Source organism: Orcinus orca, chromosome 4 (genome assembly GCF_937001465.1).
Source record: "Orcinus orca chromosome 4, mOrcOrc1.1, whole genome shotgun sequence".
Classification (NCBI taxonomy): domain Eukaryota; kingdom Metazoa; phylum Chordata; class Mammalia; order Artiodactyla; family Delphinidae; genus Orcinus; species Orcinus orca.
The window spans coordinates 136,796,604-136,868,692 of NC_064562.1; the positions used below are offsets into that span (position 1 = coordinate 136,796,604).

The following is a 72,089-nucleotide window of genomic DNA, read 5'->3' on the forward strand; positions in this document are numbered from 1 at the left end:
ATCCAAGAGTCCTTTGAATGAAGTCCTCTCTCCCCACTCGCCAATTTTTGTAAATATATGTTTGTGTAATTTGGCCATTATAACATTAGCCCACTAAGAACCATAGCTAAATAACATAGGATTATTCCTGCTTTTAAAGAAATCAGAGATCCCAAGGTAGAGGTCAGAGGGAGCATGTGGTGAAGGAAAATTTGGGAAAGGGAAATCTGCTGAGGGCTTCTAGAAAGCACCGGCCAACTCTTGATAAGGAACCCCGTGAAAAAATAACCAAGGCTGGGGGCAAACTTGGCCCGTTTTATGGTTTTGCATAGGGTGAGCCTTTTAAGGCGGATAGGGCAGATGATTTTATTTGGCTACTGAAGGTACAGTAAATGGCCACAAATTAAAGGCTGCTATAGTCAGAAAGCAAATTTATTTTTGGTATTACAATCCGTTCTAAAACGTTTTTAATATTAAAAAAAGGAAACTTGATGAAACAATGCATTTAGAATGAGTATATTTAAGTTTCTTTTAAAAATTTCTCTTAGGGAAATAATTGAACTGCATTAAATTCCAAGTGCAAGAAAGTATACACTCTCACGTTCTGTCTTTTGTCCAGCCAGAAACTCCTCCTAACGTAGAGCAGTGGTTCTCACACTTGGCCAATGATCTGAATACCATGGAGAATTTCGTATAAATTCTCAGGTACTATCCTAGACCTACTTTCTCAATATCCAGGCGTGGGCCCCCAGAAAGCTGTATTTTTTTTTCTTTTTTTTTTGCGGTACGCGGGCTTCTCACTGTCGTGGCCTCTCCCGTCGCGGAGCACAGACTCCGGAGCGCAGGCTCAGTGGCCATGGCTCACGGGCCCAGCCGCTCCGCGGCATGTGGGATCCTCCCGGACCGGGGCACGAACCCGCATCCCCTTCATCGGCAGGTGGACTCTCAACCACTGCGCCACCAGGGAAGCCTGAAAGCTGTATTTTTAAAGGCTGTCCAGGTGATATGGGGCCTTTGACGGATCTGAGAACCACTGCCATAAAACAAACAGGGATTTAAAACTTTCAGTCTTATCTCAGCCTCTCACTGAATATGCTCCTGTAATGGTTTAAGGTAATAATGACCTTGTTGGAGGCTCTTTCCTGTTGATTAATGACCAGCTGGAAGAAGTTGTCTCTAGGATCTTTCAATTCAGACTGCCAATAATTACCCAACTAAAGGTACGCCTGCAGTTCAAATGTGTCCCGTTTTCCTCTGTGAGGAACATTGCACTCTTAGGTTGCCTTAATTGCATTCCTTTCCTAATTCATCTCTCAAATGCCACAGTTGCTGCAAAACAGAAAAAACAAACAAGAGGATCAAAGTGTATGTCTCTGCTGGAGCAAACAGGGGCAGAGAGGCATGGGAGAAGATTCAGCTCTTGGGTGGATTTCGCTGAACTCTTCTATTTGAGTAGCAGCGATTTGTACCAGGTAATGTGAACTAGGTTGCCCTCAGTCTCTTTGCAGATTACACCCCATTTCCTTTACTGTGCTGCTAAGTAATTCTCAGGGAATTATTCCCCCTCAAACTTCTCTCCGCTAACAGAGTGATCTGCCACATATGCTTCCACTTTACGTACCCCTGGACAGCCGGTGGCTTCATAAACTGCCTGCCTTTCAAACCATTCGGGCTGGAGCTGCAATCTTTCCACCCACCCCTTTCCCATGAGGTAAAGAGAATGTTCATACCTCAGGTCTTGTTACCAAGCAACATAGCTCCATTTGCCAATTGCCACCATTTCCTTCTCATAGTATTACAGGCCTTATTATTAACATTTAGTTCAGAGAAATTGCTGTCATTATGTGAAGTAACTTCCTTTAGAGGTTATTCATTAACCTTAGGTATTTTACTGTGTAATTATAATTGCCAAGTGCCCGCAGGCTTGGAAAACCTTTGAACTCCTCAAGGTATTAGGGGATGGCAGAAAGGATATTATCTGCTTTTTCTTCCTTTTCTGGTTGTTTTAATCTCGAAGGTGTCCCATTTCCCCTGTGGAGGTGTCTGCCTTCCTAGAGGGTAAACTTCCAGATTGCTGACTGTAAACTCAGAAGATACCGACGGAGGAACTGGCCTGGCAGAGTCTGATTTCCCCAAATACTGGAGTGGAGGGAAATGGTTCCTCCTTTGTCTTAAGGAAAAATAGTGGGGATATTCCTAAGACCCACACGGTTGGCACGTACACTCTTTCGTACGTGGGGCTCCGTGAAGACCTCGCACGATACCTGCGACTGTATATCGTGCACAACCTCGTTCTGACACAGTGGAAGACCGTCAGCCTACTGCTCACTTAATGGCTCCGTAAAAGCAATTTTTCACTCCCCGGCTCTGCAGGAGCCAGGTGTGCTTTCCATCATACGCCTATTATATAGCCATCCTCAGTAGCCACTGCTTACACAATGACCCTGTGATTTGCCCCATCACGGTGTGGCTGCCAGCGTCTTTGGTGCCCACCCAGGACACCTTCAGGTACGCATGTCACCTGCATTTGCAGGCAGCGCTGCGGGGAAGCACTCCCTTTCTGTCTTTGTTTCAAGACGAACAAAGGTAACTGGCATTTTTCTTCCTCCCAGCCACATGCGCCTGCAGCACGGGTGCCCCCCAAAAAGGAAACCTGTTTCCCTCCTCCTAGGGTTCTGGTTTCTCCACCCCCCGCACCCAGTCCCTCCGGCCTCTACCCAGACTGGGAGAAGTGGCCCGACCTTCCAGGTAACCAGATTCCCCAGACGGGAGGGGCGAGGGCCTCTGGGAAGGCAGCCACGTGACCTCACCTGCCACCCCGGGAAGGCGCCCCTGTTTCCGAAAACTCGGGAAGGTTGAGCCCGGAGTGCTGTTTTGAATCTGAATTTGAAGCACTCAGAGTTCCTGAAAGGGTGCTTGCCTCGGACCCCGACGGCCTCCACTTTGATCATTACCAGTGAAAAGGCACGGCCGGCCGTGGGGTTTTCTGACGTAAACCGGGCTGCCCGACAAAGGCAGCGCGGTCTGCGGAGGAGAAGCCCGAGCGGGTGTCCCAGGAGCTGCGGCACAAGTCTGGACGCGGAGGCTGCACGCGGGGAGGGCCGAGCCGCCCTGGCAGGAGCCCGAGCTGCAGGCCTCGGACTGGAACCGCGTGCCTCCGTCACTTCCCCGGCTCTGCCGTCCCTAGCGTGCCCTTGACAGCTCTCTTCTTTGATCTGGAAAATAGGAGAAGATAGGGGACACTTTGATATTTTTTAAAAGGCGCGGGGATTTGCAGCTTTCTCCCCCAAATAAAGGGCTGATAGGGAGTTTCTGGAAGAAACATGCTGTCACATGTAATCTAATGAGCTTGGCCTCCTCTTCCAGTGCCCATTAATCTATCAACCAACACCGAAAGCATCTAAGTGTGGATTCTGTGTGCATTGGAGAAGTAACAGCATGGTCTCTGCTTTTAAGGGATTTACGGTTTAGCTGGGGAGATGGAATATATATGAGTGTACAACGCGGTAATAGCTAACATTTTTTGAGTACTTCCCGTGTGCTACGTTCTGTGTGGTACTTTCCTTTATTCCTCATAACAGCCCATGAAATAGGTACTGTGTTATCATCTCCATGTTACAGATGTTTTAGCGAGATCACGTGCCCCCGGTCACACCGTGTGCGCAGTCAGGCTGTGTGTGCATCAGATCTGGTGACTCCGGAGGAGAGAGGTGCGTTTGCAAACCCAAGTCTGTTGAACATGCAGTGATGGTGAGCGGTCCGTTGCATTTGGCCTCATCCTCTCCGCCCCGGTTCCGAGACTGTTCTCCTTGCCCTCTCTCTGGAGAGCAGGCAAACTGCCCGGAGGAACGTTTTTAGCCCCCAGTACCCTTTGGGACCCTACACAAGTTCTGTTTCTTCCCCTTCCTCTGTCTTTTCCTGCACAACAATCACAGCCCAGTTCTTTTTTCCTTAGGCGACATTAACCTTGTACATGCCTCTTGTTTGTCCTCCGTGATTTTATTATCCAAGTAGAGAGAAGGGACCTAATTCAAAACGAGTAAGTGTACAAAGCAGAACTTCACCTCAATGAAGCGGAACTTGATGGTCTCTGAGGTTCCTTCCTTTCAGTGATTCCTTCCCTCTCTGTTTTACATTGAGCAGTGACCTTCCTTAAACACAGTCAGGTAGAGTCAGGGTTTTACCAGTACCCCAAAGGCAAAGGCGGGTCTCACAGTTTAGCATCTTCAACTCAGTTTGCCACTCATGGGGACTAAAGGACGAAACAGAATGTGGTTTTCTCAGGGAAGCCAGCATCTTGATCATTTCTAATAGTGTAAAACACTGGTCCATGGGATTTTATGAGTATCACGGGGAGACACGTCTTTTGACCTGGTGTATGATCCCACATCTCTGGGCGCTGGGCTAATTACAGCAGCTCCTTTGGCCATGGGTCCGAATGGGAAACATGGTGTTCAGAAAATTCCAGATTGACGGGAATTAACCCAGGGTCCCCTGTTCTTTATGTTGTATCCCTAGTCAACCTAGTCGACGGGGATTGAGAAGGCCCAGAAATCCTTGTTTAGTATAATTTCGTCTTCCTTTAACCGGAAATAATAGTTATCTGAAAACTCGCTACACTTGGTTGTGCTTTTATTGAGCACCTCTCTTTGCATCACCTATTGGTAAAAAATAATGAAAAGAACAGAGTAGGTGCTGGGAAGCCTGGGTTCTGTTTTCGGACCTGCTGCTATAGCCAGCCTGGGACCTGTGATACCAACTCCCATCCATATGGGTCTCAGTTTCCTCACTTTTAAAAAAATAAAAGCTTGGACCAGGCCAGTGGTTTTCAACAGCGGCTCTGCTCTCATCTTTTAGGTATTGCAGTTTTGTGAAACGTATTTGTTTACTAAATGGAAAGGGAGACTCACTGACAACAACTGTTACAAACCCACTGCTCTAGAGGCTCGCTGAGGTCTTCAGCTCTAAAGTTCTACAGTTCTCTTGAAGGCCGTGGGTAGTGGCCCTGCTCCTTGGGAATCACAGCTGTTTCGTTTGGCTGGATTATAAATTGCACGAAGGACAGAAGTTGGAAGACAAGGCTGGAAAAGAAGTTTCAGTCCAGATTTGGGATTGCCATGGGAGCTTGGCCAATCTGGACACTGTTTTGTTGGAATTCAGGTGCCAACAATGATTTTGGAGAGCAAAATTTGGTCAGTTATGTTTTGCATGCAGCTGTGAGTAACACAGACCTGAAAAATAGTAGCTTCAGCAGAGAAGAGTTACTTCCTTCTATAAGATCCTTCAAGATGGGCAAATTTGGGGCAGGCACGCGAGCTCCATGCAGCCATCAGGGACCCAGACCCCTCCTAGTGTTTTGCGTTTCTGTTTAGCGAAGCAGGCTTTCCTTCTCACAGTTACCTCATGGTCCACGATGGGTGCTGGGCTCCACCCATCATGCTTGCATTGCAGGCTGGAAGGAGTGTAAAGGAAAAAGGGCACGCATCCCAGCTGAGTCAGCTCCCTTTAATCAGCCTTCTCAGCGGTCCCTCACGACCCAGTTTTTTACATCTCATCGGCCAGAACTGAGCCTTATTGCCACACTTAGTTTCAGGGAACCTAAGAAATGTACACTTTATTCTGGGCAGGGATGTGACTAGCTGAAAGTCGGGGTTCTGTTACTAAGAGAGAAGGGAAAGTGGATATTGGAAGGCAGCTTTGTGTGGTCTCTGCTACAGAAAATGATCAGAACTCTGCCCTGGATTCATTTAGTTAGTGGCAGTAGTTGGGAAGCTATGGACTAGGTGGAGGGAACGAGAACCTGAAACTGGAGTGACCCTGGGAAGGTGGGTAGGGGAATGAGGGGGAGCTAATGCAGAGGAGGGCCAACAGGACTGTCCAGGTTTGACGGGATTTCATCAGCTGGGTGTGAGCACGTGGAAGGATGCAAAGAACACGCCCGATTTTAGAAGCACATGAAAGGGATGCTGGTGATGCCAGTAAATGAAATAAGGAAGTTGGAGGAGGAGTTTTAGGGAAGGAGGTCATGAATCAGGTTTTGGACAGGTGGAGCATGGCGCTGGTGGTACACCAGGACTGGAGCTTCGGGGGAATTTGCATTGTACATTTCCAAATAGAAAGGAAGTTCACCTAATTTTTTAAAATCCTAATATCTAGGATGTCCTAAAGCCTCAGATGCTTTTTGGGGCACATGTTGTTATTTAGGGACGTTCTGTTAATATGATGGAGTAAGGCAACGGGGTTACGTCTTCTCTGCTGAACCCGAGCTCCACAGAGATTCTTTTCCATCCTTAGGCTTAAGGATCCTGAGATTTATGACAAGGATGATGTTCTGGGAAAATACCTATTTCTTAAAAGAGCTTCTTCCCAGAATCCCTGTGTGTTCTTCCACACTGGAGAGCTCAAATACGGACAAAACACAACACTCTTCCATTGTCGTCCCGGGGCATGTCTTAGTAGCAGGTGCCCTTATTTCCCTTTTGCTCTGAGCCTCCATTGGGTCCACTGTTACGGTGGCACAGGCTAAGTGGGGCTGCCCTTGCGTTTAGGAGGAGTGTACGTAAAGCGCCGTGTGCAGCACCTCTGGGTCCTGGAGAAAAGCTTACATTGAAAATGTGGAGGGAATCTCCTAGCAGTCCAGTGGTTAGGACTCTGTGCTCTCACTGCTGAGGGCCCAGGTTCAATCCCTGGCCAGGGAACTAAGATCCCACAAGCCACATGGTGTGGCCAAAAAAAGAAAAAAAAGTGGAGGTGAGGGCCCAAATTGCATGGGGAGTGGGGACAGATAGCAAGGTTACTAGTAAAGGTGGTCAAGAAAGTAAAGATTAAGGCAAGGGGTTGTGAGGTCAGGCAGCAGAGTTTAAATCCACTGAGCATCAGGTATTATGGGGAGAGCGCTCAGTGCATCTCGCCTGGGCAAAAGCAGCTCCTTAATAGAGAAAACCTGGGCCAGGTAATCCCTAGCGGGGGGGCCTTAAAAAAGCCATGCTCAGTGAGAGAAGAGAGAGTTGTCCACCCAGCCTCCGTGTCCTATAGAGTGTTAGTTACTAGTATGCTTGGTTCTATAAACCTAGATTTGGGATATCCCTTCCCTTCAGAATTTTGAAGGCATTGTTCTCTTGTCTTCTGGGTGAAGGTGTTGCTGCTGAGGAGTGAGATAGCAATCCTGACCACTGGTCCTTTATTTGTGACCTTTTTTTTCTTTATGGAAGCTTTTAGGATCTTCTCAACTTGACACTGACATGTTCTGCTGTAAATCTTCTATTATTCAGTGTGATGCTCCCTTCATGGGCCCTCACTTGTGTCCTTCAGGTATGGGACATTTTCTCGTATTATCTCTTGGATAATTTCTTCATGCTACATTCTCTGTTCTCTCTCTCCGGAATTCCTATTAGTCACACGGTGGATCTCCTAGACATCTTTTCTCTCCTGTTTTTCATCCCTTTGCTTTATATTCTGTGGATCTTTGTATTGCCTTCTTTATAGGGTAAGTAAAAATAATTTTTTCTATTGTCCTCAAAAGGTGGTTGTGGTCCAATGAATGGAGATGGAGTGGGGGAGGGTGGGAAGGCTTTTTGGCACCAGGACATTCTCTGGTGGGGAAGCGCTCTGAATTTTCCCCTCCCTAAGTCCTCACCCACAGGGCTAGTCGTCAGCCACATGGCTCTAGTCTTCCATGTGATTTGACACAACTGAAGTTCATTGGTTCCTTGGATTTCTGAATGGAGATGGAGGCCTTCTTTGCAGCCTCAGTTCTTCCAGCTTTCTGTGTCTCCTTGGCTTAGAACCTGTGTCTGAGTCCTTAATGTAACTAATGAATTGAAGAAGTGGATGGTTACAATTGCATCACCTGTTGTTATTCGTATACAGATCCTGGCGATTTAGTTGTATACCTCCAGGCAGCCAACTGTCCATATTGCTTGAATAAAGCTGTTTTTCTGAAAAAGTTAATTTGCGTTTTAGAATATTTTCACTTGAACATCATATTGGCATCATACGAATTTAAGAATGCTTGTTTGTTTATTGTATTTTTGAGCATTTAACAGAATAAACCAGAATAATCTACTTCCTATCTTTGTCTTATGGAGACTTGGTCTTATAGAGACTCAGGCCTTGCTGGAGATCTAAATATCCTTGGGGGGCTTCCCTGGTGGCGCAGTGGTTAAGAATCCACCTGCCAATGCAGGGGACACGAGTTTGATCCCTGGTCCGGGAAGATCCCACATGCCGCAGAGCAACTAAGCCCGTGCGCCATAACTACTGAGCCTGTGCTCTGAAGCTCGTGTGCCACAACTACCGAAGCCCACGTGCCTAGATCCTGTGCAACAAGAAAAGCCACCACAGTGAGAAGCCCGCGCATGCGAGAAAAAGTAGCCCCGGCTTGTGGCAACTGGAGGAAGCCCGTGTGTGGCAACGAAGAATCAATGCAGCCAAAAATAAATTAAAAAAAAAAAATGTCCTTGGCCACCCCGTTATCCCTCCCACCACTGCCCCCCGCCCCAGCTTCTTGGCAAACTCTCTTCATTTTATTTTTTTATTTTTTATTTTAATCACATTGTATGCAAAGATTTTTTAAAATTAATTAATTAATTAATTTATTATTTTTGGCTGCGTTGGGTCTTCGTTTCTGTGCGAGGGCTTTCTCTAGTTGCGGCGAGTAGGAGCCACTCTTCATCGCGGTGCGCGGGCCTCTCACTGTCGTGGCCTCTCCCGTTGCGGAGCACAGGCTCCAGACGCGCAGGCTCAGTAGTTGTGGCTCACGGGCCCAGTTGCTCCGCGGCACGTGGGATCCTCCCAGACCGGGGCACGAACCCGTGTCCCCTGCATCGGCAGGCAGATTCTCAACCACTGCGCCACCAGGGAAGCCCCTGTCTTCCTTTTACATTCTGAACTACTGCTCCACCATCTTGGCTCTTCCATTTTCTAGACTGTCTCTTGCTGCCTTCCACGCCTCTCTGTTTTCACCCTTCCTGATTCTCTTCTTCCTTTCATTCTCTAAGTTAGTGTTTTTCAAACTGTGGTTTATGAATGTCCAGCATCAGAATCCCCTGGGGCCTGACCAGACAAGTGGATCAGAACCTCTGGGAGTAAGCTGGGGACGGCTGAGGAGTCTGCCCGCTGATCAAGCATTCCTGGGGCTTCTTGCGACACCTGAGTTCAAGACACGCTGCTCTAATGCCTGATATCCACCAAACTCAGTTCCTGACACTGCTGTTGGTTCTTGCCCTTTTCTCATGGGGGGGAGGTTCATACACCGGCAGGCTTCACTTTCCTGGGAGGCACCAGAGGCTCCCTTCCCGTCCTGCGTCAAATCTCCTCTTTCCAGCTATTCACTGGGCCTCTCCCCTATGCTGAGTGTGACCGCTCACACTGGCCATCTATTGGGACAACCTCCCGAAGTGTTAGGTACTGTTCTCCCAGGTCATTTTGTAGATGAGGACACAGCGCCTGAGAGCGATCTACATGGTAAGATTGGCTTTGTTAGGGAGAATCATTATAAATGCGTATTGAATGCATGGATGAGAGGGCAATTCACCTGAACGCACCATCTTGATAGACTTTATATGGGATCTGGGTGTATTGTTCTTCTTGAATTACTTCTCCTAGAACCACTGGGAGGTAGGAGAGGGGGAGCAAATGGTAGCGTTCAGCTTTAACAATCACAGTGCCAAAGCTCTGGGAAGCACCCTGGAATATGCCAGGGCCAGCCAGGAGTGCCTTATAAGGGAGACTTTACCAATAGCATTTTGGGGGGGAATTGTGTGGTGCTCATTGACTGTTGGTTATTGTAGAACTGGGTCAGTCAGAGGTCAGGGAAGGGGGGAAGCTGTGGGCTTAGAGATGGAACAAGCAGTTCTAGCAATCCCTGCGAGATCCGTAGAGAGAGCACAGGGCTTTAAAAAACACGTTTTGGGGAATCTTCTTTATAAAATTATCAGAAGAGTAGATCACTGCACTCTTCATACCCTGCCTATGAAACAATACAAGTATCATAGGGAAAAGCCCCATTATGAGAAAGCAGTTAGAATAACTGCACGTTAGGAGAGCTAGGTCACTGCTGGCCGATCTGACGGTGATTTGCATCCGCTTCAGTACAGGGGAAAGGAATGTTTGATCTGACAGAAAGTGGAGGAGGAGGGCAGCCTCTCCACTTCGCAGGTCGCTGCTGGCTCCCCCGGGGATTTACTGCTTCCTCCAAGGAGCTCCCACTGCAGCTGGAATAGAGGCTTGTTTCTCCAGCTGTCTAACCTTCAGTGTTATCTGTCTCTCTTTGACCTCTTAGTTTTATAATGAGTCAGTTTATTTGTGTGTGCAAATTGAGTTTTCTTAGAAATAGAACAGAGCTAGAAAGAGGCCCATGTTTTAGTCGTTTCCTCTGAAGAAGGAGAAGCAGCCAGGGGACCTGGCACCGCAGAAGGTGCTTGTGCTCTGACAGCCCCTGTTGTTGGTGTCTTTTAACACCGTGGAGTGAAGTCTAGTGGTCAGAGGAAGATTGTCTCCCTGTGGGAGGTGGAAATATCCTCAGGGTTTACCAGCTAATTACTTCTGGAGGCCCTAGGAGCTCAGAGAATTTGCTTAGCAACTGGCCTGACCGGTCCCCCGACCCCTGCTGTCCCCTGACATTACCCGACTTACCAGCGGGGCTGATGGAGCAGTTTGGGAACCAAACACGATCCAGCATTTTTGTGAAAATGGTGCCAATCTTTTCCTCGATGGGACCTGAGCCTGTAACCCAGTCCAACAAAACGAGGGAGAGGAAGCCAAAAAAAACTTTTTTGAGAAACAACACAGGCAGTAGGAAATCATACTGGTCAGGGCTTGTTTTCCTGACTCAGGGCCTCATTCCAACCTGTTGCAATCAGCTCTCCGAGTGTCTATAGGGACACCCTGGCGCAGGGGCCCCTCGGAGGAGAGGAACTTTTTACATTTGTGTTTGACTGGGCTCCTTGCCAGGGGCTAAGTTCAAAGTGCAGTTTCCAGTAATTTGCTGGGACTTCTCTGTGGGTTTGATAGGCCAGGACAGAAGCCTGCAAGCTGAAGTAATATTTCCTGATTTCTGTCATTTCTTAAGAAGAGAAGGAAGGTTTGTGGAGGGCCTGGGGGTTGGTGGGCTTTTTGTTGGCTCTGAGAGCAGATGGGGCTCCTGTCTTCCTCGGCCCTTTCTCCTCCCGTCTGGGGCCCTGGGCAGCCGGGCACTGGGCTGGCATCACCGGGGCTCCCTCCCCGAGCAAACGTGAGGTGCCCGTTCGGTGAAGCCCATGCAAGGCTGCCTTGATTTACTGTGTGCTGGCGTTATTCGGAGCCATAAAGTTGTCGAGTAATGGCAATATGTTCTTATTTTCTCATATCTGTAGGATGAAAGTGAACATTTTTATAATCCTTCCCTCCTCACCACATTCAGTTCCCCTGCGTTAAACATGTGGGCTTGATTAAAGGGGAAAAAGAGCTACAAAGAGAAGTTAGGGTTTATACTCCTTCCCTCCACCACCCCCTTCCCAGCACGTTGAGGGCAGGGCTCATCATTTTGTCATTTCATCTTTGTGTCTCCCCCCTGTGTCTGGCAGAGGACCTGACACGTAATAATTCTGAATGAATCTTTATTCAATGAAGGGATGTGGGGAGCGATGGCATCTCATTTCAAAGGAGTGTTCGGTAGAACAATGTAATTTCTATGTCAGGTAGAGGCTCATAGGAATGATGCTTTATTGATTTGATTACAGCTCATTTTCTACAGCAAGGAATTATCTTCCAGAAATGTTTTCTCTGGTCCCTGCTTCAGCCACTCTTTACTTGGAAAGGACCCAGCTGAGCATGGAGGGCGTTAGGAGCTGAGGAGAGAGACGGAGTGGGCAGTAGTGGGAGCCCGAGTTGAACTCTTCAAGGTTCTTTAGCCCCAGCACCAAGTGGCCATCACCTTTCAATTGTCCTCCCACTACTTCAAACACGCTTAAATCCACAACAACAAAACCCCAGGAAGACACAGAGGGATGGGGGTGAGAGGTGGGTAAAAGGGCCTGGAAACAGCCTGTGGGAGTTCCTTCCCCAGCTCCCTGACTTTTCCTACAACACACTTCTTTTCATTTGCTAATTCGCCTGAGAACGACTATCTCTACGGCTGCTTTTCCTCTAGTCTGGAAACTTGAATTATAGCAATTTAACATTATAACATAATTCCACTGCAATAAAGCAGTTTGGGGCTGGCAGTGGTGATGGAGTGGATGTTGATGGAAATGGGGAGCCGAGAATTGACTCTAATGGATTTTTTTTCTGTATTCGTTTAAGAAATGTTAGGATAAAGCCATGTTAGTATGAAATCTTATTTAAATATTTTAATTAGAGGATTGGTGCTATGTAAAACCATCTAAATATGATGCCAAAAGAACTAGTTAAAAGCTTAAAAGAAGATGGGAGACAGTCTAGTTGTGTGGACTTGTGTTACGCAAATCACGAGTTTGTATAATTTTCCCCCTCTTTACTGAATTGATTTTGTAACTTACGTGAATGATTATTTGTTTTTACAATGTGGAATAAAAAGAGTCTCAAATATTTCAGTAGTCTTTAGTTATAATTAAAAAACCAAAACAAAAACAAAGAAACAACTTGTGGCAAATGGTCTAGAAAACCAGGCTCTGTAGGTAGATCTCAGGGACATGGAGAACAAAGAAAGAAATGAACTTGAAAATTCTCCTTGCCCAATGACTTCTCACACCATGTAAGGAGATTGGTTAATTTAGATTGTTGAATGAAGTCAAGACCGCTTTATCATCAGACCGGTCTCTTTAAGGCAGGGCATGGATGGCCCACAGGTGTCTGACTATTACCCATCCGCGTTCAAAAAAAGAGAGATGCCTGCAAAAGACACTAGGTTTAAAGTTGATTTAAAACATGTCTTACTTGCTCTCAGTTCCTGTCTGTGCTAGGTGTGATTAATTGCATCCTGATTCCTCTATCTGTAGTGCTGGCCTTTGGCATTTAGGGAGATAATATTGGCAATTTCACCTACTCACGAGGTATCCTAAAAGCCCATGATGGTGTATAATCTCCGTCAGGCCCAAAGCTCTGACATTTCATCCCGTGTGTGGGAACAAGTGGCTTCTGCAGCGAATAAAGTGCCCAGCGCCTCAGGGTGATTCTGCGGTTCTTCACGCGTCCCGACGGATGCAGCCCGCAGCTCTTGTCAAGTGATCAACATTTGGTCCCTTGTGAAAAATGGACCTTCACCCAAAGTCACCCGAGAGACTGATGGAAATGGCAAGTGAGGGTCTACGAAAATGAAAGTTCTTAGCCAGAAAATACTTCTATACAATTTTTAATCCTGTATTTTTAACGTCATTAACCTCTTAAGAAGCCTCAGGAGTCACTTAGACTTCTCAAATGTACTTTCCTACATGTTATGGAGAATGCTATATGCTGTCGTGATAGTTAAGAATTTAGAATTTGTATGTTAAATAACCGCTTGCGAGCATAGATTTGGCTTTTCGTTTTTGCTATGCTTATGATATTTTGGAAATTTTTTTTTGGCTATCATGCTGTTAGAATTAATAACTATTTTAATACTTGTTTGGGGACAAACAGTATCCTAGGCCCGTAGCATTTAAATGAACAGTATTGAAGTGGGTGACATAAATTACATATTTATAACATCTCAGCTATGTAAATGACTAAGTACGCCTTGATCAGAAAGACTTAGAAATTAAAAGCATTAAGAGGCGGGCTTCCCTGGTGGCGCAGTGGTTGAGAGTCTGCCTGCCGATGCCGGGGACACGGGTTCATGCCCCGGTCCGGGAAGATCCCACATGCTGCGGAGCGGCTGGGCCCGCGAGCCATGGCCGCTGAGCCTGCGCGTCCGGAGCCTGTGCTCCGCAACGGGAGGGGCCACAACAGTGAGAGGCCCGCGTACCGCAAAAAAAAAAAAAAAAAAAAACCAAAAAACCAAAAAAAGCATTAGGAGGCAACTATTCATATAGAAAAAGCATTCTGTGCTACAAGAGAGGGTTGTCCACAGGTTATGCTTCAGATACGGGTGGTGTTTCTTTGGTTCTTTAATTGAGATTGTTTTTCCAAGTGAAGTACAGGCCGCTCCCAGGCAGCTCTTCCTTTTCACCCCTACATCCACCTCTTTTTTTTCCATTGGGAGTCCTTTCTTCCAACTCAAGTATCGCAGAGCCAACATAAAAACGGGGTGGGAAGGAAGAAGGAACTGAAATGTAATTAATGTCTTCTCTGTTTTATGTACATTAGTACCTTATCTCATTTAATTCTCATAATGTCCTCTGAAGTTGAGGTACTGCTAACACCCCATTTTGTAGATGAGGCTCAGTAAGTCACACAGCAAGAAGGTAGAGACATTTACATGCAGATTTGTGCAGCTCTGAGGACAGAGCTCCTAGACACCCCCAGCAGCCTCCAGCCAGGAGGTATTTAGCGTGTTTGTGTTGGGCAAAGGGCATTTCGTGGCCTTGCTCCTCTTCCCCTAAAGGTCTGACCACATCGTTTCATTTCTAGTGAGTTTCCCTGATACATTGAAAAATACGGTTGAATTAAGGAACGTATCTATTGCATAAAGCAAAGAACATCTGATTTCTTTTTTCCTGTGTCGATGAAAGTTAGAATTCATGTCATGCTTGTAGTAAATGCACTTCCCGAAAAGCTACTCTTTTAATGCATGTCGCCTTATTCTTTATTTTCAAAATAATTCCAGACATTTTAGCCCAAAAGCTATACATCTAGGCTATAATTTTAAATTTATCACTATGCTATCCTTCTGAAAACTTTCAACTCAATTTTTTCCCCCCTTGAATATGTCTAATACCACCATTACCTACTAACTGTGGATTGAAATAGCAAGTCATTATGATGTCTGAATTAACATCCAAAACATACTGGTTTTCTTCCAGGGTTCCCATATCTATTATTGTTAAAACATGTAACTTTAAAAACTCAAATGGTTTTCCCAAGCCAATTCTCTAATCACAGACATAAATTTCACTCCATTAAGGAAAGGAAACCAGGCAGTATGACTAAAGTTAGGAATATGATCAAATTTCAAGGGAGGAAAAAAAAACCCCACAACGATTAGGCGTAGAATTCTTTCCACTTCTTTTGCTTACGGAACACGGTTAAATTAAAACCCTGCTTTCCTGCACAAATCAGAGCATGTAGCCCTTTAAAATGGAGGGGCTGGGTTTAGGTATGGAAGCTGCCATGCCCTCACTCTGATCCGACAGGGCATTTTGCAGAAAGGAGGTATCCGAGTGCTGTTGACTTTTCCCTGGCATGGCTGAAGGGTCATGGAACTGGTGAGAGCCAGTAGGACAGGCTCTCCTCCTTCCTGCATCTCAGGGTGATTGGAAGTTATTCAGTTGCATTTTCTCCCATGAAATACCTGTTGCATATTTATAAGTCTTTTAAATAATGACAGTCCCTGAGAACTTGTGATAACCAGACAGGCCTATAAATAAGGAAAGGGATGTGGTGGGAAAGTCTAGCTCCCTAGGCTATGGGTGGCGGATTCAGTGGTATTCTTTTGATTGCTGCTCCCGAAATACCTCAGCCCCTCAAGGTTGCTTTTTAATGTTTATCAAGATTTTTTTTATAGGCGTCTCTTTTCAATCTACAAGACTTGCTTCCTTGCTATTTTGTAAAGCTGAGTGGTGTTCAACTAGCTTTTAAAAATGTTTGCTTTCACTATCTGTATTAAGAATAGGAGCAAGACAGTTTTCCACCCCCAGCTCACTGACAAATCCACGTGTTTCCTTTGAGAGTGTTCTTTGAGACCCATATTCTTGATTTCATAGGAATAGCCATACACACGTACACAAAGTATACACGAAATGATATAAAAGTACACAGCTTTGTGATGACCTGGAGGGATGGGATAGGAAGGGTAGGAGGGAGGCTCAAGAGGGACGGGATATGGGAACATATGTATACATATGGCTGATTCACTTTTGTTGTACAGCAGGAACTAACACAACATTGTAAAGCAATTAGACTCCAATAAAGATGTGAAAAAAAAGTACACAAGCTTTAAAAAGTACGTAAAGTAATATAAAGTTAATTTTTGATGTTTACCTTGTAGCTGATGTACATTTATATATGTTGAATTTGAAATAGGTCAGCAGAGTTAGCAGAGAAAGAAAAATCTTTAAAAACGTTCCTTAGTGAGTCAAAAAGGAAGACAAGAAAAGTTTATTTTTTAAATCTGTATTTCTGTTGTTAGAAATGAGATTTATTGGAAATAAGCCTTTTAGGAAGCAAAGTAGCAGTAATTATTAAAGTTAAAAAAACCCATATCTTTCAACCCAGCAATCTCCCATTTGGGGATCTGTGTCATATAAGAAATATCTGTAGTTATCACCAAGTGGCTCTCTATCACATTACCCTATTTTAATTCTCTACATATGACTCAATGGCATCATCTGCTATTTTTCTTGTTCATTTGTTCACTTGTTTGTTCATTCATTCATTTATTGTCTTCTCCTGCAAGAATGTGAGCTCTATGAAAACTAGTACTGCACCTGTTTCCCTTACTGGAACTCTAGCATCTGGAATAGTTGCTGGCACAGAGTAGGTCCTCAATAAATATTTGTTGGATAAAAGAAATAAAGCACCCATAGATCAGGATATTTATTGAAGTATTATTGTAGTGGCAAAAAACTGGAATCAAGAGAATGCCCATTAGTGATGGGCTGGTTGGGAGACCCACCATGCCTGGCTCAGCCGTGTGGTATAGGGGTGAACAGCACGGCTCTTGTGTCAGGCTGCCTGGGCTTTAATCCCTACATTCCTCTTACATGTATGATGAATGGCCTCAGGAATGGTGCTAAGCTTCTATGCCTCTGTTTTCTCAGCCATAACATGAGGACAACAGCGATACCAATCTCAGAAGGTTTTTGTGAGAATTAAGTAAAAGTGGCAACATAATATGGAAAGAGTCCCTGGCACACAGTGAGTACTCAATAAATATTATTATCTCATGACATATTGAAAAGAATGAATTAAATATCACTTAACAGGAATTTTCATCATGCACCGTTTAGTGGGCGACATATGTGCAGAGAAATGTATTTGATGGCTGCTACTTTTATAAATTTAACAATGAAATGTAAAAATCCTATATATGTATATGTAGTATGTTTATAAGGGCATAAAATTATGGAAGATACACACTAAGTATATAAAGCTGGGTATAGGAAGGGCAGGACTGAGGGGTGGGAAAGAGAAGAAGGGAAAGTTGAAAGGCAACAAAATGACTAAATAGTAAGGCATTTACATTACCAGCACGTTACTGAAAACCATGATTAAATTACAAAATATGTGGGTTTAGGTATTTGTACACGTTGAGGTGCTTAGAAAGTGAATCTCTAAATATTAATGATGGTTGTCTCAGAAGGATTGGGACTCCAGGTGACTTCTTCCTTATTCTTTGATGTATTTTAATTTTTGACAGTAAGCATGTATTATTTATATAATCAGGAAAAACAAGAAAAAATTTTTACTGTCAGGAAAAAAGAAAAAAGCAATGCTTCTCTATTTCCATAACAATCTACTAAGGGAAGAGAGCCGGCATTTGAATGCATGTGTCTCTCTTCTAACAGTTTCAGAGCCTGAGGAGTTGTCAGTACCCAATTTAGAAGGATCACGTGGCCATGCAGTCTGAGTACGAGATGGATTTAGTTTTTGGCAAATCACGTGCTTGCTACCTCAGTCTTGTCCTGTTTTGGAAAGGGGAACTCAACTCTGAGGGATTATGTGAATCGACAGTGTGGTAAACACAGGCAAATGGGCCACAGAATTCTTGAAAATGGGAGAGAAAGGAATCACAAATGCCCATATCTGCAAATAGTTCAGCCACAGAAGGCTCTTTGGACCCAAATCTAGAAATGTTCTTAAAATACTACTTGACTCATGTCAAAGCTTTGTTCAAAACCCTTATAACCTTTGTATCACTCATGAGATAAAGTTGAAATTCTTTTTTTAGATTTTTTAACGTCTTTATTGGAGTATAATTGCTTTACAATGATGTGTTAGTTTCTGCTTTATAACAAAGTGAATCAGCTATACATATACATATATCCCCATATCTCCTCCCTCTTGCGTCTCCCTCCCACCCTCCCTATCCCACCCCTCTAGGTGGTCACAAAGCACCGAGCTGATCTCCCTGTGCTATGCGGCTGCTTCCCACTAGCTATCTATTTTACATTTGGTAGTGTATATATGTCCATGCCACTCTCTCACTTCGTCCCAGCTTACCCTTCCTCCTCCCTGTGTCCTCAAGTCCATTCTCTACCTCTGTGTCTTTATTCCTGTCCTGCCCCTAGGTTCTTCAGAACCATTTTTTTTTTCTATTCCATATATATGTGTTAGCATACGGTATTTGTTTTTCACTTTCTGACATAAAGTTGAAATTCTTTAGGCTGGTGTCAGAGTCTGGATACCTGTGCTAACTCTCTCTGCCACGATTTCTTTACCTCAGCTGTCTGCTTGAGTCTGTGTGATCGTCCCAGTGTCCACTCAGAATCTCTCCTTCCCTTTGTTCATGCCCTTCCCCCTCCTTTTCCCTTTTCTGAATCTTACTCATCGCTAAAGCCTCGGCTCAGGTCCATCTTCTCCGAAAGGATTTTGAACTATCCTGGTCGCTAGAGCCTTCTCTGCCTTTTCCCCACCCCTGTTCTTCCACTGCAGGTGGAAGAACATCATTACCTTTGCCCCAGTCACTTAGCACTCACAGGTGACCTGTAACCATAACTGGTGCACCAGATTCATATGCAAATGTTTCTCCTTCTTCAACTGGGATACTGTCCTCCCCAGGAGTAGGCTTGTGCCTTTTTCTCCCTGTATTTCCATACTTCCTACCACATTAACTTGGGTAGAGTTGGCATGCAGTAAATATTTGCTGATTGATAGGTATGTATAGGTATTTTCTGAAAACCAGAAGTAGGTAGTCATCCCACAATCAGTGTCTGTGTTGGAGCCCTTATGTAGAAACCCATGTATTTGCATATAAGCTTATCTATCAAGATAAGAATGCCTGCCTAAATATAGGAAGAAATTTTAAGAGCCTTTCAAATCCTCAGAAATGTGTGTGCACTCAGGTATGAATCTATCAATACATTTGCCATAAACAGGATGAATGAAAAATGAAACTGAATGAGAGACATTTTATTTTTGAGAACTGGAAACAGTGAAACATTAATAAGGATAATAGTAACTAACACATATATGGCTTTTATTATAAGCTAGTTTGTCTAAATACTTTTCGTATATTTACTCACTTAATCCTTAAAACAACCCTATGAGGTAGGCATATTACTTTGAGCCCCATTTTACAGAGGATGAAACACAATCAATCAAGCTCCCACTGGTACTGAATTTCTTTAAGCTGTTAACTTGAAATAGGAATCATTTTATGATTTTTTGACTTGCAAATTTACCTACGTGAATACATCTATACAAAGGACAAAGCCCACACACTCAAGTACTTTGTAGGTGGCATGACTATGATTCTTTTTAAGGTGAGATTTAAAAGTAACAAAGTTGGCTTAAAGAAAAATTAGCAAACATAGCGCAAGGAAAGTTTTGTAAGGCAGACATCTTCTGAAGAAGCCATTTATGTTTAATCTGGGAATTTGGTCACTGCTCTTCTTCAGGACTGTTTTTAAAAGTCAGTATATGCTTCCTAAAAGGAAATTTGATCTCCCTTATTAATAGTTACATCAGGTTTTAAACCAAAGCCAGCTTTATGACGTACTTCCTTCACATCATCTTGGCTGTGTATGGTTATGATTTTACCCTCAGAGGCTGAAGGTTTGCTGTCATTGAAGGGGGCTCACGAGAATTTTCTAATAGTCTGCAAAGGGAGTTTCAAGACAAGCGTTCCAAAAATGTTGGCAACATCTCGTTGCCCAGATTCTGGGAAGATCAAGCCATTATCCAAGGTTGCACAGCTATTCAGGGACAGAGACAAAATGAAGATCCAGGGCTTTTGACTCCAGTCTACTGGTTTTCTGCTAAACTGCACCACCACTAGAGGTCTCAGCAAGAGACTGTGGGCTGGCCCTGGACATGGTGCTGGGAGAGAAAGAGGAGTCCCTTGGGGAGTGGAGAGAAGCACGTGGCGGCATTGACCTGAAGCCTCTCCTTCTTTGGGAGCAGCAGATAGTGCCTCAGAATGGTGAAGACTGAAAGATTGGTCAATCTTTGTAGTCTATTTAGCTGTTGTGTGGAGGAAGGGGGATTGTTGGACGCCTGTTTTGCTCCTCAGTAAGAAGAAGGAATAACAATTTCTCATGAGCCAATCTTAACCATTTAACAATGCAGAAACTCTAAGCCCAGACTTCATCCAATTTTGTGGATCCTAAAGATGATAACAGCTAACATTTAAGTGTTTACTGTGTATCAGGAATTATTCTAGATACTTTATATGTATTATATCATTTGATCCTCATAACAGGCCATTTGTATCATCCCTTTTTACAGATGGGGAAGGCGAGTTACAGAGAAGTTACACAACTTGCTATAATTTCCCCAAGATTACATCTCTATTAAGTAGCTGAATTGGGATTCAAACCCAGGCAGTTTGGCTTCAGAGCCTCATCAGTTTAAAAAAATTGATTATGGAAAGTTTCAAACATATGCAAAAGTAGAGAGAACAGTGCAATGAACTTCCATTTACCATCTCCCAGCTGTCACAACCATTGGCCAATGTTTTTTTTTTTTTTTTTTTGCGGTACGCGGGCCTCTCACTGTTGTGGCCTCTTCCGTTGCGGAGCACAGGCTCCGGACGCGCAGGCGCAGCGGCCATGGCTCACGGGCCCAGCCGCTCCGCGGCATGTGGGATCTTCCCGGACCGGGACACGAACCCGTGTGCCCTGCATCGGCAGGCGGACTCTCAACCACTGCGCCACCAGGGAAGCCCCATTGGCCAACTTTGTTCTATCTGTATCTCAACCTCCTTAGTGGTCTCCCAGCCCCCTTCCTGGATTATTTTCAAGAAAACACAGACATCCTAACATATCATCCATAAATATTTTAGTAAGTACTGCTAAAAAAGTAATGGCTTAAAAAAAACACACTCTTCCATACGACGCACATTGTCTCTATTTTTGTGACATTAACAGCTTGGAAGATGATTGTCTAGATCTGTGATATTCTTTCATTTCTTCTTCATTTATTTACTGTAATACTTTCCCAATACCAACAGTTTGGTTATCCTGATGTATCGTATGCACAGGAAAGCCCAGATAGATGCTAGATTCACAAGCGCCTCTCTCTCTATTTCTCTCTCTCTCTCTCTTCGCTAGTTTCAGTGAGTTGGTTTTTTCGCATCAGCCGAAGTTGATCACTTCGTGTGTTTCAAGGAGCATATTGAACTTACGGATGTTTAAACATATTAATGGTTGTAGTAAACGTATTTGGTACTTCTTTGATGGATTTTTCTTATCAATGCTCAGATTGTCCCGTTTGGGTCAGTGGGAGCCTCTTCAAGTTTGGTTTATGAGTCCTTCAGTCTTATTCAGCAGCCCCCTTATTTTCTGATATGACAAGATGTTCTAGGCTTATCTTGTGTATTTCTTGCCCTAACCCTGGAATTAAGCATCTTTCCAAGGAGCTGGCATTCCTTCATGGGAAACAGTATTATTTGGAGACCACAGCCTGGGTATGGGGGGTGCTTATTGCTACTAGGGTGGTCATTGTTTCCGTTCCTTCCTTCTTTCCTCCCTCCTTCCCTTCCTTCCTTCCTTCCTTCCTTGCTTCCTTCCTCCCTCCCCCTTGCACCTTTCTTCCTTTTCTTTCTTTATAAAGAGAAACTAAATTGTTGTTTACCAATTATTTGTTACCAATAATTATTTGTTTTTTCTTTTTTTATAAATTTATATATAACTATATATAATTAATATTTCAGAATAAAAATATAAAATAGTATTAAAATATGATTATCAAAACCAGTTTGAATTTATTGTGTAATTCATCTTTAGAGTATATACCACTAGGGATGTACAGTCAAATTATTGTCTTTTAAAGTCACTTGAAATGAATTGTTCTCTGTACAATCTAAAAATGTGCTTGGTGGTTAAATTTATTTGTTTCATTCTGCTTTAGAGCTGTAGTGTAGTTATGTTAAATTTCACTTAATTTTGTTTTGAAGTCATGTAAAACAAGATCTATTCAGAGACGTCTGGCTTCCATTTTTGTCTCCCCATCCACCGTTAAGTAATTTTTAAAATTTCATTGTTTATCATTCTTTTTTTTTTTAATAGGAGCAAGTATGTGTAGCTATTGGTTGCCAACTTAAAAAAAATGCACAATGTGAGAGTTGTGAATTAAGGTTTATTTGGGGCAAAATGAGGACTATAGCCTGGGAGACAGCATCTCAGATAGCTCGGAGAAACTGCTCCAAAGAGGCGGGGGGAAGGTGATTTTGGTGAATGGAGAGTGCACGCAATCAAGCACATATTTTTTGCAGAGGTTTCTGCTAGTGTCATGAAGGTTACTGCTAGTCACGGGGAGCAGACGTCACCATGAAGGATTTTAGTGCTTTTCTAGATATGAGTATACAAGAATTGGGCTCATAAAATCCTCTCCTGAAAATATCTATCTGAAGACCTGTTCTGCCAGTTTTTCCCAGAGCACAGAGTGCCTCACTTCTGCTCTCCACCCTGAACTCCTTTCAGGGGGTGTTGAAAATCAGCAGCTGCAGCAGCACGTGATTTAATCCCTGTAGAGGTAGATGGCGAGGGCCAATTTGTAGCTGACGGGTATCTCCTCCATCTCCACTTCCTTGGATAAATGTTAGCTTGAGATACATATTTTCCTCTACCTTGGCTTTTCACATTTTTATGCCATGTATCTTGACAGTCACTACTTAGCAGATATATAGACGCTTCTCATCCCCTTGAGAGCTGCAGAGTTTATTCAACCAGTCCCCGAGTGATGGGCAGTCTCACAGTTCTGTCCATATGTGGATCAAAGTCTAAAGATATTTAAATGGGGGGAAAAAGTCCCATTCCAGCAAAGCGGCAAACTTAGATAAAATGTGTTCTACAATTTGGGTCACTCTCCTGGTCATCATGTATATATAAGTTAAGAGAACCTTCCTTGTTCAACAATACTGGGCTTAAGGAGGTGATAATAGGAGAATCATGGGGTTTCTTAACTCTCCATGTGGTTCCTAGTCCTGGAGATCCAAATTGGTGTAAGTATGTAAATTAACTTTCCATGTATCTACATATTTACATATGTAAATGGAAATGTGCTAGGAGCAGCTACTAACTTTCAGGAGATCATATGTGCATATGACACAGACATTACTAATGTACTATTTTTGGCCTCCCCCTTTTTTCTGTCTTTACCTATTTATTACCTTTTAAAGAATGAATCTACCCTTGTGTATTCAAATACAGTATCACTCCTATGCAAGTGTCCATTTGAGTTCAGGTATTTCTCCACAGACCTCCAACCTAAGGCATCTAAAATTAAATGTATCATCTTGGATATCTTGCATACAGTGTGAAAACACCTGCCCTATTGTCTCTTCCTATTTTCAGTGATGCACTATTTTCCCACGTTTAAAGCCACTGGTATATCTCTTTATTTGTTTAACTTTTACACTACCTAATTTGACCAAGTCTCCTGCATTAGATGTTGATTTACCTGGGGTTCCGTGGAAACCTGGACATGACAGTCATATCCAAAAGAGACTCCTTGAGAGGAGTCTGTAACAGTAGCAATTTGTCCTGGGCCCTTTCCCACGGATCAATGGATTAGATAAAGATGTAAACACGTACTGGTCAAATGTGACTATTTAGAAGAAACACTGAATGTGTGGAATAAAGCACTTGGAAAAATGATTCTAAAAGCTAGAGTAAATGAGCTCCAATTAAACAAAAGAAACCGATTAAATGCCATGGGTGGTCTTCGGAGAGAGAGTGACCTGATGTAAGAGGGGTGAAACCGCATCCCAGCAGAAACGCTGAGGTGCTGGGTGTGATCACCGGCAGCAGTGAGGTCGATGGTGAGAAATCACCGGCACCCTCCAGGCCTCACAGGCTCTCCTGAAGCAGGATTAGAACTGTCTACCTTGGGAGGCTCTGGGAAGACGATCCAGCTCCTGGAGTTGATAGGTGTGTGTCATACAGGGTTCCCCGGGGAAACAGTGCCCTCTGAGTGTGGGCTGAGGTATTTATTATAGGAATTAAACCTTACACACTGTGGGAGGGTCAGGGGAAGGGGAGGTCCAGAAAGGGGAGTTGGAAGGTCAGAGGAGTCACTTCCTTAAGAAATGGGCGGAGTACTGGCCCAGGGGGCAAGTCAGAGCTGTGGGGAGATCTGAGGAGACAGGCCATGTGGCTGCTGAAGTGGGACTGGGAAGGGGGAACTGGTGGAAAGCTTCCTCGGGAAGCTGCTGCTTCTGGGTAGCTGCAGAGGGTCTGTGACCACGTGATTGGTAGTGGGACACTGGTGCTCGGCAGGGCTCACAACTGGGAAAAAGAGCTACATGTGAAGAAGAGGGGACGAGGCCCCCTGGGACTTGTTCCTCTGTCACCACGTCCTACTGAAGACTTCACTTGTGCCTCTCAGGTCTTGTCCGAAGTCTCTGTTGGTGACTCCAACCTAGAACCCTGGAGGGAAGAGAATCCGGGCAGAGTAGTTGGCAGTCTAACCACGTGGACTATAGCACTCTCAGCACAAAAAGAGGTAGACGTTTGCTCAATGGGAGGAAGAAATAAAGGGGTGATATAAAATCTGCCCAACACACATGTACAATGGAATATTACTCAGCCATAAAAAGAAACGAAATTGAGTTATTTGTAGTGAGGTGGATGGACCTAGTGACTGTCCTACAGGGTGAAGTAAGTCGGAAAGAGAAAAACAAATATTGTATGCTAACACATATATATGGAATCTGAAAAAAAAAAAAAGGTTCTGAAGAACCTAGGGGCAGGACAGGAGTAAAGACGCAGACGTAGAGAATGGACTTGAGGACACCGGGAGGGGGAAGGATAAGCTGGGACGAAGTGAGAGAGTGGCATGGACATATATACACTACCAAATGTAAAATAGATAGCTAGTGGGAAGCAGCCGCATAGCACAGGGAGATCAGCTCCATGCTTTGTGACCACCTAGAGGGGTGGGATAGGGAGGGTGGGAGGGAGGGAGACGCAAGAGAGAGGAGATATGGGGATATAGGTATATGTATAGCTGATTCACTTTGTTATACAGCAGAAACTAACACACCATTGTAAAGCAATTATACTCCAATAAAGATGTTAAAAAAAAATAAAATAAAATCTGCCCAAGTGTGGGATCCCTCTAGACACAGTGAAGGAATGCCCGCACGGCAAGACACCGTAGAAGGATCCACGTGCTGGGCATCTAGTTTGTCTAGTGGTTAGAGAGCACTCCCTGTGCTGCCACCATCACATCTACCCTCCTGCTTACGTCGGACCTGTGGCTTTACTTTTTGTTCCTCTGTCCCTCTCCATTTTCTGTGAACTGGTAGTTAGATTTAGAGGTTGACCTCACTCAGGTTAGATATTATATTTTTTCAGCAAGAATAATTCAGAAGATGCGCCTAGTAAGTGTTGTCTCCCTTTTGTGATCTTAGCGGTCACCGATGATCATTGCTTCCTTTGGGGAGAGCCAGACCTCTTACCCTCTTTGCTGTTGCCTCTTCTATAAATAGTAACCAAACCTTCACAATCCTGGCCAGAACCGGCATAGCCTAGAGAAAAAAGGATTATGCACACGCGTTCTTCTGTCTACCTACGCCTGCATCCCCACATCCGTATCCTTGTCAAGATGAGTTATTTCTGTGCTGTTGCAAGAGAAGGCCTAGGCGATCTTCTTAGGCAGCACTGTTGGATGCTGGCCTGAGGAGGGCAGGTAAGAAGAAGTGCAGGATCTGCAAGGAGCAAGTGTAGTGTAAACATTTCCCCCCCCCAGAGAATAAGCATATTATCCTGTATGCTTTATTTTCATGCTGTGTGTCTGTACTGGGCCTCCTGGGGGATAAAACCAAATCCTTCCATTTACACTTCCCAGCGAGGTGGGGCTGGGAGAGGTGGAGAGCAGCACGGCTGTGAATGTAGGGATCTTAAAATAAGGCATTTCCTTCATTGGCCCCTGTACCAGCCCAGCTTGGGGACCTAGGTGAAGCGTCTTTGTTGCTCTCACTTTATGAAAGTCCATAAATACAATTTGGTGGAGCTCATACAGGACTAAACTAGTTTGCAAGCTAAATCACCTGTAATGTCTTGATGGAGATTTTCTTCATCAGAGATGGAACAAACTCCTTTGCTGAGGTGGAAGAACCAGGTATTACAGAGTCTTAAACTGTTTACACTTTGGAAAGCATTTCTACTGCCTTCACACGTTAAAAGGTCCTATATTTTTATCGGATTATTTCCTATGGTTTCGGAATTATCCTCTGAAAGAAGCCTGGATTTTTCTGCTGTATAATTTCTCTGAAACAAAACCTCCCAAGGCAGTTAGAGGATTGACTTTTGACAAATAGCTATGAGGGTTGGAAGAAACCTAGAGATGCCTTTCAGGGAAACATTGAAATCCTCCAGAGAAAGAAAAGATTCTACTTAAAGACACTTTAGCACACTGGAAACCCTTGGGATTTTTCATTCTATTCGTTTGTACATATGATACTGCTTTTTTTTTTTGTATGTAAAAATGGTTATTGGCTATTTCATACTGTTCAACCTCTCTAATTTAAAGCCATGTTCAGCAGCCATCCTTGGATCCAAGCTCTTATGAGTGTGAAATTAAGAGGGAGTACAGTCAAGTCAAAATTGTTACAAATGGGTGAGGAAATGCACTCTACTGGAAAAGAAAATTATAATATCCTGATTTAAACCACAACCCTATATATAATCTTCTAAGTGTCTGTTCCCTCACTGAGAGTGTTATGTATGGCATACCCATTCCTTAAGGTTCTTAGCATGTTAACTGGGAGATGATTTTGTTCCTTTGTGCATGAATGTTTCCCTGCAACTAGGAGAAGATTTAGATTCCACGGAGTACCTTGACAGTGCTGAAGGAAGCAAGAAAATTGAGGCTGGTACTCTGCCTGGTGGAGCTTAGACTCCTGAGCCTTGGTGGGGGTCACTACTGAGCAGATTTGGATATTTGATTTTATTATTTTTTCCAGAGATAATAGGGCAGGGGCATATGAGTCTTACATATATATATATATATATATATATATTTTTTTTTTTTTGTGGTACGCGGGCCTCTCACTGTTGTGGCCTCTCCCGTTGCGGAGCACAGGCTCCGGACGCGCAGGCTCAGCGGCCATGGCTCACGGGCCCAGCCGCTCCGCGGCATGTGGGATCCTCCTGGACCGGGGCACGAACCCGCGTCCCCTGCATCGGCAGGCGGACTCTCAACCACGGCGCCACCAGGGAAGCCCAAGTCTTACTTATATAATTTTTGAGACTAGGTGTTACTTTTTAAATGGTCAGTTTATGAATTTATAATGCAATATCTAACTTCTTGATGAATTGGATGTTTGGGTCAGCTGACCAATGCATTCCTGTTTGAGAATCTGACTTAGAAATATAGTAAATATAGTTGAAGTTTTGTTGGATGGTTTTAAAAGTATATTTTCTTCCAGCGCTGCTATTCTCTGGAATCAGTTTTCTCCACTAAATAGAAATACTTGTCAAGTAGACAATCTATTTTAATTAGAGCGAGTTTGAGAAGACCCTTTCTGTCACCCACAGTGTCAGCAAAACACCACTAAATTTCTTTATTTTCTCCCCCTTTTATATTTAAGGTACTCCTCTGCTTATATCATTTGACCACCAAACTGTTTCATTCCAACACGCTTTACATGTTGTGAGTCTCAAAGATTTCAGATTTACCAGAAGGTAAATTCCTTGAGGGCAAGAGCTGTACTTCAGGAAAGCAGGTGTGCACTGGAAGAGGCATGCGTTTTAAGGAAGAGAGGCCTGGGTTCAAACTGTGGATACTTTTGACCACAATTTATGTGTCTGTGACCTGGGAGAGTTGTTTAATTACTCTGAGCCTCAATTCTTTAACCTGTAAAAATATGAGCAATAATACCTAACTCCAGGGTTTCATGGAGATTGAGTGATGTAGCTATGAAAGCACTTTGGGCTGAATACCTAGTACCACGTGCTGAGTAAAGGTTGACCTCTTTGCCTGTCTTGTCTTAATCTTCTTTGTAAGGCATCGCACATAATAGGCCCTCAGGACGCACTGGGTAATTGATTTCATATTAGGGGGGCCTTTCCTTGATGATGCAGCGTGAGATCCCTTTGTTGGTGGCAAATTATCTCCAAAGCACATTGTAGGTTGGGTTGCCTTGGGGAAGTCATCTTGCGAATCGGTGCTTGTCAATATTTTGTATGTAATATAAAAGCTACCATGAGAGGAAAAGAAGAGCTCATTTATTTTTCTGAGAAGGGCTGTGATCGTTATACTGTCATTGCTGGCCAATTTTACAGGCTTAAAAATTATAGTAGTCCTTGCTGGGACTCCCTGTGCCGCCTCAGCAGCTGAGTGGCTCAGCAGCGGATCACTAATTCCAACCATCTTCTGCGGATTCTGGTTAGTTTACATCAGAGGATGGCCTTTTGTCATGTAGCCTTTGTTTGAGGGTTACTTTTATGGGCTTGTAGTACTTTATGCGTTGAGTTCACCACTCAGTGCTAGCATACTTTTATTATTTATTTGTTTGTTTCTTATATTTTTGAGTTTTAAGAGGTTTTTTTTTTTAAAAAAAAATATGTTCTGTGTACTATCCCTTTATGAGATGTGTGATTTGCAGACATTTTCTCCAATTGTTAGCATACTCTTAAATGGTTGGAGCCAATGAAACCTTTTTGAAATAAATCTGTCTTGGGCAGTAGACGGCAATTTCTCTGCGAGTCATAGGTGGTTGCAAATCTGATCTAAGTTCACTTTTACTTGTGTGTGGATCCTTTGCTCAAACTTTATAAAGCTAAGAAGTTAAAAAAAATTTTAAAGCCTCTGTGAAGATAAAAAATGCAAGATAATATGTGCTTGCAATCGCTTTACCAAGGTTTCAGAAGACATAAAAACAAAACAAAACAACCAAGAAGTTTCTTTGTCAAAGGTCTGGAAAATACAACTTTTGGATAGATTTTTGGGAGACCTGTTTTGCATTAAAATACCAAATAAAACAAAATGATGGATTGTTTTGGCACCATTTAGGTTGGGCTTATGTGATGAGAACTGTACATAAAAGACAGCCAGTTATTGTCATAGTTGACAGATTTTTGGGTACCGTCTACTTGTTCAGTACAGTAAAGTCCCAGGGGTGAGGAACTTTTCCAAAATTCTTATGGCAGGAACCATGCAAACTTCAGCTGTAACACACTGACATTATCTTCCCAGTTCTATAGCTGTCTGTAAGTTGTGGTCTTGCCTGGCACACCAGATTAGTTCCTGTGACTTTCTGTATGAGTATTATCATTATTGATGTGGCTTCATTTTATTTTTCCCAAGTCTGTAAGTTGCCTTAAAGTATTGGTCAGATTTTAACAGGAGGTGGGTGTAGAGGTTTTCAAGTGGAGCAAATAGCGCAGGCAAGAAAATGAGGCAGAGCGTGTCCTAGGAAAAGCCAGGTGATTTGTTTAACTAGAGTATAGGTGTTCTCTAGGGGGTTTCTGAGAAAGAATACTGGAAAGGTATTTGGGGGGACATATTTGGAAGGCTTGGAGTGCCAGAATAAGGAATAGGCACTTAATTTTTGGCAATGTGGATCAATTTTAATCTGATGAAACACATGTTGGAAAACTCCTGAAGAGGCCAGTGATCTAGAGGAGAGGTGATGAGGTTTGAATTGGGGGGAAGTGATGACAGGAAGCACACGGAGACAGATTGCCCTCATTCTGCCACATTACACTTAATGCACTTGTAACACACTGTGACATACGTCACCAAATGGATCTGTGTGCCTATTAATAGAAAGAATGGAGGACTGATATTAAGTCCAAGGTTAAATGAGGAATAAATGTGTTCAATAAATATCCATGTGTATTAGGTCGCTGGGAGGAGAGGTTGCCACCACAAATTTACATACCTGTGTGGAGATTTAAGTGAAAGTTGATTATTAAAGTCAATCAAAACCTAATGTACACTCTGCTATAGGTAGCATAGATAACCAGCAAGGACCTACTGTATAGCACAGGGAACTCTGCTCAATATTCTGTAATAACTTAATTGGGGAAAGAATTTGAAAAAGAATAGATACATGTATATGTATAACTGAATCACTTTGCTGCACACCTGAAACGAATACAACATTGTTAATCAACTATACTCCAATTAAAAAAAAAAACCCTAATGACACTTTATTTCAGCACTTCACAGTTTTTAACATTTATTCCCCTTTTTACCTCATTTGATCTTTAGAAGGGTTTGGTAAAGTAACTCCTAGGGTCTTCATTTTTTTTTCTAGAGTCTTCATTTTATAGAAACTGAGGCATAAAGAGGGGAAAAGCCTTGCTCAGAGTATAAAGGTGGCAGAAATCAGACACTAAATCCATGCTTCTGGGGCCCAGGTCTATTTCCCGCCATTTTTTTCTCCTGCCTCAGCAGTCCTTGATGACCCATTAATTTGCAATTTAATGCATTTGTTTGTGGATGTGCGCTGTTCATCATTTTAATCAAAATAATGTTAAAAATCCCCCAGACCTCTTTGTTTTCTACTTCAGCTTCTACGGGCAGTGTGAGAATTGCATTATGAGTCACTTGTTCATGGTCCTTGGCACTGAGTGAAGGAGAGAATGTAGACATGTTTGGATTAAACATATTTGAATGAACCCCCATAGCACTTCCAACGACAGGTCAGAACCTTTAAGCACTGAATAAATGTTAGTTGATGAGCAACGTTCCTGGGAATAAGAAAGATGCTTAGGAATGTGCCTTAAATGGAACATCAAATGATCCCCTAGTGGCTGCAGATTCACTGTGCTTTTCTAAGTGCCTCATTTATGGCCAGGCCCAGGGGAGACCTTAGCTCCTTGAGTTTTATTGTTGGTAATATTTGATATATTATTTGAAGTAAATTGAAAGCATTCCTTGAAATGCTTCTTTCTAGTCTCTTCCATCTTTTTACGCAAAATATAATTCTCAGTTTACTTTTCAGATTAATCCCTGACTTTCAACTGAGTTCATAGAAACAAGATTTAAGATTTATCAATGAGGCGCCTATAGGAAACTCCTGATAAGTACTTGATTTTGATGGTGAGATCCTGGACTTCTATCCTGAGCCTAGGCCAGCATCTGGTGCCATAATGGAGGGTTTGGGGAGGGAGTTGAGTCTGTTTTTAATGTGGGAGGTATGTTGGCATTTGTGGCCAGAGGGAGGACTGTGACAGTTTTAAAACATGGCTGCAAATTCATTGAGAGGAGGGGTCTCGTCCTCTCTCTTTGGATCTGGACAGACGTAAGACTGCTTTGAAAAACAGAGTGTGAAAGAAGTGATGCTGTGAGACTTCCAAGGCTAGGTGTTGTAAGAACAGGCAGTTTTGGCTTTGTTGACTGCAATACTTGCTCTGGAACCCTGAACTGCCAAGCAAGAGGTGACCACTCTGCAGCTATCATCCTGGAGAGGCTTCTCCTAAGTGTTCTGGTTGACAGTTACTGCTGAGTTCAGCCTTCCAGCTGTCCCTGCCAAGATGCAAGACATGGAAGTTAAGCAGACAAGCCCAGCTGCTATTTGGACACCAAAGAATTACCTACATCGATACACATGCAACAGAAGAATCACCCAGCTGAGCCTTGTCCAAATCACAGACCCACAAAATCGTGAGAAACAATAAAATGGTTGTTCCGAGGTACTTCCACAGACTTTATTTCATTCAGGAAATAGGTATTGAGTAACTTCTACATGCCCAGCCCTGTGTTGGGTATAGCGGTAAAATCCAAAGATACAGACAGTCTTTGTCTTCCAGGAAACAAGCTTATTTGTGAGGGAATTGGTGAGAAGTTAAATAGCAAACAAGAAGTTAAATACCACTAGAAGAAATGCAATGTGCTAATGCGGGCTAAATGTGGGCCATGTTTTTTTTTTTTTTTTGCGGTACGCGGGCCTCTCACTGTTGTGGCCTCTCCCGTTGCGGAGCACAGGCTCCGGACGCGCAGGCCCAGCGGCCATGGCTCACGGGCCCAGCCGCTCCGCGGCATGCAGGATCCTCCCAGACCGGGGCACGAACCCGTGTTCCCTGCATCAGCAGGCGGACTCTCAACCACTGAGCCACCAGGGAAGCCCCTTGGGCCATGTTTTAATGAGCTTAGAAGGGTGGGTTATACCAAGGGTCACTGAGTTTGATCTTATTATCTTTTAATTCTGTTATGCATGGGCAGAAAATCTATATTGTTTCTAATGAAAGTTATGAATGGAAAGGATCTTGGACTCTTGAATGCATATTCAACAAACACATATTTACTGGGAACGAGTGAGGAAGGTGTGAAAGTATATGATGTGGTCATACAGCTTGCTGAGGGTCCCAGAATTTCCCACAGACTTGTTTTCACATGTTGCTGGGGTTTAGGCCCAGGGCCACAAGACTCCAGAGACATGCCTTTGACTCCTGTGCTACGCTGCCTGCTAAGAAAAATGAAGGTGGACTCCTAATGGATGCTTTACACGGGGACATGAAAATTGATAAAGAGCTTCTTAGAATATAATGCCCATGACTACTCTTAAGTATCAAAAAGTGATCTTAGCTGATTGAAGTAGAAAAGAAAATTCTTAAAAAGATACTGAATGGCTCACAGACTTCCAGAAAAGTCCTAGGCTTGGAGGCCTCGTATCCAGGAGCAATGCCCCAAATCATACTGTGGGCTGGACCCACTAAAGACACTTCTTTGCCGCTAACCACACCACTGGCCTCACTGACATGGGTCCTGTTATTTGAGCCCCTGCTCTGGCTGCCTCTGGGATGAGGATCCAGCCACACACGGTCCACGTGCATGCTGCATGCTACCTACTTCCTCCCGACACAGCACTAGATGGCGATTCCAAGTCTGGGGCAGGTGATTCAATTGGCAGAGCCTATGCCATGATGTGCTAGTCGGGGAGACTCAGAAAGCAAACACCTGGCACTTTTACCTTCTATGATAATCAGGGACATTAGATGCTGGGAGACCCAAGAATGACAAATTCCACAGCTGCCCTTTTGGTTCTTTTGGTCCCTTCATACTGCTCTCCTGTTTCTCTTCTGTTAAGCAGAATCTATCCATGCTTCAGGGTTCAGCTTTTATCCCATTTCCTCTATGGAATTTTCTCTGATGCCTCTAGCTTTTGGTTTTATTCCTCTTCTGAACCTCTACATTAGTTACAGCCGGAATGAGTGGTGAAAACCTAAGATTTAAGAGTTGACTTCATATCATTAGACCTGAACCTCATTGTCCCAATGAACTGTCGCAAGTAGAATAGTATTGGGTGGCCCTTTTGAATCGTTAGTAGAGAAATATCTAGTCTGTATGGATAGCTTCCTCTCCTTCCACTCAGCGGACTCCCCTTGTTCTCTTTATCTTTGGTCTTTACCTAATAATCAACACTGTCTGGTGTTGTTGCTAATATTTTGTGTTATTTTCTTGTCTCCTTCACTAGGAGGAATTCCCACTGAAGGTAGCTACTATATCTAGTAGTTCTTCTGTGATGTCCATAATATGGAACAAATAGTATATGCTTAGTGATTGGTTGGGAATAAATATGCCTGAAAAATGCAGCATTTTGTGGCACATGTGGGTCCTTTCATCCAGTAGGTATTCACTTGATGTTAGAATACCTCATTTCCAGAAATAGTAATAAAACTTCCTCCCATTCCTGTAAAATTTTCCCTTCAAGCAAGGAATGACAATGGAATATTTTATTATAGGACTGAAGATCCTCTTAGGAACATTAAGTCCATGGCCCTCAAAGTAAAGAATAGCCTATACGTGTCTATGCACAAAAGTTGACTGCATCATCCTTTAATATACTTTTCAACAGGCTGATTTCAATGGGAGTGAGGAGGAAGCTTTCAATACTGAGCGGTTTACCCATCAGACTTGTCTGATATAGGTATATACCTATTCTAAGAATTGATTTCTATGGTAGAAATTATTTGAAAAACTAATATCTAATTGCTCAGAAAAATGTGCATAATGTATATTTTCTATTATGACTTTCTTTCAAAGAAAAAAAGTCCTTAAATGATAAATCATTTTTTTAGTGATTTGGGGGATGTCCATAACCCTTAGATAAAATCTCCCTGTGTGCTGCAGTTAAATAATTTCCAATCAGACTTATTAATTTAGATTGGCCACTACCAACTTTTCTATTACAATATTCTAAGCGTCTTGTTGACTCACCTGAGGAGGTGAAGGTACAGAGCTGCATCTTTTGTAGGTTTAAATCTCATAAGCCCTTTTCAAAAGAACTATTTTTTTCCATATGAGATTTCAATTTATTTAAAAATATTTACTAAACAGTTTGAGGGAAAATATTTGCAATTCACATATCTGATAAAAGACTAATATCCAGACTATAAAAAGAATTCTCAAAACCCAATAATAAGAAAACAAACAACCCTCCAAAAATGAACAGTATTTCAATAGACATTTCACCAAAGATGTATGGCTATCACATAAACCCATGAGAAGATGTTCAACATTATTAGTCTCTAGGGGAATGCAAATTTAAACCACAATGAGATGCCACCACACACCTGTTAAGATGGTGAAAAGAGAAAGAAAGAGACAATATCAAGTGTTGGGGAGGATGTGGAGAAACTAGAATTCATATATAGCTGTTGAGATTGTGAAAAGAAATAGTCACTTTGACAAATAGCCAGGACGTTTCTTATAGAGTAAAACAGACGCTTCCCGTACGACCCAGCAATCCTATTTCTAATTATTTATCCAAGTGATATAAAATAAAAACTATGTTCACACGAAAACCGTAATGTGCATGCTTGTAGCTGCTGTATTTACATACAACTGCCCCAAACTAGAAGCAACCCAATGTCCCTCAGCTGGTGAATGGGTAAAAACACTGTGGTATATTCATCAATGGAATACTCCTCAGTAATCAAGAGGAATGAACGGCCACAGTAATAACGTGGAAGAATCTCAGACGCGTTATGCTAAGTGAGAGAAGCCATACTCAAAAGGCTGCAACTGTGTTGTTTCATTTGTGGGCCTGCAGAAACCGTATAGAAACAGAAAAGTGGTTTCCAGGGGCTGGGAATGAGGGGAGGAGTTGACTACACGGGGAACAGGAAAGTTTTGGGGGCAATGGAGTTTCTCTATACCTTGATTGTGGTGGTTACATGACTGTATGCATTTACCAAAACTGCATGATAGAACCATATACTAAAAAGGGTGAAGTTTACATAGGTCAGTTGTACCTAAATTCAAAACTGAAAAATTATTTAGGTTCATCCTAGGACTGAGATAACTGCTAAACACCGAGAATGAAGAGATCAGTAAGATCAGTCTGGCTGAAGGAGATTGGATGGACACAGTTAAATACAAGTTAGAGCAGGATTTTTTAAGTAGAGGTGTAAGAGTGCTCGGGTAGCACACAGAAGATTGCAATAAACTCTAATAGTGTCTGTGTGTGTGCTCGTCTTTGAGGATGGGAGCTTGTAAGCCGGGAGGGCCTTGCTGAGGAAGCTACATGTGATGGATAGGGAAAAAAAGTTCCCCAGGAAGACTGGTTGAATGAGGGAGAGGGAGTAGGTCAAGTACATCCAAATCACAGTGACTGATGGAAACAGAGTAAATGAGGAGTGATCCAAAAAATATAGGGAAAGGCAAGTGTGAGTTTTTAATAAAGAAACCAGTTCCATTTTGTTTATCCAAAGGAGAAGAAAAACAAATATTATTGGAAACATGCAAGCTGTGTTTTCTCTTAGCTGCAGCTGCTAACCATACAGGCTTCCTGGCAGAGAGCAGGTTATCCATCCTGTGACTATGTGGACACACCCTACGTTAGCCCCCAGGCAAAGAGATAATAATAGTATGCACGCGGGCAGCCAGCGCTCTGGAAGGGTTTATGAGGAGGAAGTCCGCAATTACATATTTCTGGGTAAACATTAACCAAGATTGAAACCCAGATTTGAAGAAAAATAACAGGCTGGAATCTTCAGACATATTCTGTAGCTGTTCTGTGGATTGAAAACAGTAGTCAGACGCTGCTGACGCTTAAAGCTAAGGTGAAATATTGAGAAGACAGTACGTACGACGTGGTAAGAAACCTTGATCACACCTGCCCGCGGCACGTGCTCTAGAACACATCTGAATGGTGAGAAACTATTTACATTCATTACAACAAAGCCAAGGCCACAACACAGGATCTATTGTTCACCTCAGAGCGATGACCGAATCTATTTATCCATGTGGTTTAAGAGCCCACCGCTGTGCACCGAGAGGCCTCCTCTTGGCAACATTGCTAAGAGCATCTCAATCACTGTTACTACCATCTGAACAATTTTGGTTCCACGCTGTGGTTTTGTAATTTCCATTTTTAAAACTTCTTTGGCTGAGCCATGATGTGCCCAGTCTAGGTTGGGCATCCTTAAAATGAAACAGTTAAGCTAAAATTAGCTTGACATCAAGATGGCGCGTGTTCATTTTCCTTATATTTATAGTTGACCACAGTCATTATACAGAAGGCATCTAGTCTTTACCGTGCACTCTAGAGAACAGGAGGGGCCGTGACAGTAACCAGAAAAAGAACTGAAAGTTTTTTCCAAAGGCAGATGGTGGTAACTACTGCCTGAACGGGTGTCTGCATCTTAGTGAGGTCAGCCGTGTGGGGAGGACTTTTCATTACACAGCTGTTTACTCTTCACTTATTTTGCAGTTAATCAAGAGTGATGGGACCTTTTCTAAAAGTTTTGCTTGGGGGCCCAGAATTTAACTTACGTCACCGCAGAGGAAGCGTTATGTAACAACGCTTCCTCTTAGACTTTCTTCACCAAGTAACTTGCCTACTGCCCCATCCAAGAGGCGAAGATAAATTAAACTAATGTGATGTAGAGAAAAGAGTTTTTGACTAAAGACAGGAGATCCGAATTTTAGTTCACTTTCCATGTCTAGCTAGTTGTGTGGTTTGGGCCTTAATTTCATCAGACAAATTCAGAGGGTTGGACGAAGATTCTTCCGGTTCAAAATTCTGATATTTTCCAACTCTTCTGAGAGAAGGACGAGAGTTTTTTGAATGTCAAACGGAACAACTGCAGAGGAAAGAAGAAAACCTTCTATTCACCCCATAAAATCAATATTTAGATTTTTCTTGAATTCCAGAATATCATGTGGAAAGTTACTACACCTCAGGGATAAGATTTCTTGCGAGAGAATGTACATTATCCTTGGCTTTGTGTTGCGTTTGACTTTGATATTCTAAGCAATATATTTTTGTTTGTTTTGTGTTATTCTGGTTCTGCTATCAGCTATCATTCATTTGACTGGGACAGGTTAGTTAAGGCAGAAGTGCAAGCCTTTCTGATCATAGGCTGAACTGTATATCATATTTCATCCTGGATTTTACTAGTTCAGTTTTCAAAGCAACAGCCTTTAGGTATGTCACAGAGGGATGCTTAATGGGTTATGTCAAGCATCCCATCTAAAATGAGAATAAAAGTTTACTTACAATCCCTGCTGTTTACTTCTAATGCATTTTAAGAACCTTTTTAGCATTGCCTTTCCCTCAATATTCATTACATTGTGGTTACTAAGGAAGAAAAATCTATGGCGCCCTATGTCCTGTTCTTCTGTGACTAACCCCAGATAGGGAGGGGAGGCAAACAAGGAGATCAGGGCCTTGGACACAGGGGGAGGTTGAAGGTGAGACTGACGGACTTACAAGACACCAAATTCTAAAGAACACTTTTATGTTGTGACTTGTCGTACATGAAAACACTTTGTGACAATTACCACTTATTTAATGACTCCTAAGGGATCTTTTAGGTTGAGAGTTGTAGGACTTTTTCTGCTAAAGGGCCAGATAGTAAGTATGTTGTTATGCCTTGTGGGTCATGAGATTTCTGTCCCAACTACTCAGCTCTGCCTTTGTAGCATGAAAGCAGCCATAAATGATATGTGAGTGAATAGGTGTGCTGTGTTCCAATAAAATTTTATTTAGAAAAATAGGCCATGGGCTAGATTTGGAGCCATAGTTTCCTGAACCCTGATCTAAATTATTGGGATCACCCACATCGTTATCAATAACAAACATCTTGCACCTCTATTATGCAATTTATGGTAGAGTTAGTGTTGAAGTTGAGAAGGAAGGCTGAGCACCTGTGGCCCACAACTCGGTATCAACTCACCCATCAGAAAAAGACCAGTTTTTAAAGGAGAAAACTGATAATGTATAGTAATGAAGATCAAAACAGATTCTCTTTCGATTCTGCAGGTGTACCTTTAGCTGTACCTAAAGTTTTTAAAGTATCTGCAGGAATTGATACCTTTGCAATTATTATGTACCTTTCCCTTTTGTATTACTCTATATCCCGCCCAAATTATGAAATTAAAATCAAACTCCTGAGTACTTCTGAGTATTCAAGCTCTCTTTTGGAGACATCCAGCTGGTCCTACAGCATGTTTTAAAAATTTTGAGATGTCAGGTGACAAACATTCTAAGCTAAGCCACGACTCTTTCTTATGGTTGATTTTGAAATGAGCAAATGTTTGTAGAAACAAGGGTATGTCTATTAACTTTTTTCTCAAGCATCACGGGATTGACCCAACCCAAGATAAGGTAAGATTAATTTTATTGGATCCATTTTTCCTGTTTCTACTTTCAAGCCTGAACATCCAGTTTTCCTGGTGATCACAGATGAAATTAAACTCTCATTGTTTCAGGCCATTCAGGAGATGGGTGGACCTGTAGTCCTAGTATAACTGCTTGTTTTTATCTTTGTTTTTGACTCCAGTTGTCCTTCATAATAGAAGTCTAAACAAAACTGTGGTTCATGGATGTGATTATTTTCAACACTCTGGCTGCTAGTGAGGCTCTAATTTTAGGAGCGATAGACCTACACATAGGGTAAGATTCTAGGGGTGGTGAAAGAACCTATTGTGCAACATTATCTTTTTTCTTTAGTGTTTGAAAACTCACATTTTTTTTCCTTCGGACATATTCAAATACATGTATTTTATGTGGTAGAGGGGTATTATTGGCCATTAATGTTTCATCACAAACTTGCTTATATCACGGTGTAGAGAGAGTCCTAAGCCCCAGACAGATACTTCTAAAAAGAAGGAGAGTGGTGATTTGTTCTCTCTTTTACTATATCATTTTCTCACTCCAGTTCAGTAACACTGAAAATACAACCCTTTTCTGGAATCTGCAACAAATTCAATGTATAATCTCTGGAACATGCTGATCAATTAAAAAATAGAGAAATAATAAACTGCTTCATTTTCTCAAATTTTGTTTTTAGTCCGTGTAATCTTGATGCCGAAGAAACTTCAGTAATGAGAACAGCTGACTTTATCTGCACTCATTGGATAAAAGTTCTTTTCTGGTGGCCGATCAGAACATATCAAAAAGTAGAAATGATTGGAAAGGTTATATGAATTTTATTTCACCTTTTGATGTACCTCATTTAAAGATAAAACAATTTTACAGTAAGAGACTCTGTCAGTAGTTTTGAGGTCTGATTCACTTTTTTTCCCCTCAATTCTTAAGCTTTTCTGTGCTGAGGAAATTGGTGTGACAACCGAGAGGAAGAAATTGAGATTGTTGTACTGGCAAACCTCGGGACATGTGTAAATTGATAAGTTCTCAAGGGACAATCGCTCTATGAAGAGTCTTTGCCAGACCACATTAGCTTTCCCCAGAAGTCAAGAGAACGGCCCCTGGCTAACACTGAGAATGGTCAACCAGGAAAAAGGATGTTTCTTCAAAGAGAAAGAGCCCAAGAATTAGCATCATGCCAGTTCTGTGGAAAAGGGTGCATTACAGATTCTGGGTGAGAGACTCTAGGAGTCTCACCAAGTTTGTAGGAAATATTATGTCTTTTTAATTTCAGAAAATTCTTTAGAACAAAGTGATATGGATAAAGATTCTCAAGGAAGGAGATTCAGAGATGATTTTCTGTTGTCAAAGAGGGCTCTCCCTGTAGCAAGGAAGAAAACGTGTCATGTTCAATACACTGTGAACATTATTAGGGATCGTAATGCAGGCATAGCAAAGGGGTTTCATGGAAACTGTTGAGGATTCTGGGAATGTTTGGCCTCAGCAGAAAAGAGCAACTTGATGAATTAGTAATGTCTGCTGTAGGTGTGTGAGGGGGAAGTAACTGTGCACACAGTAAGTTTGCTTGAGGTACAATCTTGTGGCAAGTGTTTTGATCTTGTAGAAGAGGAAAAAAATCCTTTCCTCTACCCTTTTAAGTTTAGTGAATGGGACCTGTGAATTAAACTGACAGAAGACAGGTTAACCGGAGAAAAGGTCTATTTTGCATGCACATGGGAGCTTCACAGAAAAGAAGTGAAAACCCATAGAAGTGGTTAGGCTTGGGAGATTAAACATCATTTAACAAAGGGCAGTAAATTGTGGAAAGTAATGACAAAGGAAAAGGGATTTGGGCTTCTAGGGGGCGGTAAATTGTAAGAAGGTAAATATATGGGGGAAACTAATGGAAGATAAGAGTTATTTTAATAAGGCTTGTTATGCAGACTCAAGGGTGCCATCTTCAGTGACTGAGAAATTCTCCGCTTCCTGGCACGGGAGAGGGGAAGGAGGACAACTTCGCAAAGACAAATTGATGCTCTGCTGTTAGGAAATAAGGGGGAGGGCAGAGAGGTTCCTCCTTGTCTGTTGTTTCTTAATTGTGTTCAGCACAAAATAATCCTTATGCCAAAGTGGGCTGTTTTGGGGTGGCATATTCTGATCCTCTTTATCTGAAATAAAGATGATGTTACCTTAAGAGCTATTGTGAGAATGGAATGAGATGGTGTCTCTGAAAGCACTTTGAGAACTGTAAAGCATTCTACAAGTGTAAGGGTTTATTCCCATATTTTAGGTTGCATTTTCCCCTTCAAATTGAAATCTCAGTTTCATATAAATTCACGATGAAATTGACCCAGTTGAAGGAAATGGAATGGAGATGAGAAAAAAAACCCTTTATATATCTTTCCAAAAATGCACCAATTCTTGTACTGTCAATAAACAGCCGAGGAAGATAGGAATGGAACTAATTATGTGCAAACATCCCTTGACTCCTTTACTTCCCATCTGAATTTAATTCTAAAAAAAGAGACCCTGATGGATTCCTGCTTTCAGGTATAATTACCTCAAAATTGACTGACGTTTAAAGCACACACGACACTTTTTAGCTTTAATTAGAGTAAATTGGTGGAATTTATTTGACCGGTAGTTTTGGGGATGGTTGGAGGCTGAGAATATACTTAGCATATCATTTCCTGCTGATGCTAAGATTTAGCCCCATCAGAGAATTCTATATTTAGGATAAAATCACTTAAGAAATGTAACCCAATCATTGTTATGACCATGAAGTAATCAGTCCAGTCAGGGAGAGATGCTCTGAGAAAAAAAAATTGCCGCTGACAACAGCAGAAACCAAAAATCCACAAAAGTTTTATTTAAACAACCTTGAAGTTTTTCTTGATTTAATAGTGTAAAAATTCTTTTGCCTTGCTATGACATTTTTTGACATTGATAATAGGAACACCAAAAAGAAATGCAGTATATGAGAAGTGTCTTAGACCAACTCCAAAAGTATGAATAAACACATATTCGTTCGTCTGAGTGTCTCTTATGATTGTTTCAAATTTCTCCATATTTGTGGCTATTTCTTCTTCTTTCTAATTTTGTTAACTTTCTTTTTTTCTGGGTTAGGCCAGCTAATGGTTTGTTATTTCATTAATTATTTCAAGGAATCAGTTATTAGATTTATTTATCACTAGTACTCTTATTTTTTAGTATTGTAAAATTAACCAATTTAATTTCCCTAATTCACTTTTTTCATCCTTTTTACACTTCCTTAATTTTATTTTGTTGTTCTTTTTCTAGTGTATTGACTTGAACGCTCAATTTATTTTCATTCTTTCTTATTTAACAATGTGTTTATGACTGTGGTTTAAACCCTAAGAGTTTTAGGTTGTTACATATGTTTTAGTATGTAATGTATTTCATTATTATTTTGTAGATATTTCGAAATTTTAGTTTTGTTTTTTTCTTTGACCCAAGTGTTGATTCAAAGTAAATTTCTTAATTTCTATGAGATCTAATTTTTTTCTTCTTCCTGTCCTTCTTTTCTTTTTCTCCTTTTCCTCCTCTTTATTTATAGTTTAATATCACTGGAGGTCACAGTCAGATTATGTATTCTGTGCTATTTCTATTTCTTTTTGGTTTGATTTATGGTCAGAATTTTATAAATGTCCCATAAATTCTTGTAAAGCAGATGTATTTTTTAAAAATTAGGATAGTAATTTCTATATATCTATTATGTTCATGTTCATCAGTTATCTAATTGACATCCAACATGCTTAATTATTTTTTCTCTAATTGAGTTTCCATGGACTAAAATTGTGATTTAAAGTCCCCTAATCTTATATTTTGGTCTATTTTTCTTTGCATTTTTCATGGTCTCTATATGAATTTAAAATAACTATTTTGTGCATCTAAACTATACTCTCATTGTCGATTGTGTTCTTTATCATAAAGTTTTCTCTTTGTTTTGCTTAACATGTTTGATTGAATTTAATCTTACCTAGTACTGATACTGTGACCAACATTTATGATTGTATTACGAATGCAATAATTATAAATTAGATGAGCAAAGAAAACCATAGCTCCTTTATTTTCCACACCTGAGCTAATTTTCTTCATAGGCCATTTACCCTGCTAGAAAGGAAGGAAACCAGAACTTTGTTAATTAATGGTATCCCAGGCCCCTTGCTTACTCATGCTCTTTTGGGTAAATGCGCAGGTTTTTCGGATGCCCCTCGCCTCTCCCTGCGTGTCCTCAAGGCGGCATCTTGGTAAGAGGCTGTTTTATGGAACGTGGCAGGATCCGTCACCATTCTCCGGATCCTTATTGGTCTGTGTTGCAAGGGTCTGATGAGGTAGGACTGGTGTTCTCTGGGCTTTTGGGGGTGCTGGCATTGGGGTGAGAAGTTTTCGTATTCCGTGGCCTCTACTTTTTCTGATGCTCCATCTCTGTTGTTCCATCTCTGTTGCTCCACTGGCCTGTCTAGCTCTTCTGGGTCCCCTACTAGGGGACATAGGAACATCTTGGTCCTTGCGAGCTATATGCAGACTTCGAGGAAACACCACCATCCTAGGCTGCTGGGCCCAGCCCTGCCCACCATCCCCCGCTCAATCAGTCATGTTGCCAATTTTCCCATGTCACGTTGACATGGCACTAGGCAGTGAGGGGGGTTTTCCTAGAGGCCTGCAGCTTTCTGTAGGTCATGGCGGGGGAAGAGGGCTGCTAGCCCTGGTGTTTACAGCTTTCCTCGTACTTATTAGAATGCTTTTATAGGCTTATCCCTTTTTAATGTCCATTTTAGAAATTTTGACTCTCTGAGTTGCTTTGTGCTTTAAGTCAGAGATAAATCTAAAGCAGAGTTTTAAAGAAAAGCACCGTGTAACCTGAACATCTTTTTCCTTTAATAAGTATATTTACCTCAATGACCTGTGTTGCTGAACCATTAGCACATCCTGTTGATTTTATCTTCCAAACCTATCCCAACACCATCTAGGCTGTCTGCACCACTACCATCCTAATATAAGCTACCTTCTTTTTTGTTTGTTTTGTTTGGGTCTGAAGCAAGAGCCTCCAAATTTATCTTCCTGATTCTAATCTACACAGCAGCCAGAGTGATTATTTAAAAATATGAATGAGATCATGTGAGTCTGCAAGACTCAACAAAGACATCTCTTTACACTTGAAATAAAATTCCGATTCTCTCCCTGATTCTACACGGGCTCTGTTCTCTAGCCAACACCTACCTCTGCAGCATCATCTCCTGCCCCTTTCCTCCTCGCTGATCACACTCCAGCCAAACCACACTGACATTCTTCTGCTCTGGAACTAGACAAGCTCCTTCCTGCCTATGGCTCTGGGGCTAGTTTTCCCCATCTGTGGAATGCTCTTTCTCCAAGACTTCTTAAGACTGGCTCCTCCCTGGTCTTGCTTTCAGTTGTCACGTCGTTAGAGTGTCTTCTGACCATCCAATCTAAGTAGTCTTCCAAAGATATTTTATCACACTCCCCTTTTTATGTTCTTTACCGTACATTTACTACCTGATTACTCTTTGGATATATTTCTTTATTGGTCTCAAGCAGTGAGATGTAAGCTGCATGAGAGTAGGAATATGTCTGTCAGTTATCACTAGTAATAATACTAATAATATCAGCAAAATAATATGGCATCTATTATGATCCTTAAGTCTAGTCCTGTTCTGAGCCCTTTCCGAATATTAGGTCTTTAATCATCCTTATAATCTCATGAGGTACTGTTGTTATCCTCTCTTTATAGTTGAAAGCACTGAGACACAGAGAATTTCAGTGACTTATCCAAGGTCACATGGCTATTAAATGATAAAGTTGGGATTTGAACCTCAGCAAAGACTCTGCACTGCTGTGCAGTCTCAGGAGTTAAAAGATCCCAATGAGGCAGAGACACTCCTCTTGAATACTCAGTAGTTGGAAAGATGGGCAAGTGAAAGAAAAACCACAATAAAGCCTGATAAGTTTTATATTCCAGGCATCAAAGGGGGGCTAGGAAAGCATATACGTGGGACATCTTCTTTTGTTAAAATGCATTAGAAAATTCTGAACTACCTTCATTCGTGTGTTTGTTGAGTCATCTACATTTGCTTACAAAGGTATCCGGCATCGTTCCTGTAGAAACGGGGAGGTAGCAAGATGAAACGCTTTCCAGTATAAAACATACTGCAAAAGAGAAGTCTGTAAGACTGGACTCTTTTTCCAAAATGATTTTGATATTGCTTTCCTATTCCTTTACCCTGGCTAAGAAAGAGATGTTTTAGAAGATGAAAGGGGATTTTAGGGACGTAAAGACAGTGTGGCCAACCATCAGGATATTTGCCTGCTTTGAAGAAACCATTTTGAAATAATGAGGCATAATTAATGTCAGTGTTTAGGATTATGTGAAAGTTTGCCAAGATACCTGGTGCAATTCTAATGGCCAGAAATGACAGCTTGATCACAGGTATGCCAAGTAGCCATCCCATGCCTCGATGAATTTAGCAGTAAAATGAGATTAACTGTACATGTCAAGTAATAAATTAGCCTACGATCACCACCAAGAATGGCCAGCCTTCATTTCGTGCCAGGAGCTAGTCTAAGGGCCTTGCAGTTTATTGAATCCTCACTGCAAACCTGGTGAGGTAGGTATTATTATCCTCCCTGGCTTACTGATGAGGAGGTTGAGGCCCAGAGAGGTTAAACCATTTGCTGAATATCACACAGCTACGGAGTGTGAATCTGAACCCAACCATAGCGTTGTGTCACTAAAACAAGCAAATAATTACCACAGTGGAGTGGCTCCTACTGGCCTGGTGCAGCGCTAGGCACTTTCATGTGTTTAACCCCATGAAGGAAGTGTTGTGCTCGTACTACGGGTCAAGAAACTGAGACTCAGATAGGGTTAGGGAATTTTCCCAAGGGTATGTAAAACCAGGCCTGTCTGGATCCAGAGTCTATCCCCGCTAGTAACTCATTAAACTCTCTAAACCAGAAGGCGGAGTACTGTTTCCCTTTCCAGAATTGCCTTCCCCACCCCTGTTCTCCTTTGGTGCTTTCCTCTCACGCTTTGTGCTGTTATGATACATGGCTCAACAATGTGCATAATATAAAACGTGGCAACATTTTCTGAGCCCAGATTAGGTGCTGGGCGTTGTGCTAAAAGTTGCTTCCCTTTAATTACCTCCTTTAATCCTCCCAGCAACCAAATATCACAGGTACTCTTCTCAGCACCATTTTCTATATGAGGCCACTGAAGGTGAGAGGGATGCCCTTGCAGCTGTTTTGCGAAGAGTCTGGCGATGCAGTTTTCCTGCGAGAAAATGGAGCATTTTAAAGCCACACTGCATTCCCCTGCCCCGGGAATAAATCAGCCAGCTTCAGAATGCTTTTAGTTCCTGAACCTTAAAAAACACGCAATCCTGTTTTAAAATTTGTTTTTGTTTTTTTGGAAGCAGGGTGGTTTGGAGTTGCATTCTTTGCGGTGTGTTTCTTGAAAAGTGCCATTGGGCTAATCTGGTTAATTCTGGCCGCTTCCTCTTCCCCTGTCTTTCTGTGGCTCTGTCTTCTGTTCTCAGGACGGCCACCGTTGGCTTGTGTCTACTGAAGGAACAAGTGGATGGGGGGTTGGGGGTGGTGGTGGGGGGGCAGGGTGCTGGGGCCCTGGGAAACTCATTTGCATACTTCTTGTTACAAAGGCCGACCACATCCTGGTTAAGACAATGTGCTGCCTGATAAACAGACTGCATCCCCCAGTGTCTGCCTGGAGCTCTGCCAGCGTGTGGTCCGCCTTTGTCACAAGGTGCTGTTTATTCTGCCTGGAAGTCCAAGGACAGGACAACCCAGCTAAATGAACCTTTTATTCCTCCCATTCTCTGGCAGGAATTCCTTGGGTCAAAAATATTTATTAATATTAGATTAAGGGAGAGGCATCCAGAATTCGCCAAAGAAGCTTCCCCCGCACTGTGGAAAACCTATAAAAGGTTTTGACCTTCCTTTCTGGCTATAAATGCTTTGGGGATTGGGGGAACTAGGGAACTTGGAAGATACAGTGCAAGCGCAACATAAAGATCAAGGTTTGCCAAGATTTTGTGTTGATAAATATTTATTTCCACATCTGTTTTCGATGTGCTCCCTTTCTCTTTTCCTTCCCCTCCCAACCCAACAACACCCAGACCAAAGGAAGTGGAGGCTTAAACAATTCATTGATGACTGCAGCACAGGTTGTTTAAGAATCTGGACAACAGAGTCCTAGTTTCTCCATTCTCCCTGCAATTTGGTAAATTAAAAAAAAAAAAGATTTTGAGATGCAGTCTCATTTATGGCAGTTAAGGTAAGAAATCTTGCTCTGCGACCCTCTTATTGGTTTTTCTTTTTAACGCCCCTAAGAACAATTCAACATTTCCTGCTCTGCTTAAAGTGTTTTCAAATCTAAACATGGGACGTATTTTAAGATAGCTTTTAACCGCCAATTTTATTGGTGACTGTTATCACTGAAAGGAAGGTACTCTGTGACACCCGAGTTGTTTTAATAGTTTTAATCAATAATTCCTATAAACAGACTTTGTCTTGGGAGTAGAATACGCAGCTATTTCCTCTCTGCACTTACAGTGACCTCTTAAATATATTACAGCCCCTCATCTGTAGCTAGTTCCACATGTGTAGTGAAGACTTTCAGTAAAGTATTGACCTTACCTCCTGGAGGTCTTCATGGAGGATGTGGCTTGAGAGGATGTTGCTTGAGACAATGTTGCAGAACAGTTTGGAAAAGATGCCAGGTGGCATTTTGAAGGATTACCACCACTTCTGATAAGGCCTCTGAAGAGATTTCTGGCAGCTGAAGAACAATAACGTGCTAGAGATTGATAATTTTGTGGTTTAGAAGCTAAATACTTGCACGTGGTGAATATCAAGGTTGACCGTGAAGATGAAAATTAGACCTAGATAGAAAACCTTGTGAAGGATAGCCTATAGGGGAGACAGTTATCCGAACAACATCAACTTTTCTAGATGAGGAAAGATCACTAAACTTTAGTGAATGGTTTTTCCTTTTTTTACATCACACCAGTCCTCAAGATTCAGGGTCAGCTGCAGCTGGGAGTTTACCAAGGATGATAAGCTGATTTCTACTCCAAAGAGGCAGTTGTAAAAAGAGCAGCCTTGATCAAGGGGGCCTGTGACAGCACCATGAGTTTTTGAATGAACACGCTTTCCTGTTTGTTGGCTGTGTGGCTTTGGGCATGTTTCTTAACCTATCTGAGCTTCAGTTTCCTCATCTGTAAAATAGAGATACGAATACCTACCTACTTTGCGGTATTTGGTTGTGAGCAGTAGATATTTATCATATAACAAGGTCTGGCAAAACAGTCAGCCCTCAGCAAATACTATTTGTTTCCCTTCCTATCTCCCTCCCTTGCTCTCCTTTGTTTGCACTTGCTTAACAGGTACTTGAGGTTGGGTGTTTACTTCTTTGAGTCTCACTTCTAAAATGAGAACTTAAATTTCTAGGACCCTCCTGCTTCTGAATTTGTATAGTGCCATGAAGTATGAAAGGAAATATTTGCAGTCCACTATCAGGAGTGTTAATCAACAAAGACATGGTTTTTGCGCGCTGAGGTGCACCACCGTCAGACGGTGCTGGGATGATTCCTCCTTTGTTCTGTTGAGTAGCACCTTCATACTGAATTTCATAGAATCTTGGAGTTTGGCCATTTCATACTCTCTTTGGAATTGTTGAGGATTCAAGTTGTGGGATGGTGAGCTCTCTGTTGGTAGAATAGTTGCATAGTCTACAACCCTTCTCCAGTTTCTGGTTTTGCTCTGGAAGACCTTTAGCATCACAGAGCTGAGGAGATCCCTGAAGGTCAGAAATAGGTATTTTAGTCTCTGTAATCATGGTGATCAACAGACTGCCCGGTAGGTAGTAGGCGCTGTCAGAGTTGTGAAATGAATAAATCAAGTTGATATCATTTATTGACCACCTACCTAAGCCAGAGGTGGTGCCAGAGCTTTATTTACAGGATTGTATTGATCACGATACAAATCAAGGACAAATCATGTAGCAATTTTTGTCTTATACTTTGGAAAGGTAGATGTAAGAAGGCTGTCCACTACCAGATTTCTTCACTCTGCTTTCCTGTATCCTCAGCCCCAGGGAACTCTGATGACGTGTCACACCTTGATCTGATATTTGAAAGGGCTCTAGGCATTTAGAATGCATGTATTTTATTCCTTCGATATCCAGTGCCACGGTGTGATCTCCTCTCGAAGATGTTTCACGTCCTGCTGTAGCTGTAGCCTGTTCTTGTAGGATCCTGTGTGCTTATGTCCTTTGTTGTTTCCAGAAGCCCCCGTTATCTCTGGATTATCTGAGGGACAGTGTTGTTATCTGGCTGGCAGCCTCTTGGAGATTTGATTGCTCTTTAGCATCTCTACCAGAGGGTGGAAGACGGAAAGCAAAAAATGCTGAGACTCAAACCAGTGCGTTTTGCTACTGGGTTACAGTTCTGGTAAATGACTGGACCAGAAGAGAACATTGAAGTTGTACGGTTTCCATAGCCGTTTGGCCCATTTCCCAAAGGTTTTGCTGGCCAGCGGGTTTGAGGCTAGGAAGTGGCTAGGGTGTGGTTTGTGGTTTCAGAGCTGGATGTTGCCTCTCTCCTCAGAGAAGATGGAATAAAGTCTATAGGTCATTCCTATGTTTGGAAAGCAGTTGACCAGATGTATACATATAGTTATCACTGGAACATCACATGCGGGGTTTGTGTGCCAGCAGTGTGGCTGGGTATAGAAGGTGGCATGAGGGCTGGTTGTGGTTGTTTTCATCCCAAGTTTTTTGACATTTGGGGCATGGGACAAAAGTATCTAGTTTTGGTTTGGCATTCTGTGACTATCCAGTGGGGTTATTTTTTCTTTCCTCCTCTTTTATGGGGTAGTTTAAGGTTTAGATTTTCTTTTTTTAACCACAGAATCTAATTTAATTGTGGTATTTAAAAAATTATTTTTTGTATATGCGCCCAGAGCTTTTTGGGTTATTGGTAAACTTTAAAAAAATACCACAGTGCATGTAAACATATATAATTTAAGAACCAGTCATGACTGAGGCCTATGACATCCTTTGGAAAATTCTTACTCGAGAACAGTTCTAATTAACAAGATATTTTCTGGTTTCCTTGTTGCATGCTTTATTAATAATAATGCTGTTAGTCAGATAGAATCTTTTTTCCTCCTGGGATTTAATTTTTTCCTATTCCCTTTCTCAAGAAATAATTCTATTGCAATTATCTTTAATAAAAAAGTGGTAAACTTATGATAACAAACAACTAACATGATAGAGATAAGAACGATTGGATTCTTAAAAAGTAGGAATAGTGCAGATGTTCTTTTATAATAAACTCACTGAAAATGAACTACAGGGAAACCTCATTAAACTGCAATTGGTTTATGCAAAAGAATCTTACAATTTAAAGAATATGCTCTTACCCGCATTAACTAGATTCCCTGACTATTGCTGTTGTTGCTGTTGTTTTTAAATAAGGATATTGGATAACTCGCTTGGCTATTCAGAACTGTTTTGTTTTTCCTGTCATGTGAATTCCAGGTTAAGACAGTTTCATTCTTTTAAGTAGTGAGGAGACTAATGTCTGAGTGAAATGCTGATAAAATTTGCTGCATATTTCTAACTGTGCTTTGGACCACAGTGAACAAGAGTGGCTAGGCTGTGAAATTTTGGTATTCAGAGGAAATGGTGACCTGATTCTTTATTCTTCAACACGTCGGGGTCTAGGGAAGAAAACGTTGTGCTGAGGAAAGATGAGATTGCAGCTCAGCACCAAGATTGCAGCTCAGCACCAAGATTGCAGCTCAGCTCTAAGATTGCACCTCAGCTCTAAGACTGCAGCTGAGCTCTAAGATTGCAGCTCAGCACCAAGAGTGCAGCTCAGCACTAAGATTGCAGCTCAGCACCAAGATTGCAGCTCAGCACCAAGACTGCAGCTCAGCTCTAAGACTGCAGCTCAGCACCAAGACTGCAGCTCAGCACCAAGATTGCAGCTCAGCTCTAAGACTGCAGCTCAGCACCAAGACTGCAGCTCAGCACCAAGATTGCAGCTCAGCACTAAGATTGCAGCTCAGCACCAAGATTGCAGCTCAGCTCTAAGACTGCAGCTCAGCACTAAGAGTGCAGCTCAGCTCTAAGACTGCAGCTGAGCTCTAAGATTGCAGCTCAGCTCTAAGACTGCAGCTCAGCATCAAGATTGCAGCTCAGCTCTAAGACTGCAGCTCAGCACCAAGACTGCAGCTCAGCACTAAGACTGCAGCTCAGCACCAAGATTGCAGCTCAGCTCTAAGACTGCAGCTCAGCACCAAGAGTGCAGCTCAGCTCTAAGACTGCAGCTCAGCACCAAGATTGCAGCTCAGCACCAAGACTGGAGCTCAGCACCAAGAGTGCAGCTCAGCACCAAGACTGCAGCTCAGCACCAAGATTGCAGCTCAGCACCAAGATTGCAGCTCAGCTCTAAGACTGCAGCTCAGCACTAAGATTGCTGCTCAGCACCAAGATTGCAGCTCAGCACTAAGATTGCAGCTCAGCACTAAGACTGCAGCTCAGCACCAAGATTGCAGCTCAGCACCAAGATTGCAGCTCAGCTCTAAGACTGCAGCTCAGCACCAAGACTGCAGCTCAGCTCTAAGACTGCAGCTCAGCACCAAGATTGCAGCTCAGCTCTAAGACTGCAGCTCAGCACCAAGATTGCAGCTCAGCTCTAAGACTGCAGCTCAGCTCTAAGATTGCAGCTCAGCACCAAGAGTGCAGCTCAGCACCAAGAGTGCAGCTCAGCACTAAGATTGCAGCTCAGCACTAAGATTGCAACTCAGCACCAAGATTGCAGCTCAGCTCTAAGACTGCAGCTCAGCTCTAAGACTGCAACTCAGCTCTAAGATTGCAGCTCAGCTCTAAGACTGCAGCTCAGCACTAAGATTGCAGCTCAGCTCTAAGATTGCAGCTCACCACCAAGATTGCAGCTCAGCTCTAAGATTGCAGCTCAGCACTAAGATTGCAGCTCAGCACCAAGATTGCAGCTCAGCACCAAGATTGCAGCTCAGCACCAAGATTGCAGCTCAGTTCTAAGATGTAAGATGCACACAGTGAGTGAATCTCTGGGTGCATGCACCATAGCGTTTGGTTGCCTTTTTAACTTCAAGCATGGAAATGTATTTGAGGTATTTATTTATTTTATTTTATTTGGCCAGGGAATTTGTGTTATAAAATTATTATAAACTTATTTAATTATTGTAAATTATTGTGTTAGCAAAATTATTTACCCCCATGTCAACTGATCGCTCAAAAATGAATTAAGCTTGTAATATTTCTTGGCGCTCTTTTATGCTGTAGCCCTAGAAACTGAGAACTTCTCAAGGCTTTGAGAAAGTTATACTTGATACAACAGAGCAACATACAGTGCTAGTGTCAGCATAATTTCTGGAACTCCTTCCTACAATACCAAAGAATTTAAAAGTATGTTTACTTTGTAAGTGCTAAAAATAGTGTCTAAAACATGGATAGCAGTTATTCATTGATGTTATTATGAGAAATAATAAAATGCATAGGAAAACAAGATATTTACAATGTATATTTACTTAATGTTCAGTACATGTAAGCCTGAACTCACTCTCTAGCACAGGAGTTTTAGTATGTTCCAGGAGGTATGTCTCTCCTGTTGAAAGGCTGTCTTCCCCAGACACCACTTCCTTGGAAAGAGGTTTTGTGTGTGATAATATGGTAGTGGATCAGAGTATTAGCCGCCTTTGCTATGGTGTGACCACCACTCTTTTAAACATTTCTCTGCCCAACTTAATGTGCATCAGGGTTGGGGAAAGAGGTGGCAGTCATAGGTTATCATAAATATTAGAGAGAGATTGATCTTTCACAGTGAAGTATTGTTAGTCTTTTTTTTTTTTTTTTTTTTTTTGTGGTACGCGGGCCTCTCACTGTTGTGGCCTCTCCCGTTGCGGAGCACAGGCTCCCGTACGCGCAGGCTCAGCGGCCATGGCTCTCGGGCCTAGCCGCTCCGCGGCATGTGGGATCTTCCCAGACTGGGGCAGGAACCCGCGTGCCCTGCATCGGCAGGCGGACTCTCAACCACTGCGCCACCAGGGAAGCCCCGTATTGTTAGTCTTGAATGTGTGGCTGAAGGAAGTTGTAGGACTTCTAGCCTCTTCTCCTAGGTCTTCATTCTGCTCAGGATGGTCAATGTCTGTTGTGGAATATCCTCTAAACTGGAGAAAGGCTTAATGACCTTTTGTAGTTCTTAATTCAGTTCTTTCTATGTCACCAAGTTGTCAAGGAGCAACTTTACCATGATGTCTAAACTTTTCAATTTTTAAAGTATAAATAGTCATAGTAAGTTAATAGTAAGAGATTTTAGAAAAAAAAATAAGTTAAGAAAAATGAGTAGAATTTTGCAAAGTAGTTTAGCTGGGTCAAGGTTTATAAAATCCACATTGTGGGTTCTTAGGGAGTATTAAACAATGTTGGATAATAGAATGGACCTCCATCTAGTTTGGAATGCTAATGAAAGAAACTGATGTTTATTGGTTGCCTGCTATGAACCAGGAACCTTGCAGGGTCCTTATATGTACTTGTGTATTTAATCCCTTGAGGTGGTCTTACTACGTCTATTTTAAAGATGCAGTAACTGAGATCTGTAAAACTTTAACCAAGTTTCCCAGGTCACACAAGTAGTAAGTGGCAAGCCAATCTTTCGTGAAAACCCATGCCTACAGTCTGTTTTTCTAGAATTCCTAGGTCTGAGCTGCTAGTGAAATAGATGAATCTGGTAAATTTATAGCCTTAGATATTTAAGTAAATTCCCTATGGGTGCAATTATAAAGCAGCATTCCACTCAACACAGATATTTACATACTCCTTCCCATCTGCCTCTCCTCTAATCAGTCAACTAGCCTGGTCCTGGGATTCCTCCTCCATGAAGTATGTTAGATTGATCTTCTCCTCTCTATTGCAAAAGCTAAAATGCTATTCAGGCCCTTCAAACGTATCACTTGAATGGTTAACTGGTAAATTAATATACTGAACCACCACTTCCCTTAAGTCATCCAGTGTCTCCCGGTTGCCAGCAAATAGGTCAAAACTCCTAAGGACGGCATTGAAGGATTATATAATCTGTCTCCAGATTGCCTTTTCAGAATCCTCTACCACCACCCCTATATCAGGACCTGGATCCAGTGTTGCCAAGTGGTCTCCCTACATCTCTACCTGGGCGTGACGCTGTTTCTCCTGCCTGTTCACAGCTTAATAAACTTGACCATTCTGACTCCAGTTCAGATCCTAGTTCTTTTCTAAAGCTGCCGTATTTCTGAGGTCTAGAGTTCTTTCTTACTTAGGCCACCTCTTGTTAAACCAATCATTTGGCCATTACCACTTACTGCGAGGCACTGAGAAGAGAACCGGTTTGACTATGACCCTTTTACTTATTGTCTGTGTGACCTTTGGCAGGCCATTTAATATGTAAGACTCAGTTTCCTTAAATACGAAATGGGTTATGGTTCGGAACTATCCCCATTTGACCTCCCATGGGGAAACTTCTTTTCTTTATGGCTCAGTTCCTAAAGTTGTAACATGGAGATAATAAGAGTAACTAACAGAATTGGTGTGACAATTAACTGTGCATTAATCAGGATGAGTGAGGTTATTTTACCGGAAAAACCAAACCCAAATCTTAGTGTCTTTTGTTTTTTTAAAAAAAATTTATTTATTTTTGGCTGAGTTGCGTCTTTGTTGCTACGCACAGGCTTTCTCTACTTGTGGCGAGTGGGGGCTACTCTTCGCTGCAGTGCACAGGTTTCTTATTGCGGTGGCCTCTCTTGTTGCGGAGCCGGGCTCTAGGCGTGCGGGCTTCAGTAGTTGTGGCACGAGGGCTCAGTAGTTGTGGCACGAGGGCTCAGTACTTGTGGTCGCGAGCTCTAGAGCACGGGCTCTAGAACGCAGGCTCAGTAGTTGTGGCGCATGGGCTTCGATGCTCCACGTAAGTGGGATCTTCCCAGACCAGGGCTCAAACCCATGTCCCCTGCATCGGCAGGGAGATTCTTAACCACTGCGCCACCAGGGAAGCCCAATCTTAGTGTTTTAAAACCACAAAATTTTATTTCTTGCTCACACTCCGTGTCCATATCAGGCTGGCAGGAACTCTGCTCTACAATGTTCATATTCAGGGACCTTGAATGTTCATATTGCTGGAACTGTCACTAACTGGAATAGCACAGTCAATGTGGCAAGAGGAAGGGGATGGAGTGAGCTGTGCATTAGTTCTTAGAGCTGCTGCTCAGAAGTGATATGCATTTCAATAGCCAAAGCAAATCTCATGCCCCAGCTAACTTCAAAGAGGCAGGGAGGAACAATCCCACCAAGTGCTCAGAAGAACGAGGCCCAGAGTCATCTGGGAATGGCACTAATCATGGTCTTACCTTGTGTCATGGGGCCATTTTCTCATGGTACAGTTCATGTTTTATCTGCCCTTCTATGACATAGCCTCCTTGGTTTCAGAATGAGGGCTGTGTTTTCTGCCCTCCTTTCCCTACAATGATCAGCATAGATCCTCAGTACATGTTTCACTGAATAGAGGACTACGCCAAGTGGTTTCTCCCCAATGCTAGGGAGCATTTTAGGTTTTAAGTCCCAGGATTTGCTTTTATATGACGAAAAGTCTTAGGTAGAATGACTTCCCTGGTGGCGCAGTGGTTAAGACTCCACGTTCCCAATGCAGGCGGCCCAGGTTCGATCCCTGGTCAGGGAACTAGATCCCACGTGCATGCTGCAACTGAGTTCGCATGCCACAACAAGGAGCCTGCGTGCTTCAACTAAGACCTGGTACAACCAAATAAATTAAGAAAAAAGAAAGTCTTAGGTAGCATTTACGTAATGCAGAACCAACGTGAGGTCTCTGAAAGACCTTACTGTCTCCTGCTGTCTTTTGGCTTGAGCCATATGGAAATCTAGACTGCGGACTCGATGCATCAAGAGAAGTGCTCCTTTGAAATGTCACTTCCTTTTCTAAAGAACCGTTGCCAAAGGCCAGGATTAATTTCTAATTTTCAGTTGCAGATCACCCGCTGGGTAGTCTGAAGTCGTATTATCAACATCTTATTTGCTTTTTCTTTTCTAATTATGTAAGACATTTATATTTGTTATGGAAAAGTTAGCAAATATAGATGGACAAAAAGAAAAAAAAAAACCATAAAAGGGAAAATTACCCCAAAGGAAAACATCTTATTTCTCATCTTGAGTTAATATCTTTTAAACAAAACACCATATACTCTTTCATTGCTGTAGTGAATGTTTCTTACAACACTGATCAATTAACATACTGTGTTATAGTTTCTGTCACTACACTGTAAATTTACAGACAGTAAATTTACATCATAAGCTTGGCCTGATGTTTTCAAAGAAATTCCTTTTTATTAAACAAATTTTAAACAATACATAACAACTGTCTTTCTCTGACTTAGAATTACAAATCCCAGATGCAAGCATGGCTTTTTAAAAGTCACGAAAACAATCTTTAAGTAAACAAAAAGAAGTGGGTTGCAAGGAAGCGGTTCCATGAGTCTGTGGCTTGATGTGCTCCAGGGATGAGAGAGGCATTACTAAAAAATCAAGATGCTCTGAAAGAAATGGGCAAAGGGGCGTCTCCTCTCTTGTTGGGGGCCCTTGACAGGGTGCCAAGGTTGGAAAATGAGTAACTTTACTGCTGTCAGAGCCATTGGAGGAGCCCGAGACGCGGGAGTCCGTGTTCCAGGCATCCACTGCCTTTGGTCTATTTGATCAGCAACCTCAAACTGTAAGTCAGAGAGCTGGCTGGCCACGGGGAGACGAGGTGCTGGTGGGCGTTCCCTCTGATCTGACGCCATGATGCTTTTCTCCCATGGCCACCCTTGGATCAGAACCTCAGTGGGTAAATGGTGTGATCTTTTTGGGAAACTGGATCCCTGTTCTCTCAGGGCCTCTTCTCTCCTCCCGGCCAGTGGGGAGAATTTACTGCCTTCAATTCCTTTTAAAGAGGACACGTTGTGGGCTGGATTCGGGGGTACTAGCCTCACTGCGTAGACATGGCACGTTGAGACTGATTAAATCAACACAGAAATGGTATATGAAATGAAATGAAAATGTAAGCTGAGGGGCCTGGGTAAGATGACAACCTTACAACCTGGGTAAGGTAACAACAACCAATGCATTAAAGATGTTTAATGCATTATAAGATAGTGTCATTATGACTGTTATTAACTCCGTCTTCTAGACAAGGAAACTGAGGCAAGCACAGGTTAAGACTCTTGCCCCAAATTACATGAAAATGATTTCTCAGTTTCCTTGGAGCTCAGTATTACATGGTGAATGGTCTACGTTTTCTTTCCTATAAACTCAACTAATGCTATTTCCTGCCTTTCTCTCCCTCAAGGCCTGTATTTTCACCTCCACACCTTCTGTCTCCCCATAGTGCTGTGAGTATGCCATGAGTCTTAGTATCTGGGCCCCTTTGTTAGTATATTGTCCTTTCCCATTCTCACTACTCTTTATTTGCTTAGATTCTATCTTTTTCTCAGCCTTCCCTGGTCCGTCCAGCCCACAGAGATCTCTGTTACCCGAAAAGCTCCTCTGGCATTTGTTAGCTGTAGTACTTCTTTAGGGCTTACCGAGTGCCTAGTAGTGGAAGTTATCTTTGTATAAGTTTATGTGCCAAACCCAAATCTACACTGTAAACTCCTACAAGGCAGAACAACCTTGCGTATAGCAAGCTTCAATGAACACTAGCGCTTTATCTCATACTTTATGATGTACTTTTCCTCCTAGATAAATACACGTAGAGTACTGTGGATTCTGTAACCTCTGAAAGGAATGGCCATATGATTAATATCATTATTCATGTTGACGTAGTCCATTCAGGAAGCAATCAGAGGAGACGCTAAATTGAAAACCTGAAGCTTGGGAAATACTTATCCTAGCTTCATGTTATTTAGTATTTCTTCAATAACTGAAAAGGATTTATGGATTTAACGGCATATACCAAGATTTATAACTCCTGTACACTTTATTTTGTGGCATGTGCTTAAGCATCAGTGAATTGAAATCACGGACCAGAAAATCAAGCAACATATACTGTTCTGTTTCCTCGAAGTCAGGCTTCTCCCCTGGAGTTGAGCCCCTATTGAATGCTAACTCTATGTCCATTTCATCAAAGCCTTCTTCAATCCTTTTTTAGACAGAAATAAAGATCTGGATAAAACCCAACTATCTGCAACTTAATCCTGTTGATTTCAAAACCCTTAGCACAAAAGGAAAATAAGGCTAAGTAACTTAAGGCACATGCATTCTGCATATGTTTTCTCCAAAGATACAGGGTCTCGGGTCTTAAAAGACTTAAGCCTGAAGTTTGCAACTTTGATAATAAAGGCTGTTTTGTGTTTCAACAGCATCTGATGTTTAAAGATTAATCTGTCTCTAAATCCATCCTGAGGAGAGCCCAGATGTAGTAAATAGAGATGATTCAACCAACTTTATGGGGAAGGATTGGAATTTTGCCTCAAATCCTACCCTTCGGAGACAAAAATCTCCAGTTTGGCAACATACATTGATAAAAATAAGTGAATAATTTCTAAATCTCCATTTCCCTTTGGTTTGTAGAGACAGTCTTAAAATTAGTTAATTGCCAATAGGCAGATGATTAAAAGGTGCTGCAAGGATTTGAATTAATGGACGAAAGGCAGCAAGAGGTAGGAACAGAGCCTGAAAAGAAAGGACAGATAGTGAATATTTTTCTGAAGAATACATAGCTGTGTTTTTTTTTTGTTTTTTTTTTTTTTTTGGTTTTCTTCCTTCAAACATACCAGTTCACAGGATAATCATCATCACAGCCGTTTACATTTACATAATGCTTTACCACTCGCTTTCACAGATTTTTATTCCCACTTGATCAGAGGGTGCCTGCTTTGTGCTGAGTGCCTAATCTTGAAATAAATCATTTCCTATATGAGGATTTAAACAGGTCTTTTGGATAAAAAGTGCATTACATATTTATGAGCACTGATTTCAAGAATCATTTTGAAAGAACTATTGATGTTGCTTTATATTAGAAATCTGAACTTAATCCCATTTGATTCATCCTTGGTTTTATTTTCCAGAGGTTCCAAATCATGTTTGTAAATCCCTCAGGGTCCATTTCCTCCGTGTAAGAGGAAAAACGTTTAGGTGCATGTCAGGAGTTTACGAACCTTCTGCCACTAGTCTCATTATATTGGGAAAATCAATTTTCTGAAATTAAAACGGCAGTCCATTTTTCGAGGCAATCATGATGATGATAATGATGCTAATAAAATGTAGGGGTTCTAATTCAGTACAGCAGGAGAGAGGAGATTATAGTCTGTTAAAACAGTCCTTTGATGTCTGCTGTGAAGAGGGATTCCAGAAATGGTTCTCACTTTTATCATGCATTATTCCTTGAGTGTCCTTGATTTATTTTTTTATTTAGAGGTTGTTTATAAGGGTTACTGCCACTAAACTAGTTGTTTCCTTCATGATCAAATCCCCAAGAATCTAGGAGAAAAGACAATTGCATGTCACTGAAATTATTTTTTAAGCCCCTGGGAAGAGAAAGAAAAAATAGTATAATCATTGTTTACTGATTGCTACAATTCAACTCCACTCAAAGATTTTGCTTTTTTAAGTTAAAAAAAAAATTACTAGGGGAAGGCCTTTTTTTTTTTTCCTCTTTAAAGAAACAAGAGGGGAAAAAAAAAAAAAAGAAAAAATGAAAGCAGGGGCCGCTTTGCAAGGCTACTGGTGCCTGAGTAGAATTGTTAACTGGTTCCCTCTCTCTGTGCTGGGCTGTCTGTATTCACTGTATCACAAGCTTGAAGCCAGACCTCATTTGACTGAGCCAAAAAATGGTCCTTTTGTTGCTGTTTTTTCCCCTAGTGTCATCTCTCATGGTTGCCTGGGCAACCAGTGTGTATCCTTTCAGCATAGGTTACTGGGCCCCAGGAAGGAAGTGCTCCAGTGCTGGCCTGCTATTTTTATAGAACCGTTACATAATACAATCTATTAAAACTTCCTCTTGGTGTTTTATTGCACAAAGGGGAAATTAAGTTTGATGACTCCTAAATGTTGGACGGAGGATGTCAGGTGACTTGGACTGTTTGGCTCGGGCCACATAGCAACAATATTCCTATATTCAATTCAAGGAGAACCAATATACAAGCATGCCCTTGGCAATGATCGCCTGCCTGCGGATCACTGGAGGAAACTGAGCCCTCAGCTGCTCGAGGGTGCAAGTGTTGTCAAAGTGCACAATGCTCCCTCTCTGGTAGGATGGCAGCGGACAATGAAACCCTATTCACAGCTAAGGGCAATGGGAATTTTAAAGGTGTAGCACATATGCTTTTAATAGGCGGGATGATTACTGGAAAAGAGAATTGGATTGAAAGGCAGAGGACCAGGATTCTCTTCCCAGAACTGCCACTTCGGCATTGCGTGAAAGCTATGCGCGCACCGCTGTTCCCCCACGGTCGGGTGTGCTGCTGGTCACTCTGAAGTGGTCCCAGGCAGGGGCATCAGGAGCGAGAAGGCGCAATGGCTAACTGGCTTTTTAGTGGAGAGCACTGAAGGCCACAGAGCCCTTTTGCATTGGCAACACAACTTCAGGGATTCTCCACTTGCTACAGGACCAATAGGGTGTGCAAGCTCTTAACTCTTCCCCCTACCCCACCTTACTTAGGGGTTACAGTTGACTACCTGTCTGAATTAAACCAGGTCCCAGTGTACAGTGGGCTCAGAAGACCTGTCCTGACCTTTCCATTCCTGGAGCAGAAATGAACCCTTTAACCCCCGGGAGAGACTTATGGCCACAAGTGACCTGAGATTGAGGTTCCTAGGACTAGAGAGGGTCTGAGCTGGGTACTTTCTCCTGTCTCTTCAAAATCTTCCTCTGCGGCTTTCTTCACTCCCATCACCTCAACTAAAACTTGAGGCGCCTGACTCTTAACTCGGTGTCTCCAGCCTGCTTTCCTTCCGGGCTCATCTGTCCTGTATTCCCAGCTGCCTGATGGAGATCTTTTTCTGGCTGTCTCACTTTACCTTGGGCTCAACGTAGCTAAGGTGAAACACAAATCTTTTGTTTCCCAACCCAGGACCCTTGCTGTCCCCTGGTTTCCGTGAATAACTGATTTCAGAGAATGTGAAATGTTGCTGATCATCTAGTCCAATCTTTTCATTAATTAGAGGAAGCAGATGAGGCCGAAGAGGTTAAGTGATTTGTTCAAGGGGAGTTGAGAACAGAGGGAAGACCTCTGTGTGCTGGATCCCCACTCCCTGGCACCCAGGCTTGATGTCTCTAGGAATTTTGCACCCTCTTCCCTCACCAGGTCTTATCAGTCTTTCTTTCATGATCTCTCATAATCCAGTCTTTATTTCCCATTTCCACACCTGCCACCATAACTGAGGTTCTTATTTGCCTCAAACTTAGACTATTTTAGTTTCCTAATGGGTTGCTGCCTTTAATCTCTACCCCTTGAGTCAATATTGTATTTGACCTCTGGAAAAACCTCACAACTTTATCATGTCACTTTATTATGCAGACACTTTTGCTTGTTTACATTCAAGCCTGAATTTAACTCTCCATAATCTGACCCTCCCACCCCCAACTTGCATTTGTAGCTTTATCATCCATCCCAATCAGTGGCCCTCTGTTCAGTAAGGTTTATTTTATTGGCCATCCTTTTTTTCCACAGGTCAGAGATTCATGGACTGTTTTCCTTTTTTCTTTTTCTTTTTCTTTTTTTTTTTTGCGGTACGCGGGCCTCTCACTGTTGTGGCCTCTCCCATTGCGGAGCACAGGCTCCGGACGCGCAGGCTCAGCGGCCATGGCTCACGGGCCTAGTTGCTCCGCGGCATGTGGGATCTTCCCAGATCAGGGCTCGAACCTGTGTCCCCCGCATTGGCAGGCAGATTCTCAACCACTGCGCCACCAGGGAAGCCCCAGACAGGATGATTTCTGATGAAGTATTCCCAACCCTATTCTCTAGGGCTTCCGGAAAATTGAAAAGGATACGGAGTTGATAGAATCGTAATGAATATTTTGCTCAAAACTTCAGTCCCTCATTCAGAACACTTCACTGAGTGTCTCTATTATGCCCAAGCAGTAACCAAGCAAGATACAGCCCCTGCTGCGTGGGAGCTTATTAAGAGCAGAAGGCAGGCGTTACATAAAAATTACATAGCCATTAACTACATGATTACACAAAGAACTAATTTATCACAAATGTTTTAAGGGCTCTGGACCCTAAGTGAGAGTGCATGAGAGCAAAGAATGGCGGGGGGTGGAGGGAGGTGAGGGCAGGGCAGCCTGGGATTTAATATAGTCTGAGAGGCAAAGGAGAATTTTCTGAGGAAGTGACAAGAGGGGTCGGAGAAGCCAAGGGAGTGGTAAGGGGGAAGGAAAGGTCTACCCAGGCTGAGGGAACAGGGTGGTGAAAGCCTCTAGAAGCAAGGATCTAGCTGCTGAGCAGCACCTGACTAAAAGGCTGCAAGGCTGAGCCCTGAGACTCTGGGGGAAATTATACTGTATATACAAAAAGTTTTGGGAAGCCCCCCCATGATAGCACTCCATCTCTCTGTAGGCTTTACAGTCTATAACAAGTCAAATTCTTTTGTTTTTAGGGGAATCCTTCCATGTGGTAAAATTTCTACTCAGAAATTTTTAATTTATAATTTATAAATTTCTACAAATAATTGTGCATCAGTAACAGTGTTTACTTTCTTTGTTTTAAAGATATAATGATTTAGGGGATTGGGTTGAGCTTTCCTCAAACCCCTGGCTTGGGCAGTAAAGCTACATTTCTTATGATTTCTTATCCTAGGAATTTGACCTTATTTTTCCTTTGGGAAGAAGTTTCTTTAAAAGTGTAAACTCAGTTTCATTAACTAGCTGGTTCACTCTGGAACAGTGGACTCGGGAACTTCTAATTGTTTAACTTATATTCATTAAAATAAGCAAACATGGCCCCTTAGATAAGGTGATGAAAGCAACCTTTTATTTCTATAAATTCAATTGAGTAATAGAAGAAAGTATAAGATACAGGAAAGGTAGCATTTTAAAACTTGAAGATATTATTTAACATTTTTTTTCTTAAAAACTTTGACCTAAAAAAGCTGCTCTGTGTAGAAGGGGAAAATAATAGAGCTGGAATGCTGTACGTGACTCTGTTCTATTAATGTAAACAGGAAGGATGGAGAACATTTTCATTTTTTCTTTCCCTTTGGCAAGCTCTCAGCTCAGCTTCCTATGGGTGGAAATGGGCAATAAATAGCAGGGTATCCAGTGGCCTCTTTCTAGACCTCCTGGTTACTAGCATTGGCAAGAACTTCACTCCCCTTTTCTTTCTTCTTATTTTTAGAGTGTTGACTTTTTTCTTTCTCAGGGTTGAGAGTAAGGCAAGGGCCTGTCATTATCAGAGAGTGAGGTGAACCACAGAGACTGGTTTCCCAGGAATCGGCACCCAGCTGCCAACCTGGTGGGTCAGAGTCATCATCTTTAGTACCGCGGGTGGTTTTCCTGTGAAAGTGAGACTTCCTTTAAATCTCACACACACACACACACACACACACACACACACACACACGAGTGGTATGCATCCCCCCCCCCCATCTGTTAATCGGAGAAAATATACCTCTTGTCCTATTCTCTTCTGCAAAGAATTCTCTCTGAGTTGAACTGTAAGCAAAATGCTAAGTAATTTCTGAAGATGAGAAATCGTTACATTTTTTTTTCTTGTGTTTCATGGTGATCCACCAAATACTTTTCTGTGGTTTTGACTAAAGGACAGGATTTCCCTTCTGCTAATGAGAAGAAAAAATAATCTCTGGTTTTAAAAAGGCTTTGGAATTCTTGAAAGAAATTGTTGCAGTATTGGACATTTCAGCCAGCCTAAGCTATTGGGGGAGCTCAAAGGTGGGAAACAACAAGAATAATAATAGTTTTCTGGTTGATGACAGTTCACCTTTAACAATCTTTAGGTGTAATCCAGTTACACTTAAATATAGTGTTGCTATAAGGATATACCAAAAATATGGTAGAGTTACAATTCTTTGTTCTCATTGGAAGAAAAGAGAACTTTATCTTTGTGGGGTAGTTCTTCATTTGGGGGCAGGTGCTTTGTTTTCAGGCAAACTGGGCAGAATCCACTCATCCATTTTTTTTTCAAGTTAAAATGCAACAGTCCTTTTGCAATGACCTTGGATTCTGTAACTAGATGTGCACCTATAGGGCCTGGCATCTTGAGCTTGATCATTCTCATCTCCTGGCTGGAGGGTCATTGCTTCCTCAGTTATGTCTCCCAGCTGCTAGTTCAGTCTTACGAGGTATTTGAACATCATCTGAGAAGCTGCAGTAGAGAGCTGTGAAATAATTAAATATTTGATGTTTTGGTGGGCCTAGAGGTGAAGAATGTGTTTTCCTGTCCAGGTAAGAACATGATCGTTTCACATGGAGGTGACAGGATATGTTGCCTCTGCCTTCTGGGGGCTGGGAGTTGTAGTTTAATGGGTGTCTGGTATTATGTTTTAAAATACCACTGTCGGGCTTCCCTGGTGGCGCAGTGGTTGAGAGTCCGCCTGCCGATGCAGGGCACACGGGTTCGTGCCCCGGTCCGGGAAGATCCCACATGCCGCGGAGCGGCTGGGCCCGTGAGCCATGGTCGCTGAGCCTGCGTGTCTGGAGCCTGTGCTCTGCAACGGGAGAGGCCACAACAGTGAGAGGCACGCGTACCGCAAAAAAAAAAAAAAAAATACCTGGGTCTCTTTTGTCTTCGAGAAAGTACCAAGCAATCTCCACACTTTCTTATTTATAATGTCATCTCATTAAGAAAGAAAAAAGCATATTTATCTCCCTCCTAAGAGTAAGCTCATGGAATGCATGTATACATTTTATACCTACACATTTCCCTACTATCCACCCTTCATACCCCCAGCCCTTACAATCTGCCATTTGACAGAAATCCCTTATACCATCGTCATCTTTTGTCTGTGCCCAAAGTTTTTGCTTCTGATTTTACCTTTCGAAATGTTCATCACTTCTGGCCTAACATTAGTGATGGCAGAGTTTCTTATTTATCCTCACGTGTTACTGATTTCTTTCTCTCTTCAAACTGTGAGTATCCCTGACCATCCTCTTTGTTTTCTACCCTAGGAAATACAACGTCTGACACGGCTTCAAGTCATCTGCCATGTCTAGGTGACTCATAAATCCATATAGGCAGCTCTTACTGTAACAGACATATATCCAGAGTAATACACTGTTATCGGAAACCTCGCCATTTGGATATCTCAAAACCTTTGGTTGTACCACGCAACCAAAGTAGATAAAAAACAGTCAAAGAACTATTTTATATGATTCAACCTAATAGTTACGTCCCGAAACTGAAGTTATTGCTTTCTCCCAACCTTCATTTCCTCCAGCCAGCCTCTTACTCCCATTGCAGTCTGGATCTTGGTGGCCAGGTTTGTTACATTGGAGACACGGGTAGCAGCAGAACTCTCTTTCATCTGTCTCTCTGTTCCTTCTCCGTTTCCCCTGCAAGCAAGAAGGCTTATAGCTGTTCTCTGGTTTTTTTCTTCTTCCTGACCACGTTATCCCTGGAATGCCATAAGGAAGTTTGCACACCCCTTTGTATAACCTGATTTATGTCCAGGAGCGCTGATTCTTGGGTAATAGGGGTTTGTTTCTTGTCACTTCTTTGGAGGGCCCTTTGTATCTCTTGTTCGAAGTTAAAAATACTTGTGATTAGATGCAAGGTTCTTTCTTGCTCAGTGTTTCAGCATAGGTCTACTACTCTACCCTGGGTCTATTATTTTAGCATAATAAACCACAGTTAAATTTCAGTAAGCTTCAGTTTTCTAATCTGTAAATTGAGACTAATAATATTAACAGTCTCATAAGGTAGTGGCTGAATTAATTTAATACATACAAATCACTTAGAACAGTGCATGGGACATAGTAAGCCCTTTTAAAATGTAAATTATGCTGAAAAAAAATGAGAAGATTCATTATCACGTGATGGGGTCAAATTTCTTTTGCTGTTTTCTATATTTCTGCAAAAACAACACATAACAAAACCACACTCAAAATCCACAGCTTTTAAAGGAGTTGTGTTTAGTTCTGAGTCTGTAAAAGAGCTTTTGGTTAATTCTTACTTGTCTTGATTCAATTTCATCCACCTTAACTGTAGTGCTTTTTAATGAGGGCTAAAAAAAGCTAAAAAAAAAATCATGTACCCTTTAGGAGGTATTTAATATCAAATGTTCTATTAAAGGGTTGCTATGAAGAAAATCTTTTGGTAAAGGTGATTCTCAAACTTTAGTTTGCTGAAATGGCCTAAGAAATATAGTAAGGAATTTGCGCTGCGGTAATATCTTTGAAGTCTAGTCGCCTGCCTTTAATTTTGCAGTAAGCGCCTAATCTCATTAGATTTCATACACTCAGTGTTTGCACTTGCACAAAAGCTGTCCAAACAAAGCCAAAATGTTGACACCACCGTCCTCTGATGGCATTTAGAATGAATATATTAAACACACTTGCACTAGCCTTGCATTAAGCTAAGAAATAAATTTTGAACTTTGAACTCAGCAGGATAAAAAAGCTTTACTTGATAGCCGAGCAATTGTGTTGTGGTATGGTATAGGGAATTCATTGTGTTGTTCAGAGTCCAAACTTGCAAACATTCTCTACATACAGTAGGCACTGCACAAGTAAAGAATTAAAGTAAGGAACAGTCCTCAAATCCTGTTGTTAAGGACCTAAATGGAAAGTAAAGTGGGCTGGTGGATTTGCTTTGAAAATCACTGAATAAACTTTGATTAAATTCACTTCAGAGAAGGATTCAAAATGAAAGAATATCTTTTAGTTAGTGTGTGAGAGTATGTCTATTCAATTCACCTTGCTAATTTACACGTTTAGAAATTTTCTTTAAAAATCTGGCAATCTTATCTTTTTATTGAACATTTGGAAGCTGACGACGGTAAAGAGGGTTCAAATAAGACTTGTTTGTCCCTTTAAATTGAATGAAGATAGCAGCAAGGCTGGAATTGAGAATTAACTAAATCTAATGCTTGGGGGTATTTAATGGTTTCTAACTAGATAGTACCTAAAAGAAATAGATTTCCCCATAAAACATGTATAAATGTTTATAAACCTATGTACCTGGAACATGGCCATCAATCAGGAAGTAGGTGCCCGCAATGTTTGATCAAGGAAAATAGTTACCATAAAGTTCACATATTAAAATTTGTGCCTGTTCCTAACTAAGAATCTCATAGTTGCTTAGTCCAATTGCTTTCACTCTTACTTGACATGGTTTTTTGCTTGGGTATTTGCTTTTGGCTTATATTAAGGGCTTTTTAAAAGAAACACTTTTTGAAATGTATTATACTAGCAACTGTCAGAATACCATCGAAGATGTTATCTATTCTATCTTACATCATCCTTATTAGGAACACCATGAGAAAAATTCTCTTCGGTCTTCATGTCAAGAGTGGTAGCATTTTTTTGGACTTCCCTGGTGGCGCAGTGGTTGAGAGTCTGCCTGCCAATGCAGGGGACACGGGTTCGTGCCCCGGTCCGGGAACATGCCGCAGAGCGGCTGGGCCCGTGAGCCATGGCCGCTGAGCCTGTGCGTCCGGAGCCTGTGCTCCGCAACAGGAGAGGCCACAACAGTGAGAGGCCCACGTACCGCAAAAAAAAAAAAAAAAAAGTGGTAGCATTTTCTTAATATGGCTGGCTTGTTTTTACTTTCTGATGGTTGTAAACCTGTAACTAATTGATCACCTTTCCATCCTTGCTTTTGCTTGCAGGAAGCTTAGAGCTCTACTTGCTACCTAGTGCCAGCAACTGTAAGGCAATCTGTGCATGTTACTGACTCTTGGCTTTATTATTTACCTATTCTTATTTTCCTTTTGTTCAAATTCCCTCAAAAATCATTATATTTTTCATTGCATAATTTTAAAAAGCTGTCACAAATCCTTTGTAGAAAGAGATATGTATACACACATTCATAAATTCACTAGTACATTAGTACATTCACAGGTTCATGCTTGTGACATCAATGGTTTTCAAAACCACAGCAAATTAGAAGCTGGAAGTTAGAAGGTGAGGGATGACTGCTAGGGAAAGAACAGTAAGAATGTCGATTGATAAGCTCCATTGAGGACACCAGAAAACTGTGACAAGAGACAGGTATGGGAACTCAAAAACACAACTGCCCAAGACCATGCAAGGTAGGGTTGAAATACCCCGTGTGTCTCTCTAATCCAAGAATTGGTAATATGCTGCAATTCTGCATATTTTGTTACAAAATGACCTCAGTAATAAGAAAAGATTGTAGTATATTCCACATACTTTGTCTAACAAGGCAGTGTTCTGCTTACTATCCTTTAAAAAGATGTACCTAAAAGAATTGGTTCTCCTTCAAGGACTGAACTTCAGTTATTGAGAAAACAGACTCAGCCCAAAACCTTTCTTCTCAGTGAGGTTGACCTAAGGTGTTCTTATAAAATCACCACATGCGAAATATCTATTGCACGACCAGGTTTGAAATTAGTACTTTATTTCTAAACAAACCACTGCAACCAGCATATTCAAGAAGCTGGTCTGCTCTGTTGCATCACCTGAACTGACCTGTCAAGGACAGCCTGGGCTCATTGAGGGTGAGACTATGAGAATGATCACCCATGAAGGGGAAGTTTAGTTACAAGCGCTGAGAGGGAATTTGATTCAGATGTAAGTTGGATAATAGCAAGCTAATGTCTCTTTGACTCCACTACCTTTGCTTTTCATAAGATGCCAGAAGGTCCTTAGCTCCCTGGCTTGCAAAGGGGAGGGTGGGTTGCAGTGAGAGACAAAGATATTTGATTCTCCTTGTAAATGAAAAAAGGCAGTAGAGCTCTTTCCTGAGCTCACGTGGTACAGTGTTTAAAAGGATGGACTCTGGAGCAGAATTCTTGGGTTTAAATCTTGGTTCCACTACTTACTTGCTACTTAACTTCTCTGTGTCTCTAAAGCTCTGTGTCAACGGCTTCAAAATGGGGCCAGTAATATCCCATTACGGAAAGGGTTGTCGTGAGAGTTACTATAAATAATAAATAAAGTGCTTAAAACAGCACCTCACTGTGTTCAGTATATTATATGCTATATAAATGCAAATATTAAAAATGACGGTTAGTTAATTATTAAATAATACTAAATATTATTGTTGAAGTCAGAAGAAGGGAGAAATTTATTCCACTTCTAAGGCAGAATAAATTGCCCCTTTCTCTTCACATTACATTAAATTTTCTCTTCACATTACATTTGCAAATGTTTGTGAATGTCTTTATTTTATTCTATTTACATGCCACTGAAAACACTTAAAAGACAGTGAAGTGTGGAGGCATGGATTTGAGTCTTGGCAGAAAAAGGTTTTGGGGCTATTAAGAATAATTCCATGTAGTAAACCATAGATCTTACTTTTTTAAAAGTTTATTTTAAATGTGGCTTTAATCTCATTTTAAAAGGAACAGAACCATGATACAAAAATTTGTCTGTTCTTTACTCAGTTCAATCACATGAACAAAACCACCACTGTGGAATAAACTATATGGTGTATTTCCATCCAGCCTCTTTTGTGTATGAGCATGTACGGGTTTGTGTATTGCGTTAGTAACAGTGACTCTCAAACTACTTTTTCCTGCCATTCTTAATGGATGTTTGCTTAACCATGTTCTAAATATTCCTATAAGCATTTCCTACTATGTTGACTATATTCTACCTCTTCACTGAAATAGAAGTAAAATCATTTGTAAATCTGAATATCTTAATAGATTACTTGCAACATCAACTGAATGGGCGAGTTTGTATTCTGTCTTTTCATTTAATATTATTTATAAGAATTTTCCATGTAATTATGTGTTTTAGAAATTGTTATTTTGAAAGTATTTCAAGCACACACACACACACACACACACACACACAGAAGAGGAAAATATAATTAACCCTGCACACCTCTCACCCAGATTAAACAATTATCCACATTTTGTCACAATTGCTTCATCTCTCTCTTTTCTCTCTCTCTGGTGGAAGCATCTTAAAGCAAATCCCAGACATTGTGATATTTTGCCATTTCATCCATAAACATTTCAACATGGGTCTCTAAAATAATTTTCCACGTCACCGTAACCACAATACCTTTATCAAAATGAACAAAACTAACATCTAATTCAGGCCATATTCAAATTTCCCCCAAAGACTCAGATAGGTCATTCTGAATTGGTTTGTAGCTTTCAGGATCCAACAAAATCCACGCATTGCATATGGTTGTGTGTCTCTTAAATGTTTTTAATCTAAAACTGTGTCATCCAAAATGGTAGCCACTGACCACAAGTGGCTTTTAAAGTTTAAATTAATTAACATTAACTGACATTAAGACATTCAGATCATAAGTCACGCTGGCCACATTTCAAGTGCTCAGTAGTTACACACGTCTAGCGATTGCCATATGAGAACATTTCCATCATTGCAGAAAGTTCTGTTGGACATTGGGCTCTAGAAGATGAACCTTTACCCTGCTTACTCCAGGATCACTGAATTATTGAAGAAATTGGGTCAATTTTTGATAATTCTGGATTGCCTACTTATGGACAGTTTAAGTTGTTCCTCACAACTGGTATTTCCTGTAAATTGGAAATTTTGTCTAAAAGCTTGATTAAAGTTCAACAATTTGTTTTGGGGGGGCAGGAGTATTTCATACTTACTTCAGAAGTACTTCATACTTCTGTATACTTCAATAATCATGATTTTATGGTCACTTTTTATTTCATTGAGTGTATATACAACAATATTATACTTAAGTTGTCTTTTATTATTGCATACTTAATTAGTTTCCATTTAAAACTTTATATATAGTATTGTCTTAACTATTTCTATGAACAGAGGTTTTTCTATATTTCTGTATCTTAAGGTATTTCTTTAAGATAAATGACCAAAAAAGGAAATTCTATATTAAAGCTAATAGTAGTTTTATGGTTCTGGATATATGCTATTTAATTAATTTTCAAAGGAATTGTCCCAACTGATGCTGCCCCCAGTAATATGTGGGTGCTAGTTTTACCACATCTTCACCAGCATCGAGTATTATCACGGAAATGATCATAGTTTTTTCAATTTAATAGTGCCCTGTGATTTGAATCTGTCTTTTCTCCAGTCCTTCTTATTCCCTCATGTCTTGGGCAGGCTCACAGCAATGAAGCCCTTCTTCCAACAGGGTACAGTTTTCAACATCTTAGATTTGAAGGCAGGATGCACCAGGAGACTTTGCCCTGGGCCCTTCCTGCCTAGATCCTTTGGGCTAATAATCCCTTTTCTCTCTTTATGATTCATTCTGAGCAGGCTTAGTGGTTAATCTTCTATTTCCAGTTTTATGATCTGTTCCTGCCCCTAGCCTAGATCTGAAACATCCTTTCCTTCAACAATTCAAATGTCTTGGCTATTCATTTTCCCCTTTGGTTCAGAAAGCTTTAGTTGTCAATTCTATTCCCTTGTCAGCAACAATTTTTTATTCTTACTGGCTTAGTCAGGCCGTCTGCCCTGGCTTTCTTTATAAGTGTTTTTGTGTAGAATTTTTGCCTCCTAGGAAGCCCACTGTAGCATAACATAATTAAGTGACAATATATGAGGTGCCAGGGCTTTACAAGCAGTTAATGACTGGTTGGAAGATTTATAAAGCAAGAGGTGAAATCAAAGAGAACCAAACGCTCAAGTTCTATATAAATAAAAAAATAATGTGGTTTTAATTGTTGTTTAACAGATATTTGAAAAGAAGTATGTGAAGACATGCATATTAAGAAATCTTGACATGCAGTTGTGCGTCCACTAACACAACTCCATCTGCACCTTGTATTTCCTTTTCCAGCCTCCCATATTCGCCTGCTTCCCACAACCTTCTTCTTCAGCATTTGCTTTCCAGTCTACTGACCTCTGGCCCTCCTTTGATTCTTCATTGCTCCCTCTTACATTTTCAGTAAAAATAAAACGAGTGTGACTGAGGTCAGAATCTGGCTCTTTATACAAAGCTGCACATGCAAGATGCGAACCAGTGAGGAAAATGTGTATCATGGGAAAGTTAAAATTACAATGGGAAACTTAACTTTGGAATTTCCTGCCTGATCTGTCTCTTAAGTTAATGTTTTAATTCGATGTCCTTATTTGGCTTTAAATGAAAAGTTAGAGCTGAGATAGAAAAGAACAAATCAACAAACAAACAAAAAATACCTACA

General features: G+C 41.8%; 1 long non-coding RNA gene across 1 annotated transcript; it reads left to right on the top strand.

The window, feature by feature from the left end:
- Window positions 1-9,876: 9,876 nt before the first annotated feature.
- On the top strand, window positions 9,877-55,604 carry LOC117199552 (uncharacterized). Its single transcript, XR_007477266.1, has 5 exons — window positions 9,877-11,062; window positions 16,833-16,929; window positions 39,429-39,555; window positions 42,945-43,080; window positions 50,514-55,604. It is a non-coding gene; the product is annotated as an uncharacterized LOC117199552 (long non-coding RNA).
- The last annotated feature ends 16,485 nt before the right edge of the window (window positions 55,605-72,089 follow it).